At 52.4% G+C, this 60,948-nt stretch overlaps 1 protein-coding gene and 2 long non-coding RNA genes across 6 annotated transcripts; all 3 read right to left on the reverse strand.

The window, feature by feature from the left end:
- Nucleotides 1-5,452: 5,452 nt before the first annotated feature.
- LOC141277900 (uncharacterized) lies at nt 5,453-11,715 on the reverse strand. The gene is made up of 3 exons (XR_012329773.1): nt 11,524-11,715; nt 10,893-11,056; nt 5,453-7,525 (listed from the first exon to the last, which is right to left on the reverse strand). It is a non-coding gene; the product is annotated as an uncharacterized lncRNA (long non-coding RNA).
- A 2,391-nt stretch (nt 11,716-14,106) lies between these two features.
- On the reverse strand, nt 14,107-15,645 carry LOC141277901 (uncharacterized). Its single transcript, XR_012329774.1, has 3 exons — nt 15,423-15,645; nt 14,945-15,176; nt 14,107-14,269 (listed from the first exon to the last, which is right to left on the reverse strand). It is a non-coding gene; the product is annotated as an uncharacterized lncRNA (long non-coding RNA).
- A 6,890-nt stretch (nt 15,646-22,535) lies between these two features.
- Nucleotides 22,536-60,715, reverse strand: JCAD (junctional cadherin 5 associated). Of its 4 annotated transcripts, none has more exons than XM_019933581.3 (4): nt 60,585-60,715; nt 46,348-46,689; nt 30,033-33,550; nt 22,536-25,351 (listed from the first exon to the last, which is right to left on the reverse strand). In XM_019933581.3, the coding sequence occupies exons 2-4, from the start codon at nt 46,629-46,631 to the stop codon at nt 25,317-25,319; spliced, it is 3,837 nt and encodes a 1,278-aa protein (XP_019789140.1). In that variant the 5' UTR covers nt 46,632-46,689; nt 60,585-60,715; the 3' UTR covers nt 22,536-25,316. The 4 variants fall into 4 exon arrangements, with proteins under 4 accessions (XP_019789140.1, XP_033708413.1, XP_073657868.1 ...); XM_033852522.2 differs by lacking the exon at nt 60,585-60,715 and adding an exon at nt 59,503-60,228; XM_073801767.1 differs by lacking the exon at nt 60,585-60,715 and adding an exon at nt 50,952-51,034.
- Nucleotides 60,716-60,948: the final 233 nt, after the last annotated feature.

The following is a 60,948-nucleotide window of genomic DNA, read 5'->3' on the forward strand; positions in this document are numbered from 1 at the left end:
TGCAGGCGACAGCCAGCCGGGCTCTGAGGCCCCCAATCCAACCACCCGCAAGGAACCGAACCTGCCAAAACCCTCAGGAGCTTGGAAGTGGATCCTTCCCCAGCTGAGCCTCCGCTGAGAACCCAGCTCCAGAAGACACCTGAGTGCAGCCCCGAGCAGAGGACCTAGCTAAGCCACACGGGGACTCCTGACCCACAGACACCGTGAGATCATATACGTGTGTGGTAAGCCACTAAGTCTGGGGTAACACTTTCTGCAACAAGTGCCCCACAAGTGCTCCATAAGCACCCACGTCCTGAATTAAGGGCTCTAGCTTTCTGCCTGCATTGCACACGAGGGGGGCGAGGCAGGAGGGGGACACCCTTGTGACAGCCAGGAGGAACTCCTTGCTCTTGCAAGAGATAAAGACCTTTGAGTGCTTTCGTTTATTTTGCTATGAGTAGAGCCGATCTCCCCGACAGGGTATGGGAGGGAGGGTTCTGGAACATATTCTTGCCTCCTAGGGGTGGGAAACTCTTCCAGGATGCGTCTGGCCTGCCATATGGCAGAGAAACCGAGCCCAGCGGGGCACTGGATGGCTTGGAGCGGGTGGCCGTCCTGGGCAGACATCCTGGGATAGGAGTTCCAAGGGGTGGATCTAACCAGATTGCTCCTTCCCAAGAAAACAAGGCACTGGTGGAAAGTTTAATTACAATACCGACCAAACAACATCAAAGATGCCACAAGGCAGTGGGCAGATCCCAGAGAGGGGGCAGGCAGTGGGGCTTGGGGACTCGAGGGGGGGGGGGCTGCGGTGGGGTTAGTGGTCAATGGGGTTTCTGGGGTTCAAGGGCAGTTGAGAGAGACAGGTTAGGCCCCCTGGCTAACCGCAGAGAGCCAGGTCTGTGGAAAGCCAGACTGACTTCTGAGGAAACCTTTAAAAGAAGCAGGAATCAGGAAGATGATTCCAGCCAGAACCCCTAGGATTTCAGCCCAGGACAGGAGAAGCCCTGGCCGCTGGGAAGGCGCTGACTTCTCACAGGACAGGCCCGTTTCCTCCGTGGAGCGTAAGTCCCTGAAGCTTGGTTGATGGACCACACCGTGTACTCCCTCCATCACGGCTGAGAGGAGAAACCAGGCCACAGAATGTCATGCTCAGACGTGGAGTGGAAACCAGATGGTGAAGCCTGTAGCCTGTGGCAGGTGTGAGGGATGCTCCCAGGTACCAGTTGCAAGGTTGGGCGTTTGTGTAATGACTCTGTGCTTCTAAGCCCCATCCAGTGGCCTCTCTTCAACCCCCTCCAACAGCCTTCTCTGCCTGGTCCCAGCTGTCAGCACACAGGTCAATTCTAGTGCCTGAAAGGTGATCTGCCAGTGAGGCTGAGCAAATGGAAGCATTAGATGTTGGTGAGACTTGCGGTGGAGTTAGCAAAGGTGGCCAAAGCAATGCGCCATGATATAGTCAGATATGCTTCCAGAGAAATTCTCTGAAAAGGCTCTTTGGAGCCTGGGTAGAGAATAACCATTTAGAGTGGATCTAGAGAACAAAATGCTTTATTCTCTTCCTCAGTTCCAAGCGGAATCCATCCTTGTGTTCATTTATGAATCCATTATTATGTTCGTATATGTATTTCTTCTCAGTGTGCACCAAACTTTTTTCAGCGTGCACTGAACTTTGTTGGCCTTGTGAATATTAGAGTACATTTTATTGGCATTTGTAAGCATTGCAATAAATTAGACATTTAAAAAAATACACATCTCTGAAAATAATTACTGGAGTTTTGGCTAAGGGAGAGGTATCCCCAAGAGAAGCATCAATTTCTTTTGTTGGAGAAAAGGCAAATATTTTTATGAAAACAGTGCTCACTCCACATAGCGGTAGATGTGGGAGTATACACAAGAGATGATGCAAGTTCTTTTCCCACGCAGCTGAACTGAAAAACAAGACCAATATTTGAACAGCTTATATGTCAAGGAGACATGTGCAGACTCCACTTGTTAAAATAATAATGGTATCGCGGTGCACTGAAGTGGTACTTTCATCTTCAAAGCAATTTATGAACGTTCATGAATTGACTCGGAACAAAAGATCAGAAATTGGCGGGAGGTCCTGGGTATATGATTTTAAGAAGAATGGGTGGGACAGAGATCAAAGAAACAGCCCTCCACCCCTGAGGCTTTGTTAAGTGTCCCTTGGAGCCTAAAAGGAAGCCCGTGATTCTGCCCTGGGGGGTGGTTTCTTCTGCCTGTGGAAGCTGACAGTTCAAAGGCAGGAAGAAAGGTTGTACCCGTTTTTCACCAAAGCCCACTTCCCTAGCCCCGTGTGGTCATGGTCCTAGAACCAGGGTGGGCCAGGAGACACATTCCCCACCAGGGTCCCAAGGACCACCTCACACCCAAAAGAGGGAAGAAATTTCAGCTCCTGATATGGCCTCTACCTCACTCCCATCTCCTTGGGCCAGGATGGGCCGTACAGCTTGGATCCGATGTCATAATAGTGATTCTGGAGGCAGGTAGGGGTGGGAAGGATAGATTGGGAGTTTGGCATTGACATGTACACACGGCTATATTTAAAACACATAACCAACAAGGACCTGCTGGATAGCACAGGGAACTCTGCTCAGTATTCTGTAATAACCTAAATGGGAAAAGAATTTCAAAAAGAATAGATACAGGTATATGTGGAACTGAATCACTTGGCTGTACACCTGGAACTAACACAACATTGTTAATCAGTATAAAATATTGATACTCCAATATAAAGTAAAAACGAAAAAAAGTAGTGATTCTATTTACTGAGAGCCTACAATGGGCTAGGCCCATGTCACTCTTCACTTGGATCAGCCGTTTAATCCACACAACTGCTCTTTGAGGCAAGCACTCTAATTGTCCCCATTGTTCAGATGGAGACAGTGTGGTTAAGTAGCTTTCCGAGGTCAACAGCTACAGGCCGTGGAGCTGGGACCCATTTGCTGGCAGTCAGCCTTCAGGCCTCATACCAGCAACCCTGCACCACGATGCCTCCAAATGACAGAGAAAGAAACCTCAAGTTTCTAAGCTTCAGTATTCTGTGCACAATAAGCTTGTCAGAACCGCAACTCTAGGTTTGTATTCGATTGTTAGGCTGTCCAAGGTTATTTAAGAATGTTGATGCAAAGGGCAAAAAATCATAAGTGGCCTTTGGTACATCACATACCAGGGGTGACAGGGAGTTGAGCAGTAGCCTTTTTTTTTTTTTTTTTTTTTTGTGGTACACGGGCCTCTCACTGTTGCAGCCTCTCCCGTTGCGGAGCACAGGCTCCGGACGCGCAGGCTCAGCGGCCATGGCTCACGGGCCCAGCCGCTCCGCGGCATGTGGGATCCTGCCGGACCGGGGCACGAACCCGCGTCCCCTGCATCGGCAGGCGGACTCTCAACCACTGCGCCACCAGGGAAGCCCGAGCAGTAGACTTTTGATCTTGACTTGCTGAGTCAGGAAACAGTAAGAAGAAATCTTTGAACTGGCCCTCGGTGAAACGTGTGCCTGCTTCCTGGTCCCGAGCCGGCTGCCTGCTCTGTTCGTCCCCAGAGCTGTCCTGCTTGGCCCCGGGCCTGGGCTTTCTATTTGTCCTCTTCCGTTCTGCGGACAGCTGTCACCCTTTGCCCACCTGTCTCTGGGCTGAATGACTCTCAAGGTCCCAGTCACCCTCACTTCCTTCCTTTTTTCTGTTAACCTCACCTAACGATGGTGCCCGGGGGGCGGAGCTGATTCCATGGGCACCCCGTGCCTGGATTTGTTTCCGTGTGTCTTTAATGGAGTGTTTCCGGAGTCCCCACTCTGTGCTGGGCCCCTTGCTGGGTGCTGGGGCCATGGTGTGAATAAGGCAGTGTTGTCATGGCCTTCATGGAGCTTCTGGTCTCAAGGAGTCAAGCATCCCACGCGTGAATGAGCACTAATTTATCAGGGGAAACGCGCCCTATGCGTGACGACTCCAGGGAGCCAGGAGAGCCGATAGCAGCAGGTCCTGACCTCATCTGGGGGTCAGGAAAGGCTCTCTTGAGACGGTGTTTGCGGAGGACGCTGTGGAAGCAAACGAGAGGAAAGAGGGGTGGGGTGGGGTGGGGGGAATCCCGGGAAGAGGCAAGGCCTGAGGTGGCGGGAGCCAGGGGGACTTGACAAAGGTTAGCGTGGCTTGAAGCCAGGGAGGGAGAGGCAGTGGGAGAGCGAAGGGGGGCTGGGCCAGGCCCTGCAGCGTTCTGGGGGTCAGAGGGCAGACTTGGGTTTTAAGCTGAAAAGCAGCGACAAGTCAACAAAGGATTTTCAGTGAGAGGGTGATAGCATCTGATTTACATTTTTAGAAGATCACCCTGGCTTCTGTGTAGAAACCAGCTGCACAGGGCGGGGGCAAGGGATGCCTGAGCAGGACCCCACTGTAGCCATGCAGTGGGAGAGGGTGGGCTTGACGAGGGGTGTCAGAAGGGATGGAGGGCACTGGAGGGATGTTAGTTTCTCCAGGCTCAAGAGAGGGTGTTTGCGTATATTCTCGGTCAATAATAAATGTTTTACAAATGTCAACCATCATCGTGGTTTGGAAATACATAAAGTAACATAACCTCATTAAGGGAAAGAGCATTCCAGATCAAGAGTTGGCAAACCACAGCCCATCTCGTGGGCCAAAGCTGGCCCACTGCCTGCTTTTGTAAATAAAGTTTTATTGGCACACAGCCATGCCCACTTCTTTCCCTATTGTTTATGGCTGCTTTCACCTGGCGAGTTGAGCGGTTGTAACAGAGACCACATGGCCTGCAAAGCTTAAACCACTTACAATTTTACAGAAAAGTTTGCCAGTCCCTGTTCTAGATCTTCATGCTTCCTGTTGACGGAAGCTGGATTTCTTAAAACTTTCTCTCTGGCTTTGCCAGTCCTGAGAGCTATGGGCTCCTCTCTCACTTCTGCCCTTGAGGTGAAGGCAATTGTCAGTCTTCCTGGGTAAAAGGACAGCTGTAGATAAGTGCATACACTAGTTATAATTCTATGTCTTCTTGTTTTACAGAATAAGTAAAAATATAGAAGGAAGGCCGCTGGCCCTGGTACTTTATTTTAGGTTGATGTTATGGGTAAACATACTCAGAATATTTTGACCAGACCCTACAACAGTCCAAGCTGCTGGTAGGCACATTAACAGAGGGTCTGCCCCATGGCTGCTGTCAGAAGCTCCTGGTCATCCAACAGGTGGGAAGCAGTAGCACACCTGTGTCTCACGAAGTGTTTTTAACAATTTTGCCCCTAATAACAGGCAGGTTGAATAGCTCAGGTTTGAAAACATTTCTCAAAAAAAAATGGGAGGATGGGTAGCTACCAGAGAGTTTGAAATGTCCATGTTCCATGAGGCTTAAACAGACAAACATATACGCAAATGCATCCAATCACAGACGTATTTTATTTGATTTTCCAAGAAGCAATGACCATCAACAACTATGGTCAGTGGGAAACTTCGAAGGGCAGAATCCCCAGCTTTATGTGACCATAGAAGGAATTAGAGTGGTGGCCTGGGGACAGCACAGGATTTAGAGGGGACAGAGCAGGATTCACCACTCACTGGCTGCATGAATTGGGGCCATTAGCGAATTCCTCCAAAACCTTAGTTTCCCCACTTGTAAAATAAGGATAATGACAGCCCTAACCTCATAGGGTTGTTTCAACGAATATTCATTGGATACCTACAAGGTTCTAGGGACTGTCCTTGTTTTGGAGACTACAATGTGAATAAACCAGATAATGTCCCTGCCCCTGGAGCTTCCAGGGCATCAGCAGTGCCCAGCAGGGACAAAGCGCTGGGTAAATGAAGCTGGTACAGGTACAAGGATTACCCACCCCACCACATCATTACCCGTCACCACCCGGACCTTGGTAGTAACCCAAGCTTCCAGGCTTGTTGCCATCTGAGAATCGTACACAAACGCAAAGCCGGACTAGGGTGAGGGAGAGGCAACCATCTCAGATGCAAACTTTAAGGAGACCCCAAAAAACTCCAATTAATGAGACATCATCAGAATAAAAATTAATGCAGGGGGCAGAGTCAAGATGGCATACTAGGAGGACGTGGAATTTACAAACAAAGCAACTGACAAAGGATTAATCTCCAAAATATACAAGCAGCTCTGCAGCTCAATATCAAAAAAAAAAAAACAAAAAACACAACCCAATCCAAAAATGGGCAGAAGACCTAAATAGACATTTTCTCAAAGAAGATATACAGATTGCCAACAAACACATTAAAAGATGTTCAACGTCACTAATCATTAGAGAAATGCAAATCAAAACTACAATGAGGTATCACCTCACACCGGTCAGAATAGCCATCATGAAAAAGTCTACAAACAAGAAATGCTAGAGAGAGTGTGGAGAAAAGGGAACCCTCTTGCACTGTTGGTGGAAATGTAAATTGATACAGCCACTATGGAGAACAGTATGGAGGTTCCTTAAAAAAATAAAAATAGAACTACCATATGACCCAGCAATCTCACTCCTGGGCATATACCCTGAGAAAACCATAATTCAAAAAGTCGTGTACCACAATATTCACTGCAGCTCTGTTTATAATAGCCAGGACATGGAAGCAACCTAAGTGTCCATCAACAGATGAATGGATAAAGAAGATGTGACACATATATACAATGGAATATTACTCAGCCATAAAAAGAAACGAAATTGAGTTATTTGTAGTGAGGTGGATGGACCTAGAGTCTGTCATACAGAGTGAAGTAAGTCAGAAAGAGAAAAACAAATACCCTATGCTAACACATTCATACGGAATCTAAAATAAAAAATGGTTCTGATGAACCTAGGGGCAGGACAGCAATAAAGACGCAGACATAGAGAATGGACTTGAGGACACGGGGAGGGGGAAGGGTAAGCAGGGACGAAGTGAGAGAGAGGCATGGACATATATACACTACCAAATGTAAAATAGATAGCTAGTGGGAAGCAGCCGCGTAGCACAGGGAGATCAGCTCGGTGCTCTGTGACCACCTAGAGGGGTGGGATAGGGATGGGGGGAGGGAGATGCAAGAGAGAGGGGATATGGGGATATATGTATACGTATAGCTGATTCACTTTGATATATAGCAGAAACTAACACAACACTGTAAAGCAATTATACTCCAATAAAAATGTTAAAAAATAATGAATGCAAAAGAATCCATGACGAACAAACCATCGAAATTTTAAATAAAAATGGAATCACCTTTGCTGAATTTTCCTTTTGCCTCAGGGTCCAAGATGGCTTGGCCGCAGCTGCACAGACTCACAGCCACAAGTCCGAGTGCGTTGTTCTGCTCTTGGGCACGCACGACCCTGTCCTGGGCTGCAGGCACGTGTCCTCACTTCTTCGTGAAGCATAACCATTAGATGGAACTCCGATGGCTGAGCGTTCCATGTTCTGAAACCTCTTTCCCTTTCCCCTCTTTGGATGCCTCGGAAATGGAGTTTTGCTGTGTTTTGTTTTGCTTTGTCGACATTTGCCAGAACATAAACCAGAGAACTTCCCGTCATTATTGGCTTGGCCTAGGAAAGTAGAAACATAAATAATTGAAATGGCATCCCATCAATCTAGAGACGCAGCCTCAGAGACCTACGGGCCCGGCAGGGGGGACGCGCAGACCTCACAGTCGGGTGGGAAAGAACCCAGCCTTGAGACCTGAAGCAGAAGAGCCTTCTCCTCTCAGGTCCCCGGGCGTCCTGTGAGTCTTCCTCGTCTGTAACACACACACACTCCCACTCACACACACACATAGACACTCACACACATTCCCACACACTCACACACACTCTCTCACACAGACAGACACACACATATACACAGAGACAGACACACTCACACACAGACACACAAACACAGACACACACACATCCATGTTGGCTAATTATTTGTGTTTGCCAGAAAATTGAAACTCACCCTTTTAGGGAGTTAAAACAGCAAAAGTTGAAATGATTTGTGTCACAATCAGTATATGTATTAATGCAGAAGACTGAAAAAGTAAATTGTGTGCGCATGTGTGTGTGTGTGCATGTGTATGTGTGCATGTGTGTGTGTGCATGTGTGTGTGTGAGAGAGAGCAAATCCTCCCAAGAGCACCGAGGACCCTGATGACGTCATCCAGTGGCTATCGCAGTGCAGATGTGGGGTTCAGGGCCGAGCCCCTCGCGGCTGCCGCAACGCCGGGGGCACAGCGAGCAGCCCCCCGTGGATGCTGACATTGGGAGCAGCCCGGGCGTGGCCCGGCTTCTCAGTAACCCGGCCTGCGGACCCAGTTCACCAGAAGGGGACGGTAGGTGTCCAGCGCTTTGCTATAGCTTTTGCTTCCAGGCGCGAGGCCTTCTTTGTTGCAGGCGGGAGAAGTTTCGATACATCACGTCCAAGAGGAGCCCCATGGTGATGAAAGATGGTCCAGCAGGTGAGGGGGCGGGAGGGAAGACTCGGCTTGTCTGCCTTCCCAGGGATGGAAAAGCGCACCTTAGAAATCAGTAGACGGTGGGGGTTGGTCTGTTCATCTAGAAAATTACCTGTTCATCACATGTTCATTACAGCCACTTGTGGTTGGTAATAAACTCAGGAGAGAAACATCCAGGAAGGCTTAGGAAAGTTACCCTGTCACCTTAGAGGCAAGTTACATGTACAATAGCGAATAGAAGAGAGGAGCTTGCTTTGTACGAGACACTGGGGAAAAGATTCCACAGATGGGCCACAGAAGACACCCCACCATTAAAACCAGAATGTTAAATCTACAGGCACAGTGGAGTATGAAAAAAGAGGAATTTTAGGATAGAAATTCTCGACCTGATCAAATAGTCTGTTTGTAATATCAATTTCTCACATGACAGTATTTTGACTTTTTTATTGTGGCAAAATATATAGAAAATTTGCCTTTTTTTTTCATAAACACACTTGTCTGAGTACTTTTTTTTTTTTTGGCTGCGTTGGGTCTTCGTTGCTGCACACGGGCTCTCTCTAGTTGCGGCGAGCAGGGGCTACTCTTCATTATGGTGCGTGGACTTCTCATTGCGGTGGCTTCTCTTGTTGCGGAGCATGGGCTCTAGGCGTGCGGGCTTCAGTAATTGTGGCTTGCGGGCTTCAGTAGTTGTGGCATGCGGGCTCAGTAGTTGTGGCTCACGGGCTCTAGAGCGCAGGCTCAGTAGTTGTGGCTCACGGGCTCTAGAGCGCAGGCTCAGTAGTTGTGGCGCACGGGCTTAGTTGCTCCGCGCCATGTGCGATCTTCCCGGGCCAGGGCTCGAACCCGTCTCCCCTGCATTGGCAGGCGGATTCTTAACCCCTGCGCCACCAGGGAAGCCCCTAAATGTCCCCATTTTAACCATCCTAAGCGTATAGTTCTGTGGCGTTAAGTACCTTCATATTATTGTGTAACCATCACCACCATCCATCTTCAGAACTGTTTCATCTTCTCCAACTGAAATCTGTACCCACTCAATACGAACTCTCCCCCAGCCCCTGGCAACCACCATTCTACTTTGTCTGTGAATTTGACAAGAATTTGACTAGTCTAGGTACTTCATATGAGAGGAATCGCACAGTATTTATCTTTTGTGACTGACTTATTTCAGTTAGCATCATGTCTTCAAGTGCATCCAGGTTGCAGTGTGTGTCGGAATTCCTTCCTTCTTAAGGCTGGGAAATATTCTGTTGTATGCCTCTACCACATTTTGGGTATGCATGCATCTACCGACGGACAGTACTTTGACTTTCAGTCTCCCACATGCTAACGACGTGGAAGGGTGGAAAATAAATGAGGCGTCTGTAATGCACTTTGCATAGCTGGAAGGGAGTCATCACCCCAGGCGGTGAGTCAGTGGGCAAGCTCATCCCAGATGTCACTGCTCACGGCTGGCTTGAGAAGCGATGGAAAAAATGTGACCTAAATGTCCATTCGTAGAAAAACAGATAGGATCAGGGTAATGTGAGTGGTGATGTCAGCTTTTCTGTCAAGAAGCTCCCAGCAACAGCGTCTCGAAACACCAGAAATAATGGCACCGTGGTATGCACTTATCTGACAAAGGTTTACATGCATACACTGAGCCTGCGTCCACTAATAGTGATGACGGTGATATTTGGTGTCGGGGTTGATGATTCTATTTTCAAATTAGTACTGTGTTTATTTCAGAAGAGCTACCGTCTTTCTAAGTGGTGTATCAACGCTTTTAGGATGGAAATGTTCAAAGCGCCAAAGCACTGGGGAAGGAAACAGTGCAGTTCTGCTTTCTCCTTTGTTCCAAAGTCTGCCTTATGAGGGTCCTAGTAAGAGTTAAATTTCTGTTCAGCTAAAAGGGAAGCCAGGAAACGGGGGCTACCAACAGGCTGGCCCTCAGTGGGCAATGGCTTGAATGTGTCAATCAATAAACAAGAGGCATCACTGTCTATCGGCCTGTGATCCTGTCTCTGAAACGTCCCCATCGCCTCTTTCGATAAGAAACAGGCTGCTCCCAGACCTCGCCGCCCTTGGTCCCTCACACACCAGCTTCCCTCCCCGTTGGCCCCCGTTGCAGACTGAATAGGATGCAGGTGTCGTTATTCAGGGTCTGCTTACTCAGCAGAATGGAAGGGGAAAAGAAAAGTTCACTCCACATGTGCGAGGAAGCAAATGGCTCTCCAGGGGGGAGAGAAAACCCCGGCCAGCAATTGTGTAGGAAGAGCTGTGTGCTGGGGGAATTTTTCATTCATATGAGCTAGTGAGGCAGCAAAGGGGTGATTAACATATTATTCACCTCAAATCAGGAACCTAAGGGAACCAAGAGAGGTGGATCCCTTTCCACCCCTCATGGGATCCCCCAAAGAACAGGTCCTGTCGTTTTCCTTTGCGCCTCTATGTTTATTAATAAAGAACTGGACCAATGTAGACCTTTCAGGTGTCTCACTCACCACATCTGGGCTGAGCAGGTGAAACGATTCAGGGTTATCCCCCATCTGGGACAGTTTCAAGCACATAACTCATGGAAGTCTACACCCTTCACAAACTGACCCCATGCAGATCCTGATGCAATGCAGTGGGAATGGCACACATCACCAATGTGGTGTCCTAGTCCCTAGAAGCAAGGGTTGGAAGAATTCCTTTAGAAAAGCCCGCAGTTGAAGAATGCCAAATGTCCTGCTTCACTTTGGGGGACTTGAAATTCCCACCCGGCTATGAGTGAAGACATCCCATGCTCTGTGCTTTCCTGTACACTGTTCCTTCCTGTAGAAAGTTCTTTCCTCACTTCTCCCCCTACAGATCACTTGCTCACTGTTCAAAATGCATCCCAAACTCTCTGCTCCTCTGGGAAGTCTCCGTGGGCCTCGCCAAGCATTGAATTGTGTTATCTCCCCTGATTCCACATCCATTTATTTATAGATACCTCTACTCTGCTGCTTAGAACCTGCTCACTGCACTGAAATTCTCTCTGCCCCTCTCTCCGTCTCTGCCTCTTTCTCAGAAGACTCTGAGTACCTCTGGCCTGGGGACTAACTGCGTGTTGGCAGGAGGTAGCTGTTGAACGAATGAACAGGAACTCACCACGCACCTCCAGAAGGCCACGTGGAACTGCAGAGCTGGGACACAGAAAGGAACAAAGCATTGATCCGCCAGCTTATCAGTTCAGTTGGCTGCCACCTGGCACAGAGCAGAGACCTGAAAAAATGGGATCTAATCAGAAGGGAGGGACTTTAGGCCTCCCAGTGCCTGGGCCCTGCTGCTTTCTCCACCTGCCATGCTCGGAGGAGCCCGCCTGCAGTGGGGTAAGGACACGCAGTCCTCGGTTTACAGGTGTTTCCAACATGAACGTCTGCACCACATGTTTTGGGATCTCCGGGAAGCTCGGCCATCAGACGTCATGCCGCGTTCTGTTCTCGTCTGTCCCCGCCGTGGAGAACCCAGCCCTCCCCCAGCCCCTCTCAATCCGTCACTGCCACCTTCCCCGCGCAAATGCGCCCCTCAGTCTGGAAGCAAGCGGTTCAGCACAGAGCCGGGAACACCTGAACTACGACAGACTTGAGCTAGAATTTCCTACCTGAGATTCTGGTGGCCCCGCAGAGGACCGCTATTCGGGAATAATTCTGTGCTGGGCAAAGACCAGGGGGTCCCCGATTTGTAAACGGGGACTCTTTCCTCAACCCCTTGAGGATGTTTGGACCCAGCAACTGCTGCTCCGGGGATGGGGAGGAGAGGATCGCTGAGGACCACTGTCAGCTGCGGAGCGTTAAACGGTCGCACGTGTCGCACACGCACATCATCACGTCCACACACGCACACGCAGTGCGCGCCCGAGGAACGCGCTCACGTCACACGGGCGCACGGCGCACCGCGCACACCCAAGGGCTTCCGAGACCTGGCTGGGCTCTTCCTACAACTGGCCAGCAGGGGGCAGCATTGCGAAGGCTGAGGTCAAGGACTTCGCGTCAGAGGCGGCGAGGATTAATTAACCCGACAGCCTGCGTCCAGTGCGTATGTGCCAGGCCCCGAGCTGGGTGCTTCGAAGCCCGCGATGAAGAAAACGGGAACACCTCGCCTTCCTGCCAAATCTCTTTAGAGTGGGCTTCATCCAGAGCCAGCCATGTGGCCGCCTGGCTGAGGCAGGAAGGGTAGGGGAGTCGCTGCCTTGGATGCAGACGCTGGGTTTGTGATGCTGGGTGAGCACGTCATCCCCGCCCCTTTCCTGGAACACGTTGTGGCCGACGGAAAAGCATCGCCCAGTAGAACCGTAATGTGAGCCACATAGGCAAGCCGCAGTGGTGACTTTCAGAAAGGAGAAGAAGCAGGTGCCACTAACTTAGTACTGTGTTCTGTTTGACCCAATATACTCAAGTAGTATTTCCATGTGTAATATACAAATACCGAGCTATTTTGCATTTGTTTTTTGAAGCCTTCAAAGCCGAGGCGTAGCTTACGCTTTGACAGTGTACATCCCCGCGAGGACAGCACGCCACAGGGGCTCCTCCGTGTGGAGCAGGCCTGGCGGCCGTGGGAACCGCTGGGCACTCGCCCAAAGCCCACGAGCTGGGAGGAGGGACGAGAAGCTGCTCTGTGCCCAATCCCCACAGTACGAAGCTGGTGTCGTTCAAGACTTGTCACCAAAGGACCACATGCCAGCCAAGCGCATTTCTTTTCCTCTTTCCAGTGTGCCCCCTATACCCTCCTCTGCACACACGCACAGGTACACACACACACAAATACACACAGACACAGACAAACACACACAAATACACACAGACACACACAAATACACACACAAACACAGACACACACACAAATACACACACACACAAACACACGCAGACACACACAAACACACACGGACACACACACAGATACACACACACACACACACACACACACAAAATGTTTGGAACCTGCAGTCCGAGTTTCCTCAGAAGTCTCTTTTATTAAAAAATATACAACAGAGGGACAGAAGGGTGGCCACTGTGCAGAACAGGATGGAGGTTCCATTAAAAACTAAAAATAGAACTACCATATGACCCCGCAATCCCACCCCCGGTCGTATAGCCAGAAAAGATGAAAACTCTAATTTGAAAAGATACCTGCACCCCAACGCTCATAACAGCACTATTTACAGTGGCCAAGACATGGAAGCAACCTAAAAGTCCATTGAGAGAGGAATGGATAAAGAAGATGTGTCACATATATACCATGGAATACGGCTCAGCCATAAAAAAGAATGAAATAACGCCATCTGCAGCGACATGGATGGACCTAGAGATGATCATACTAAGTGAAGTGAGTCAGACAGAGAAAGACAAATATTATATGAAATCACTTATATGTGGAATCTAAAAAATAGTACAAATGAACTTATTTACAAAACAGAAACAGACTCACAGACATAGAAAAGAAACTTTTGGTTACCAAAAGGGAAGGGAGGAAGGATAAATTAAGACTATGGGATTAACAGATACTCACTACTATATGTAAAATAAACAACAAGGATTTACTGGATAGCACAGGGAACTATATTCAATATCCTGTAATAACCTGGGCAACAAACAGTAACTTGAAAAGATATCTGCACCCATGTTCATTGCAACGTTATTTACAATAGCCAAGATATGGAAACAACCTAAGGGCCCATAGATGGATGAATGGAGGAAGAGACTGTAATAAATAAATAAATATATATACATATGGAGAGAGGTTTGGAGGAAATTCGGTTTTTAATTAGGTAATTAAACTTTCCAGATGTCTCCTCTGATGTGTGCTAGCTGGCTTTGGAAGTATCTCTAAACTTCCTGAACCTCTGTTGCTTCACCTGTAAAACAGGAATAAAACTATCTGCGTACCTGGCTCGCAGGAGTGTGGTGAACAAGGGTTTCGGCTTTGGCTGAAGAGGGTTCAGGACTGTGAAGGCGCTGAGGTCGTCGCCCGCCCTGTAAGCGAGGCTGGCCCGGTGTCACAGGTGGCGGCAGAACACAGAAGCATCCTGGGCCGGGAGGAAGGGCTGCGCAGCTGTCAGCACTGGTACTTAGCCGGGTGCCGGCGTTTTCTTGACCCGGATCCAGATCCCTAACCGCCAATAGGCACAGGGCGGAGTGAAGAGGGCCAGGTGACACCTGCCGCGGGGCAGGAGCCCTGCGCTTAGGAGACGCATGTGGTCGGAGGGGCGCTCAGCCTGAGCTTGGGCCCCGAGGCACACGGTCTTCATCCCGCTGAGCTGTCAACAAACCTGCGCTTTGCCCGGGTGACAGACACTGTCTCTGTCTTTCCAGACTGTTCGTTCTGTGAACATCCTTGGAAAGCTGGTCGAGAGCAAAAGCTAGAACAAGAGCCGTCAGCAGAAGGGCAGGGGGCCCGCAGAGAGCTGTCCCCCGATACAAGCGCCACGTTTGGTGTGGGTACTGGGCGTCCGTCTGGTGCTCTTGCTGCGCGGATGCTGACAGCGCCCCTGTGAGGGGCGGGGCCGAGACGACCCCCCTGTGTTGCTTACGCGGATGCGGAGCTGTGGCAGGAAGAGGTGAAGCAGGTGCCCCAGGCCACCTGGCTACCCGGTGAGTCGCCGAGTCTAACCCTGAGAAATCTGGCCTCCGGGGCCCCCGGCAGGATGATCTCTGATGTCACTCGAGCCCCATTCATCCCCACGACAACCTACAAATTACAGGGCCGGAAGCACTCAGCAGTCACTGCCCTTAGAAGCTTCGGAAGCGTCCGAGACTGAGCACCTATGAAAACAGGTGAGAGGTGTGCTGAATACCTGGGCTGCGTCCCGGCCATCGTGCTTGCAGGGGTGGCAGAGGGCTACAAGGGCGCTCGGGACACCCAGAAGCAATCCGGACCTGGAGCTGCCCGGGCGATGGGGCTGAGCCCGGCGGCGGGACGGGGTGTGTGTGTGTGGGGGGGGCTGGCGGTCAGCCAGCCGCACTCATGCCTGCACGGCCGGAGCTGCTTTGTCCCCCAAGGATCCGTACCCGAGGGGCAGTTGCTATGCAGTGAAGGTGGCCAGGCTCGAGAGGTCGAGGGGTCTGGCCTGAGGTCTGTCTTCGTGCTTCAACAGGTGTCGGCAAGGGGCTCTCGCCCGGGAAGCGGGGAGCGGGGTGCCTGCAGGAGCCCCAGTTCCTGCCCCGTCTCCTCCGGGGCTTGTGCTCGGCCTGGCCTCTTCTCCAGGCCGCAGCGTGACTGCTGATGAACTTTGATTGAATAGGGCTTTGCGAAGCTCTCCGCGCGCGTTATTTTATCTGATCCTCGTGAAACCCTCTCTATGACAGCATGCTAGAGTCACACAGTAAGTGACAAGACGCCTATCCGTCCAAGGCCCCAGTGGCTCTAAGGCCCGTATATGCTTTTCACAAAAGGTTTCTGGTTATCTGCATATTTTCACAAATCAAGTCCGGGTCCAGCAGCAGAATCCCTTAAGAGCCTTTCTTTCGTGCCGGCCCATTGCAGCAAAGTGCCTCAACCCAGATCTTAGATGAGTAGGTCTGGGGGTTCTGTTGGCGGGAAAAGCTGCCGGCCCTCCCCGCAGCCCCGAGGGATCAGATGCTCTGGACCAGCTCGCTTCTCGGCACGAGCCGACGCTGCCCTCTGGTGTCTGAACACCGGTTGGACACCTCCTCTAAGGATGCTCTGGACGGCGGCCCCCGTCGTCCCTGGAACCACAGAAGAGAGCCCACACCTCTGAGCCCTGAGCAGTGGGCCACTTCCCAGCGTCTGACCACACAGACAGCCAGACGCTTCCTGCAAATCCCAAGCACGCCTGGCCTGAGCGGGGCTGCCAGCACTGTCCAGCAGGCTCTGCTCCACAGAAGGGCTTTTTTCTCTGGTGGGGATTTGGGGACACCCTTTGCCACAGTCGGTCATCCCTGAAGGCGTTTATCCCAGTGGCCAAGGGCCAGTGTTGATGTTTGGCTGGAATGCCAACTCGGATTCCATGACCCTCAAATGTTCTGCATCTCCTAGTCTCTCCCAAGTGACCATCCCTTTAGAAACCAAGGATATTTCCAAAGACATGGATCTGAGCACTAAGAAACACAGCAGCTCCTTGTGTGAGGCCTTTGGAGAATACCCCAAAAGCACAGATGCCTCTACTGATTTTTAGCCTTTGAAGAAGGTCAGAGGAAGGCTCCGAGGTCAACTTGACCCTCAGGTATAAACGGGGCGGGTGAGAGGTGAGATATCCCAAGGCAACCAGCCCAGGTCAATCTAGCACTGATGGTTGCCAGGCAGGCATAGGGTCAAAGGGCAGAGAGCCAATCTCTTGAGCACACCCCCTCTCCGGGTGATTCTTCGTATCCCTGAAGGCCCTGACCTCAGGCATTTGCAAGTTATAAAAATTCCTGGATGCCTTGAGAGCGCAGGGTTCTCCCTGTAAATGCAAGCAGCATATAATGAACGATGGAATTTGCCCGCGTCCCAGTCAGCAGCTTTGTCACTGTCACGCTGTGTTAACAAGAAACCGAGAACATTTCAAGAACGTGCACAGTAAGCATTGGGTTCTCACTCACGCTACCGTGGGTCAGCTGAGCCGACCCGATTTCAAGCTACAGGTCTTTGGATCGACTGGGGTAAGAATGCCATTCATGTTTCCAGAATGAGGGGCTGCTGGGGTGTGTTTTCATGGCAATGGGCGTCATCCAAACATCACACCCTGTGGACCCCAATGCGTCTTTGAACTAATTGGTGGGTGGAACACACAGAGCTGTGGGGAGGCCCATGCTGGGCTGGCTCCCCAGTCAATGATGTACTGAGACCCACCAGCTTCAAACTGGAGGATTTATGTGCAGCTGCAGAAAAATGGCCAAATGCCACTTTTCATAAATATCACTCAAGAACAGACAAAACTGTGTAACCAGCTCGCAGAGGCTGAGGAGCGGCCCAGTTTCCTAGGACTGGGAGTCTCCGCCCAGGCAGGCGCTCGCTGTTGTCACTGTGGGGTTGCCTGTGGAGATGGCCGCTCCGTGGGAATCGTGGTTCTGATCTCAGAGCTCACTCGAAGCAGGTGGCCCAGCGGAGATTCTTCGATAAGCCATGAGCAAGGCATATTGAAGAAACCTGCCCCAGACAACCACCTGTTATTTTCATAAGAAGATGTTTTCTCTCTATTGCATGTGATGGCAGGATCTAGGCAATGATTCTGTGACTTGAAACGTCTCTGGATAAAGAAAAAAATGAACCCCTTCCCAGACACCATCCATCGGACGTACCCAAACTTAATAAAGATGATCTATTGTAAATGAAATAAATTCTGCAAACTTTAGCTTATTATCCTTCATAGTACAATCTTATGTATGTGGATTGTATCTGAACCAGATATGATATGGGCATGATTATAACTTTGACAGGGGACCTGAGAGTAACAGACACTTATACTAAAGAGAGTCATTTTAAAATATTGGTATAACCTGTGTGGCACAATATTGGTGTGACTCAAACACAGAGTTCTGTCCAAGTTCATCCCTGTAGGGCTTCCCAAAGCAAAGCAACTCTCCTGACAGCTTGTATACAAAAAAGGCAGACCCTATGGTAAAATTACAAAACTCTCAAAATGAATCCTCCCAGGACCCATCTTACATTTCTTATTCTTTCTCCAATAGCCATCATACATTCCCCTTTTGCTTTCACTTGTAACAGAACCCTGATTATATTCAGATTCATAATGGTGTCCAACTTAAAGGATTACATTTCCCAGCCTCCCTTGCAGCTAGTTTGACCATGTGACTAAGTTCCAGCAAATGGAATAAAAGTAGAAGAGTGTAGGACCTCCTGGAAGTCTCTTTAAAGGAGGCTAACCTACCTGGGAGGAGAAGTCTTCCTCCTGTCAGCTACCTGGAAAGTGTCTGAGATGGCTGGCACTCTGGCAGCTGTCTTGGACCATGAGTTTACCTCGAGGATGGAAGCCACCACGTGAGGATGCTGGAACAGAAGGACGTAGGGAGCCTGGCTCCCCATTTGCCATGGAGCCGAGACGCTAGCCCTGGGCTGCCTGCCTCTGAACTCCGTGGAAGTGTGCGAGACATAAGCTTTTATCTCATTTAAGCTACGTTGTTTCCAATTTTCTGACATAAGCAGCTGAGCCTGATTAACAGATGCATTTAGTGTGGTAAGATGTTACCTTTGAATTTCCTGACTCACTGGAGGATCATTCTCTCGTCCTCCTGGGATGAAGCAAGCTAAGATGAACAGCATGCACTTTGGGGTAAAGAAGTAGGTTTAAACCCCTCCCCTGCTGCGAGCTGCATCTGTAAGCAATTATTTGTCTTCTCTGTACCTGTTTGTCTTTTGTAAAGCATTGTACATTAAATTAATGCTATAACCTACCTGGCACACAGTAGGGACCCAGTGATGTTGGTTTCCTTGTTTTCTTCCATCCCATGTTGAGAATTTAATTTTAAAACTCAGAAGAAACTCCAGGTAAATGCACTTGGGTTTGTTTCTACACGAGCTGACCCTGCTGTGATAGCCTTTGAAACTCCAGTGGGGTGAGGCGAGGTAAAAACAACCACAGTTAATGCAGCAGGAAGCACAGGACAGAAGGAGGAACCACGAGAAGGAACAGCAAATAGAGCCTCTGCGTGATCTGGTACAAACCTCCTCTACGTCAAAGAAGAGCTGGGCTCTCCCACTGAATCCAGACGAAACACCTACTGGGCCCGGGAGGAATAACGCTCAGTTTTCCACGGAGCTGTTGTCCCCCAAATGCCGAGCGATGGGGTGACCGACAGCATTTCCAGCCTGTGAAATACAAGCTGAGCATCTGGGGGGAGGTTTATGCTCGGGGCAGAAGCGGAAAGGCCGACTTAGCTGGTGAGACACAACTTCTCCCAACCTGCGTGCATTGAAACCGTGAGAAAAGAAGGCTACTCAGACACTGCAGATTAACGCCTTGGACTGACTGCCAGGCTCATAAACATCCCGGTGCCCTGCTCTAACCTAAGAAAAATGTTTGGGAGAATTCAATGTTGTCAGTCTCTTGGCTGGCCCGTAACTATGGCAGCGGAGAGAGAAGCATGATAAGTTATTGGAAGAGGGAAGTGGACCACCCCGGTGAAGGGTAAGTCGTGGCCGGGCTCCCTACCCCAGCAGTGACCCGGTCCTCTGTCGTGCACAGCCGTAATTTTCAAATTATTTTACTCCTGGACTCTTCTGACGGGGCAAAAGACCCTATGGACTCCCAATTTTGCCAAAAAGTAGTTATATCATGTTAGAGTTGGAAGGAACCAGCTAATTTAGTTCCGTCCCTTCTCTCCACTTGTGAAGTGTTTCCAAGTGGGTAGAGGAGGTGGCCTCAGTCACAGAGGGTTTATGCGGAGCCTGGCCCAGGACTGGGCCCCCGATTCCTGGCTTGCGTGTTTCCTCCCATAGCATTAATTTGGTCAAGGGACTCCTTTTTCAGTTATGTTCTAATGTGTGCCTTGAACTACCAGCTGGCTGGGAGTAGCTCTTATTTTAAAACCCGCATCTTAACATGATCTGAAGTTTCAGGCTACCGAGAGGGCACTGGAGCTCCTGAGCTTTGAGGCCCACACACGTGGAGCCAGGAAAGAATGAGGACAACGGTCTGCAAAGCTAATGGGAAAGAGGAAAAAAGAACCACATTTTCTTACAACTCAGAAACAGCAGCTTAGCAGTTTGCTGGGCTGCTGGAAACACACCGAGAGCCCGGTGGGGTAGCGAATTTGCATCTACCTCCAGACCCGCGCTACTGAAAACAAGGCAGTGAATCCCTGCAGGACCCAGGCCTGGATTTGAAAACCTTCTGCCGGCTTCCCACGGGTTGCAGGTCTTCGTGCGTTTCTGTGCACCGAACACCCATCACGGGTCAGGCAGGGGCTTTTTCATACACTTGATTATTATGTTCAAGGGGTAACAGAGGCAGACGGGGAAACAGAAGTCAGGGAAGGGGCGTGTGCAAGGCCACACGGTTAGTGGTAGAGTCGAAATACAAACTCAGTCCCCAGGTCGACTCCAGGCCTCTCCCCACCTTGCGGAAGATGCAGAGGCGCTGGAACACCCAGGAGGCGCTCGGTGGGGACCAGAGGTGCCCCAACTCCCTGGGCCCCATGTTCCTGCATCTCCGGCCCCATCTGAGCTGCCCCCCCTGCAGCCTGCTACCCTCCAGGGGCCAGCCTTTAAGGCTTAAGGGGCAGCTCTCACCCACAAGGCCAAAGACAACAGTCGTAGGTATTTTCAAGCGAAGTCTTTATTTGGAATACGTGTCACCTAGCGGGTCAACCATCCCGAAATAGCCAGTATTTACATCGTGCGGAGAAACAGAAGAAGAGCCCCTTGAAGGCAGTCAGCTGAGCTCTGCTGGGGCCACTCGTCTCCCCCGCTTCACCTCTCCCCAGTCAGGGTCTCGGGGGCAGCCTGATGGGGGCCACGACCGCGGCTGGGAATCGGCCGTGACCTGCTGCGTCTTCTCCTGGGACCCTCTCTCCCCGCCTTACTGTGTTAATACGTTATACCGGTGCCCAAAGAAATGATGGGATTACGGGGCGCCGCCTTCACCAAATCCCCTGCGTTTGTCTGTCCCGCTTTGTGACTTGAGGGCTTCGGCGTAGCTTCGCGCAGGCCGGGCGCCGGGCTGACTTGCATCGCGCGCAGGCGACGCTTCTCCCCGGGCTGCTCTGGCTTCCCTGCCGAACGCACCTGGACTTGGACTGGCCTTCTGTCTCCCTCGGTCCCCCCGACCCTGGCCCTGCTGTGCGTGGGGTGAGGGGCCGGAGACGGGGTGTGGGCCGCCCAGCGGCCTGGCTGCCCCCTGGAGTGGGCTAATCTCGAGCGGAGGGCTCCCTTCACCCCCCAGTCAAGGCCCTGGGACGAATCGCTCGACGACCTGGACTTGCCGGAGGTTCAAGTCCAGTCGCTGAGCAGAGGCCACAGAACAAGGACCTCCCTGCCCTGTGCAGTGAACACCGCCGTGATGGGGCCCTCAACAGCCACGGGCGGGGCTCTGCAGGCGCTCGGCCCCTTCCCTCGCCGCCCGCGGACCCGAGGCTCTCCCGGGGAGCTGTGAGCTGGGCCCCGTCCACCTTTTCCAGAGGCTGAATTAGAGTCTTCACCACTCCCCACACCCTTTTTTTCTTTTTAAAACAAAACATGCAGGCTGGGGGACCATTCTATCTTTCGTGTTATTTTATCATCTCCCCCGTCTTGGCTTGGCGGGTCCCCAAGTGGACCAACCCACGTTCCTGGCAAAGGACCTCCCACCAGGCAGACTCTTAAAGGTCACTTGGAATCTGTCTCTTAAATACTGTCCTGAGAAGCAACTCTCCTCCCACACACAGATGTACAGAATCTGCAGTTCAAAACAAAATAAGAAGAAAATGCAAAAATCCCCCAGGCCTGCAATAGCTTCAGCTTAAGAAACACACTCCCACCCTTCACTCCATCCCTGGGGCACCGTCTCCTGCGCGCACACGGACCTGGGGGAACAAAGTCCCAGCAGTAAAGTAACTGCGTACAAGTCTCTAAGCCCAGATCTCCAGAGAGGGATTCTGCTGTGCTGGTCAGTTACTAGGAGATGCTGACCTGACACTGAATTGTGTATAATTTAGTCATTTTAAACAAAAGAATAGCCAAACCACACAAACAAGATCTTGGAGGGTCACGGATGAGATGGTGGGTTGATCTTATCTTCCATCAGCCCTTTCTGCTCAGAGCTGGGAAGGAGTCGTGTCAACAGAGGATCAGGTTCATCACTTTTCCCCAGAAGGCCTAAACCAAGGTGCTATCAGAGCAGGTCATTTCACTGCTGGAAAAAGCGGTCGGTGTCTAGTTTCAGAGTCATTTGAGTTCAAACACTCGGACTTCCATTAACGACAGACAGCCCTTCACCAACAGTCACGTGGAAAAAGAAAGATCTACTGAGAATTTCCACATGAATCAAACCTCAACCTACAACTCTCAGAAGGAAGCCAGGATCTCAGAGAGCACATACATTTTTAAGGGAGTTTTAAAAAAGGAACCCAAAGAGTTCACGTACAACGTGGAAAAGGATTCTGAAGATGCCATCAGGGGCTGTGCATCCTTAGGTGTTTCCTGTGGTCTGCAGGAACGGAAGGTTCAAAACAATACTAAAGATATTTGGTTTTCAATCATTCAGAAATTTTCTTCAAAGAAAGGTAATTACAGCTCTATTAACATAGTCCCCTTCTTTTGCAAATCGAGAAATACAAATACATTTCAAATGTGATTCCTCATATAATTCTTTTAGTCCAAATAGCCAAAATGAGAACTTTTAATTTTATAAGCCACCAATTATTAAACACTAATAGTAAGTCATCTGAATGAGAAAAAGAATGACAAACACAAAATATGAAAACTTCTTTTCCAGCCACAAATGATAACGGAGGGTTGTGTGTGTATAAGAAACAGAAATAATAAAAGCATAATCAGCTGAACTCCAAAAGCCCTGGAAAAGCTCTTTTTGATTAGAGACTGTATTATTTACCTCAGAATACGCAAGTTTAAAAGCCACATTTTCAAAGTCACCATCCCCACACCTCCCCACCCCCGGAAGACTTATGTACAGGCTGGAATCCAGAAATTAAGGTTAGAAGTATAAATATTGATAATTTCCGCCACATTTTCAGAACGCTTTTAGAGTGCTGTGATACAACAATTTAGAAGAAAGGAAGAGGGTCGCCGTTTGGTTGGTTTGTGATATACGTAAGGTTCGGTAATTTCTTCCCTTTAGGGTCCTTCTCTTTCTCTCGAGGAATAAGCTGTAATTGGATTCTTTGGGTTAAAAGAAGTGTTAGATGGGACCAATAAAATGTAAGGGGAAGTCGGAACCGTTAAGATGTATGTACATGGATGATACACGTACGTGTCTATATGCATACGCATATACACACATGCCCTCCTTCATCTGCACTTAACAGGAATGCACGCCCACGAGGACCCCCAGGAGCCGCTCTCACTGAGTGCTACCAGATGACGCCCGTGGTTCACCAACTACAGCACAGTAAAGCGGCCTCTTCCCCACGACATCTTTCCTGGGAAGAACAGTTCCAGCCATTCCTGGCAGAGGCCTGGCCCATCGTCCCCGTGTGTTGTGAGAAGCAGAGAATCCTCTAATTTCACAGGAACCAAAATCTGGAAAGGAGTAACTAGGAGTAACAGGTAAGAACCAAGGCTGCGGGGAAATGTGTTTGAAAAGACTTTTCAGAACTGCTTGGATTCTGTGTTGTTTATTACCATCCAAATACATGAAGTTCTGATGAAATAAAATCATAAGGTACAGATAAAAACAGGCCATGAAAGCCCAGAGTTGTCTTAGGGCCAAACTGCAGACCACCCAATAGTTCACATTTTAGGAATTTGAAATGCCTAAAAATAGATAAGGTGGTTTCTGAAAAAGAGAGAGACAGAGAGAAGGAAAGAAGAAAGAAAAAGAAAAAAAAAAAGGAGAGGAAAAGGAGGGAGGGAGGAGACAAGAAACCATTCAGGAAACGTTAGCTCCCAAGAACGCCCGACTTAGAAAGAAGGGACAAACGCATAAAAATGCATAAACTTTGCGCAGGTTAATGCAATAGTAAACAGGAGAATACATAGGCCTCGTAATACTTTTGTAATGGGATACATACAACGTCTCCAGCACTTTTGAAAACTATGCAGACACGGATTACGGATGATTCTCGGTAAAAATACATATTTCTTTAAAGGGGCGGGGTGGGAGGAGGGGAGGGGTGGTCTCAGGGCGGATCCCCACGGACGTACAAAGCTGAAACTATGTTTTTTGGTAATTCTAGTGGCTGTGGCAGCAAAAATTTGTCTTAAGGATGTCGGCTGGTTTTAAGAGGGTTATTTTCAAATATAACCGTACAGCTCTCTTTGTAAAAAAATCTTTGTGAAAAGTTAATTTTATTAACCCTGAAAAATGCCTATACTGACATCTCTTTCTAAGATAAACTAAAAGTAGCAGAGTTGTGAACGGGTAAGGGCTATATGCTTTAAAGCAAATGTGAACCCTCTTTGGGTTCCTCTCACACAAAGGGATACAGAGTCTTAAATACAATAAACTTCCTTAAAAATCTGCCACCTAACAATTGTTTACATCATAGAAAAATAGCGTTTTTGTAAAAAGAAATATAGTTACTTTGTTAAAATGGTCTATTTTAAACCAGCAATTATTTTTCATATAAAGAATTTCTAAACATCCATACAGGAAATAAAAATAGATAATACTGAGTGCAAAGCAGACAACATCATGTTTGCAAACGATCAAAGCATCTCATTGCCAGATAAATAACACTCTCAGTTCATTATGGTACAAGTCTGAATCTCTCGGGGACTTAAAAGCTACGCGGCTTTATTCTCTGATGGCAAGTTACTTATACGTAAAGTGACTTCAGCAGAAGGCCAGACTGATGAGAAATGGATCATACATATGCGTTCACATTTCCCCAGAACTCAAAGTGCTGACACACTAGCAGTGGCCTGCATCCCAGACTCTGTGACACGAGCGGGGACCGCAGGCCACGGGGAAGCGAAGGGGGACTTACGACATTCACGGTCCTTTTAAAAAATCATTCATTATATCATCCACATTTGAGTTTTCACATACAGCCAGATTAACACCAAATTCTTTACCAGCTTGGCTAAACCCATCATTAAGGAGGGTCTTTGTGACTCTTTTCTAAATACAGGTATTAACTCTTCGTGCCATAAAAACAGATGGTTTCAACCGACTACTGCTTTACTTCCACAGAGTGACTCTCTAGGGCTGATGAGTTTCCTGGCGGCCGTGGGGACAGGATGTCACAGCGAGGGTCCCAGCTTCCTCCCAGGCGGCGGGGCTGAGGCCACCTCGGAGATCACTCTGTTAGCAGAGGACAGCCCCGCACTCCACTGGCGCGTCATCACACCCTCTCCACCCTGCTAGGGTCGTACGAATCTGCAAAAAAGAAAATGAAAGACAAGTAGCGGTATATTCAGCTGGTCTGTTGTCTGTTTAAGCCTCAGACCAGAAATAAATATGTTTAGGGAACCAAGTCCACACGTGCAGAAACGTTCATTTTCAGACATCTCACCCATCTTATTGGTATTTTTTACTACGGAGTGAAAAGCTATCTAAACAGTCTAAAGGCTGTTTTAAAGGGACGTGTATGACCACTGCCTAATCACAGATGGAAAAATGGGAGTTGCTTAGTATTTTGATGGTCCCTTCCTGTTGTTCACAGTGGAACATAATTAACTTTAAATGCAACTCTTGTAAAGCAGCAGTGACGCTCTTAGCTGACGGTAAAGAGGATATTGTGTGCGCGTAAATTACAACTCTAAGGAAACCTTGCTGCAGAATGTGCGTCCTTGAGATCAGTGATGTCCCAGAAGGGCCTGAGGACCCCGAGACCCTGAGAGCTGCGCTGGCAATGACAGGGCTCCTGTCCCTGACCCGACAGCCGGCAGCAGGCCCTGGGAGTCTGGGCTGCCACGCTGATCCGTTCTACAGGCACACACACTGGGCCCAGGTGGCCTGGGTTTCCGAAACGGGACACCACACGAAAGAACAACAGTCCTAGACCGTCATTAGGGCTGTGGCTAGGCCCTCGGGGGCCACAGATCTCTGGGGCCCAGGCAAACCTGAGGCTTACGCGTGTGGCTCCCATGGTCAGAATTTCCTGCCACGGCAGCTCAAACGGTTCTTAAGTTCTCAAGAGAAAACACGTAGGAAACCTGGAAGTGGGGTACAAGTCAGCAGTTACTACAGCTGTTGCAGAGCCAGCTCTTCCCAAAGCCTCTGGACCACGTGCATCCTGGAGGCCGCGTGGAGGCCCGCCCCTCTGGCAGCAAAATGTTTGGCCGCCTCCTCCGGACACCTTCTCGATGCCCCATGAGGTGTTTACGACAAGACACCGCAACCGTGACGACTAAGGCAGCGTCTGTCGCGCTCGAGCCGCACGCCACAAGCCAGACGGGACAGGCTCTTCTCGTGGCAAGGAGTCTGCTCCTCTGTAAACATCTGCCGCACCGAGTGCCCCTCTGGCTGGAAGCCGAGTTCCCGCGAGCCAGCCGCCTTCCGAGGGTCCACACTTCACACCCACCGTGGCAGCATGGGTAGCAGCTGAGCCTACATCTCTGTGCTCAATCGGCCTCATCTTAGGTGGATTCGGAGGGACGCCCTGTGAGCAAAGACGCCCTTTTCGCCGCTGAGAATGAGGCGGGCGGGCTCACTGCCGACAGCAGAGAGGCCTGGAGAGGCTGTGTGTCTATTAAGCCTCCAGTGACAGAGACCCCGGGCCCGGAGCAGCCCACCCGAGGGCAGGTGCACGGAGATGCCTCCACGGAACGAGCCTGCTCTCTGACCTCCACTGCGGAAGCTGAGGGCCCAGAGACAGGGGGCCACGGAGAGAATTCTATAGAATAAGGGGCTCCCTCTTCAGATCATGGGGGGGTCGAGGTCCAGTAAAAATATAACGTGAGCCACAGCGTGTTATTTTAAAGTTTCCAGTAGCCGTGTTAAAGCAAACAAAAGGAAATAGGTGAAATTAATTGCCATGATGTATTTTATTTCACCAGATAAATCCGAAAGGTTATCATTTCAATAGGTGATCAAGATTAAATTATTGAGAAGTTCTAGATTTTGGGGGTGAATGTCTGTGAACTCTGGCGTGTGTTTTACACTTGCAGCGCACCTCAATGTGGACAGGCCACACTGCAAGTGCCCAGGAGCCGTGTGTGACCAGGGGCTACCACACCGGCCGGCAGAGGTCCAGAGAACAGACAAGTCATCACCCTCGGTATCTGGAATCCTGGTTCCCATGGGCACCATTTCAGGTGAAGACAAATCACTAAGGCCCACCCTCGTGGGTATTTCGAGCATGAACACCCTCAAAAGCTACTGCCCTTGAGGACGTGCTGACGCCCAGCCTTCTAACGGCATTATCTGGCATCATTAAACTGCCCCAGGTTCCCCGCCGCGGGCCCAAGCAGACAGGCTCCCCCCACTCTTCTCCTGAACGTCTATTAGGAGAGCAGCCAGCAGAGGCTGATGGGACCAGCAGGTTCGGACGCTGATGTGCCAGGATTACACGTCTCACCTGGAACAGAATCCGTTCGGCAGAGATGGAGTCTAGGACCTGAATTAGTTTTGAGCTGCTGACTTCTTAGCTAGAGCGCAAAAAACCACTAAAAAATGTTCACTGAAATGACCATCTTTAAGCTGAAGGAAAGTCTTTGATACAATGGGTGCACAACACAGATAATAAGGTTCTAGAAGGGTGCGTGTGTGTGTGTGTGTGTGTGTGTGTGTGTGTGTGTGTGTGTGGTTACAGATGTACACGGTATAATCTTGTTGGAAAATTCCAGAACAAAATCTGAACTTAAGTGGCCTGTGAGTTCAGGGGCAGTGAAGGGGGTCCGGCACGCTGGGGTGACAGAGGCAGGGGTTGGGCGGGGATGGAGATGATGACTCTCGTGTCTAAAATGATAAAATTCATCAAAAGGAAAGAGTCCAAAAGCTTGTGAGCAACAAGCTTTACTATGTCAATCAAAGACCTCTCAGAAGGACTGGCTTTGGATCCCGAGGCCAGGTGACCATCACCTGGAAGGCTGACGGGGTCACCTGAGCCACTGCACGTGTGTGAAATCGTGCCTGTGGGTCGTGCCATGCGGTCACTTCAGGAAGCTCGAGGTAGCTATGACCACGAGGAGTGCTCTGCCTTCCGATTTCTGGTCATCTTACTGTGTATCAATAACAAATGCACCAGATGGAGAGACAAGAAAGTAATCAAAATCTCGAACTGTCGGAAACTATGGTTAGAAAATATAATAATAAAGTCATGGGGGTGGGGTGGAGTTTGAATGGCTGGCTACAATGAAAATCAACATTACCTAGGTGATTTCAGACACCCAGCTGGCCCCATTCACGTGTCAAAAGGTCAGGCTACAAACTGAGGGGGTACTGAATTGAACTAGAAATTTTTTGTTACAACATATTCCCCGAAATACGTGGCCACGGACAGAGGCATAGCGATCTCTACAAACCGGTGTTTTCCTTATAACAGGATGTGTCTTACTTCAAAATCCTTATAATTCTCAGGAGCACTGACAAAATCATCGTGATTTGATAGATAAAGAAACGCCCTTTAAAAGCCTGTGATGATGTCCTTGTAACCAGCACTTAAAAGCCAAGGGGCCTGTTTTTGGTGGGGGCAGAGGGTCTCATGCCACAGCCTGACAAATCCCAATGGCTCACAAAATGGGCCACGGAGTACTTTCCACCGTGATGGCAAAGGCTCCGCATTCCAGGTATTCTCTTCCGCAGCAAAGACCAACTTTGTCAGCTCAGATGACCCAAGAGGGCCCTGACAAACGAGTTCTTTCGATCATGGATGCTGAGTGAGGGTGGGAGCAATGTTGGCTCGTAAGAACCACTCTGCATTTGTGGGAAAACTGAAAAAGTGCCAAGGAGATTTTTTTGTTTAACCAAAATTTCGGGACTCTTCCAGCTGAAACCAGTGATCTTCTCCATCTCCTTTTAAACCCTTGGATTTCAAAACAGGAAGCAGAGCAGCGAGGGTTAGGGGTCACCAGGTCGGCGCAGCTAGTCAGATGGGAGGGCCTGGCTGACGAGGCTGGGCTGGGGTCGGGGTCTGGGGACAGCGCCGGAACACTGAGAAAGGGGCGCACTTCACCCTTCCAGCAGAAGGGTCCCTTCTAGTCGGTAGTTTATGATGTGGACTTTGAATTTCCTCTAATCACGGCTAGGGTATATAATCGATAATCCGCGGCGCCTGAAACAGAGATGCCAAGGGCTCTGTCGCCTGTTCATGTCAGAGCCGAGAGGGAACGGGTGTTTGGGGGCACCGCTGTCACTGTCATGGGAACCTGCCTTGTAGTTCTACATGCTGAAGAAGGCTCAGGAGACACGTGAAGGTGAGAGGATGCAGGGCTCATGGGCCTGCAGGATGCTGCGGCCAGAGTCAGCTCCCCTGGGTCTTAGCCATCAGAGCGCAGGGGCTGGAAGAAAGAGGGCTGGCGGGTGAACTTCCAGGGGTAGGTGGGTACTGAGAAAAGCAAACTGCTAATTCTGTCTAGACCTCTCAAGTCTTAGGAATGGTGTGGTGGTGAAGACAGATAAAAATGGGGACAAAGGATTCTGCAAGAATCACGGGGCGGGGAGTTTATCGAATCGACTGGTACGTCTTTTCCCATTAGGTTAATAGAGCAACGAGCGTTATCTGGGTGAATGGCTATTATCTGGGAAGAGAATACAGAGTCCATGGTCTCCTACGAGACTGATCAAGGTTCCTGCACTAAAGCTGGAACACTTTACTGATGTAGCTCTTCACAGTTGGGGGCCCCCAAGGTTGTTTATGTCTGGAATTCTACCTAGTTGCTTACATAGATAATTTCTATCAAGACTGGATCATTTAAAATACACTATAAGATCTTGCTTTTTAAGGAAAGCTTCTGGATGATTCTTGGTAAAATGAAGACTCTTTTGGCCCATAATTCACAGGGTCAGTTGCACCTTTTCTGCACCTGCAGGTTTCAGCATCCACCAACCTTGTGTTCCGATGCTCTCGGAACGTCGACTGAACACAACGCGCCCGCCCGCCTGCCCCGATCCTCACCTGGGCACCAGAAGTCCTGAGCGCCGTTCTCCTCCCTTTGTGCTGTCGGATGCCCGTCTTCTTCCAGCGCGGGGGCACCCTTGGGGTCAGAGAGCTTGTGCCTGGCGCTCAGAGCCCCGGGGCCCCTCTCGGCCTTCAGGTCCTCGGCCTCCTCCGCAGAGTCCGCGCCCCGCGAGGTCAGGAGCCTCAACCGAGACACAGAGCTCACCTCCTTCATCCTCATCAGGCGGTCGGGGTCTGCCCTCCGCGGGGGGGACGCCAGTTTCTCCTGTAAACTTTCAATCACTTTGGACGTGCTTCGGAGCCTCTTTTCGGAGGCTGTCAAATTTGGGGTCCTTTCTATAAAATGGAACAAGGTGGACCTGAAGGGTGGCTTTGTCCCCACGTCCTTGGGATGGAAGGGCCGGCACTCCTGGGGGCTGGGGGGAGGCTCGGGGGCCTTGCTGGGGACGGCCCCGTCCACGCCGGCGGGCTCGGAGGCCTGGGGAGCCTGCCGGGCGCTGCCCACTTCTCCCACAAACAGAGGGCTTTCGGTCCAGCCACACCTCCTCCTGCTGTAGAAGGCGTCGGCGGACGCGGCGGGGTCACACCGCCGGGCTGGGCCGGCCGCTGCGTCCCGCCTGCGGGCCTCAAGCCCGCGGGCGCCTCCCTCAGGCTCGGGGTCTTGACTCCGCCCCGTCCTCCGGGCGCCTGGCAGCAGGGACTCCACGGCCACCTCAATGCCCAGGATCCTGGCGGCCCTGGCTTGCAGGGACTCGTTTGGGGGGATTTCTACTGCACTGACTTCCCCCGGAGACCCCGCTAACTGGCCGGCGCTCTGCTCCTGCCCCGGCGTTAGCCCCACAGACCTCAAGTCTGGCGCCGACAGGCCTCGGGGTTTGCCAGCCACGGACAAGGGGGCCCCCGTGGTCCCCCGCCCCCCACCGCCCGCCTTGGGCGCGCTGGCTGCGCTCAGCTCCGCAGCACTGAGCTCCCGACTCGGCGGGGGCGCCCTCGGTTCCGCTGCATCGGGCGGGGGCCCTGCTGCGGCATCGCTCGGCCCGGAAGACGCGGCTCGTCTCACAGGCCTCGGGCTGACGGCCGGCTCGGGCGCCCCGGCCTCGACCTCCCGGTCCCGCCCCTCCGCCATCCGGCTCCCGGGGGGCGACGGCCCTGCGGCGCGCCCGCTGCCGTCTGCCTGCCGGGGCCCGGGGGCCCAAGGCCTCGCCTCCTCGGCCCAGCTCTCGGGCTTGCCCTTGACGCTCCCCGGCCTGGGCCCCGGGTCCTCGGGTGCCCGGCCCTCCGGGAGGCCTGGGCGCGTGGACACGGGCTGGCTGCGGCCTCCCCAGGGCGGCTCTGTCTCACTGTCCTCGCGGCCGCTGCCGCCGTCCCGGCCCCCTTCCTCCTCCTGAAGCTCCTTGTTGAAACTTTCCAACTGGCTGATCAGGTCCCAGGGGCGGCGGCTGACGGGCTTCAGGAGGAACTGCCCAAACGGCTGTCTGCTGTTGCAGGGGCCTGTGGTCGCCCCCTTGACAACCTCGGCCCTGGGCACCGGGCTGCCTCCGCGGACACGGCCGTCCACGCGTGGCTCACCCGGGCCGGCCCTTGGTGCGGGGGCCTGGCTCCTGGGCGAGGAAGACCCTGAGATGGTGCCGCCGCCGCACGGGCTCAGGGGCCCCCCTTGGCCTTTCGGGGAAGGAGCCCCGGGCCTCTGGTTCTGGTCACTGGACGCCAACGCCACGTGCATCTGAACCTCGAAGGCGTCCAAACATCTTGGAGGCAGCGCGGTGTCGGGGGACCCTCCCCACATCTCCCCAGGGAGGGGCCGCGGGCTTTGGGATTCCTGGGTGAAGCTGGTCTGCGTTTGCTGGTCTCTGTACTGCTGCCCGGGCCACGAGCCAGGACACGCGAGCGCCCGGTGTTTCACAGGGTGTGGGAACCTGGGGTCGTCTGTTGGCTGGTCTCCTCCGGGGCTCCCCGGGTCTGATTTCTGGAGCTCCGTCCTCCCGGTCATGCCGCCCATGAGCGCCTGCAGCTCCAGGTCGGTGGAGGACAAACTCAGCAGACTCTGCTCTCGCAGAGCCGCGCTCTTCTCGGGCCCAGGCCTTTCATCCACGTTCTGTTTTAAGTCATTGTTGTTCGTATCTGTAGCTGGCAGATGTGATTCTGACTTAACTGGGATGGAAACCAAACAAAATATCGTCTCGCTCATTTTTTTCTTTGAACTTTTCTTGGTCTGCAGCCCAGCTTCGAACTTTCTGAGCTGGGTTTGTATCTCACAGGTACTCTCGCCCTGGGGGCTCGGGGAGGAGACGAGGCTTTCTGCTTGCACGTCCGGCCGCTGACTCCGAGTGAAGACGCAGGCGTCTCTGTGCTCAGCAAAGCCACCATCTTCTCCACCCCCGGGGAGCCGGTCCCACAGCCAGCTCTCGCTCCCCGAGGGGCCCCGAACGACAGCCCCCCGCTGCAGGCTTCCAGGCGCCGGCTCCGTGGCAGGGACAAGGCCGTCCAGCTTCACGTCTTCCCAGAACCCGTGGGGTCGGGCGAGTCTAATGTGTCGTATCCGTGGGTCGTCGAAGGGGATGTACAGGACGGAGCCGTCACAAGCCGTGGCGGGGCGGGGCTGCGGGAGGACCCCGACAGGAGAGCACGGGCTGGGCCCCAGCTCCTCCTCGGCTCCCCGGGGGCCCGAAGGGGGCTGGCCGCCGGCAGCAGCCTTCTCCACCGGCTGCCGCTGCGTGTGGCGGCCTCCGCCCTCGGGCCTCCGCCCTCGGGCCTCCCCCGGGCAGGCGGGTGCGGCGGCCTGCAGCGGCGACCGGTAGGAGGGCGGAGGCACGTACACCGGGGGCTCCAGGCCGGGGTCAGGCGCGCACGGCTCCTGCCTGGCGGCGTCCTTCGCCTTGGCCGAGGGGGCGGCAGCCGAGTCCGGCTGCCGGCTGTCCGCGTAGCTGCCGTTTTCCCCGCCGGCCCTGCAGTGTTGGTGGGAGCCGTAAGATGGAGGCTTGAGGGGTCTCCCAAACCGAGGCCGGGGTAAGGGGGCCGAGGAGCCGCCCTTCTCGGGGTTCCTGGTGGCTTCCGAATCGCGAGCACCGAATGAAGGCTGAAATGCCACTTGAGGGACACCTGGAAAGTGCCCGTCGCTCAGAGGGATGGGAATCTCCACGCAGCTCAGGCTCTCGGGGGAAAGAACCCTCGGCAGCGAATGGGATTTCTCGGAGGTCAAGCCGTGGCCTCCGAGCACACACGGGTACAGGTCTTGGAACAGCTTCTCCCCGACGCCAGCCGGCATCTGCCCCCCTGGGTTCCGTGGCTGGGCCTGGCCTCCGACGCGGACGCTCTGCCATCTGGCGGGACCCGCCAGTCCCAGCCCTTCCTCGCAAAGTGCCTTCCTCATCACGTCCTCGCTCCTTCCGCCAGCCTCCCGGGGCCCCTGGGTGGCTTGCGCGGGCGGGCTGGGGGCCCGGGCCGGCTCCTCGCGGGCTTCTTGCTCCCTCCTCCGGTAGGTATGGCTGCGGCTGGCCGGGGGCTGCTGGCGGAGCCTGCGAGACAGAGAGGCACGCGGTTACGCCAGGGAGGATGTGCACGGGGAGCCTGCCTGGGCCGTGACTGCTGAAAACCACACCCTGGGCCTTCCCCGGCGGCGCAGGGGTGAGGAGTCCGCCTGCCAGTGCGGGGGACGCGTGTGTGAGTCCTGGTCCGGGAAGATCCCACATGCCGCGGAGCAACTAAGCTTGTGCGCCACAACTACTGAGGCTGTGCTCTAGAGCCCATGAGCCACAACTGCTGAGCCCGTGCCACAACTACTGAGCGTGTGTTCTAGAGCCCAAGAGCCACAACTGCTGAGCCCACGTGCCACAACTACTGAGCCCATGTACCACAACTACTGAGCCTGTGCCCTAGAGCCCACACGCCACAATTACTGAGCCCACGTTCTACAACTGCTGAGCCCGTGCACCACAACTACTGAGCCTGTGCCCTAGAGCCCACACGCCACAACTACTGAGCCCGCGTGCTACAACTACTGAGCCTGTGCCCCACAACTACTGAGCCTGTGCTCTAGAGCTCATGCGCCACAACTACTGAGCATGCGTGCTACAACTACGGAGCCCGTGCACCACAACTACTGATCCTGTGCTCTAGAGCCCATGCACCACAACTACTGAGCCCGTGTGCTACAACAACTGAGCCAGTGCACCACAACTACTGAGCCTGTGCTCTAGAGCCCGTGAGCCACAACTACTGAGCCCGTGCACCACAACTACTGAGCCTGTGCTCTAGAGCCCAAGAGCCACAAATACTGAGCCCGCGTGCCACAACTACTGAGTCCATGCACCACAACTACTGAGCCCACGTGCTACAACTACTGAGCCTGTGCCCTAGAGCCCACATGCCACAACTACTGAGCCCGTGTGCTACAACTACTGAGCCGGTGCACCACAACTACTGAGCCTGTGCTCTAGAGCCCATGCACCACAACTACTGAGCCCACGTGCTACAACTACTGAGCCCGTGCACCACAACTACTGAGCCTGTGCCCTACAGCCCACATGCCACAACTACTGAGCCTGCATGCTACAGCTACTGAGCCGGTGCACCACAACTACTGAGCCTGCACTCTAGAGCCTGCGAGCCGCAACTACTGAGCCCGTGTGCCACAACTACTGAAGCCCACGCGCCTAGAGCCCGTGCTCTGCAACATGAGAAGCCACCGCAGTGAGAAGCCCATGCACCGCAACAAAGAGTAGCCCCCGCTCACCACAACTGGAGAAAGCCTGCATGCAGCAGTGAAGGCCCAATGCAGCCAAAAATAAATAAAATTAAAAAAAAAAAAAAAGCAATGGACTATAAAACAAAAACACACTCCCAACCCCAGCACTCGTCGACTTGGAAGAAGCCACGGCCCACGAATAAGGGCTGGAAGGCAGCCAGCTGTTCGGCCATTGCGCGCCTAGCGACAGGCTGCGCTCAAGAACTTCGGGACTTCGCACGCACGTGAGCGGCCAAGCTCAGGGCTCTGAAATGCCCGAGGGGACCGGGCTTCCAGAGTGTGGCCCTGGGCCCTGGATTCCATCCCCAGCTCAGGAGGGACGGCTGCTTGCTCTCTGGGGGCGGGTCTGGGAACCCGCGTCGAGTGTGGGCAGGAATCACGAGGGGGCCGCTCAGGTGAGGACCCTGGGTCCCAGTCCAGAGGCTGACTCAGCAGGCCTGGGTGGGGCTCCATCAAAGGCACTCCTGCCAGGTCCCTGGGTGCTGCCTGTGCTGTGGGTCCCAGCACCCCCGCCCAGCACCATCACTGAGGGCGGGCGTCAACCACGAGCGCACGGCAGTCGGGGGACGCCGCCTCCCCACGCCCGTAGGCAGCACCCCAGCTCCACCCCGTGAGAGTCTCCGAGGCAGGCGGGCAGCCAGGCACCGCGTCTCTCCGCGGCCCCCAGCTCTTCCCAGCGTCTGGATGAGACGGAGGCTCTAGCAGAGTTCCCACACCTCCCCGAAGGTAACCACCCACTGGGCTCATTAAATATACACATTATCAATGTCCCTGCCCCTGAAAGTTCAGATTCAGTAGCTCTGGGTTAGGGTCCGGTGTCTATTGTTACCAAGCTCTCTGGGCATCTTGTCTTCAGGGGACGTGGGAAACACGCTCGGGCCACCTTCTGAGACTGAGGGGCTCTGCTCCGGAGAAGAGCCCTCTGCCAGGTAACGGATGCTGGCACCTGCGGCCGGCCAGCTCCAGGCTGTGGCCCACCGCCCGGCTGGGCGTCAGGGTTTCCCTGTGACCCTTTAAACCATACCACCGCCCAGGGCCCACCCCCAGACAGGGGATCTCATCAGTGCCGCCAGGAGCCCGGGCCCAGATATTTCAAAACCTCCTCAAATGACTCTGGCAGCCCGAGTTTAGAGCTGCTCTACTGCAGCTGAAGGAAGGATCTGAACACTGCTGAACTGTGCAGAAATATTAAGCGACTGCCCACGAACCGGCAGAGACCAGGACTGTAACACAGAAAACCCATGAGGCGGAAGGAAGCCTGGGGCGTTCCGCTACCTCGATTAACCACGGGCTAAGCAGGAAAGGTTCCAACTCTACAAGTCCTGATTGCTTTTTAAATTATAAAAGTAATACGCACTCATTGTTGAGAATGTGGAAAAATATAGGAAAGTACAAACCCCAAAAATCGCTCGTAGTCTTTATACCCAGAGACGGTCATTTTGATGTATATCTTCTGGTCTGTGTGTGTGTGAGGATGTGGATATTCAAACAGCCTTAGCGTTGATCTGCTTTCTGGTTTTATGTCAACATTCCCCAACATCTGCAGCGCAAACGACAGCCAACACTTACATAGTGGTGACAGTGTGCTAGGTCCTTACTGAGTGCTTTCCTAACTCATTTAAGCTTCACCAGCACCCCTCCGGGGTAGGAACTGCTGTCAGTCCCATTTTACAGAGGAGGAAACTGAGGCACAGAGAGGTTGAACAACTCTCCCAAGTCACACAGCTTGCAAGTGGTGGGAAAAGAATTCAAACCCAACAAATGTGGCCATAAAGCCCAGTTAGCCACCATGTTTCACTTCTTCCAGCGTCATGACAAATCCCTCACGAGCACAGTTTCAATGGGAGAATGGCAGTCTATCATGCGTACGTGCTTTATTCAACCATCATGCTGCTATCAGACATCCACGTAGCTTACGTTCTGAAACACTTTTGAGAAACTCTATTCACCAACACTAAGCAGGTCCCAGGTTATTTAGAATCAATCCGTAGAAAAGGAAGCGGCAGATCAGGGCATCATGCTATCCCTGTTGTGCAATGTGACCTCAGATCGGTCCGGCCCGTTTAGGCTCGTCCCACCCGCAGCGTGGAGCAGAGCTGGCCCTGCCGCACTGTTCCCGTGTCCGGCTATCACAGCCGATGTGTTTCCTTACTAGACAAGTGCAAGTAATCTCTCATTTTTTTTTTTTTTTTAATGTGCTTATCGGCAAACGTCTGGAGGGACTGAAATCCTGAGGTGCGATTTGTCCACGTTCGGGCCACGAGCATAATCACAGGCAAACCAAGAATGACATAAACAGGACAAGGATATAAACAGGCTGTAGTTGCCTACGCCAGGAAGGGGGCCAGTTTTCTTCCCCGCCCAAAAATGTTCCATTATCACCTTAACCTTGTCAAAGCTGCCATCTGTAACTGATCAAAACGGCTGGGCATTCTAGGCAAAACTTTCTTCTATTTGCACAATACAGCAAAACCCCAGTTTCAAGAAAACACAGATCCACCCGGAGAACTTTAAATAATCTATTTTAAAGAGTACACATGCTTTTATATGAAGCAATTATTTCACAAACATCTAGTTTGTACCTAGTCTGAGCCTGGCTCTCACAGGCACACGTGGCCCACGCGGTGACAGTTCTGGTGAATTTCTCCTTCAGACAAGTTATCAAGTTGGATATCTACTGGCTTCAGTGTATGACGTCCATTAACAGCTAAAATGTATGCCACTTCACATGCCTTCAAAGCCAAGAACGTGTTTTCCGGTACCTTTGAGGAAATAAGCTGAGATCAAATTTTTCTTTTTAAAAAATGAGACTAATAATTTACATTTACAAAACGTTAACAATGGGACGTTTCACAAAAAACATGCTGAACGCGTTAATACGGGGTGGGAAAAAGATAAGGAAAGCCAAGTGGCGTGTGAGAGCCCAAATAAACGGTGTCGACAAGGTCAGTGAGACAAGCAGGGTCTTTGTACAGAATCCCTGGGAGAACAGGTCAGAGAGGAGACAGAAGCCACACCTGCGAGCAGCTCCCTGAGTATCAGAAAAGAGACACGATGATGACAGAACCACTGATCGGGGTGTTTGGAAAATCTTTGAAACATAAACATGTGAAAAACAACATGTCTATAGGAAAAGAGGCAGATCTGTTTGCTGAAGGTATAAAGGCTGATGATGAAAAAAGTGAGGAGACCTTTCTGTCTGTTCACATGACATTTTCAACCGCAACAGGAAATCCCACCATCCTTTCTAAAAGGCAAGCCTGCTTAGAAGGGCAGCAGGGGCCATGGTTTTTAACCATGGTTGCACCCACTGCAGGATTATCCCCTCCACGGTCCTCAGAGCTGCACCAACCTGTGATCGCCTGGGCTCAATGCAGCCTAGCTCTGTGCCTGATACCCCGCGGGCGGGGGGAGGTGCCCGCCTCCCTTCCCCACAAGATCCTGAATCTGGTCCCCCAAGGGCAGCCCCCAAAGGCTCGTCTTCTCTGTGGAGGTCGGGAGGCCCCACCGAAGTGGTCCCCAGTCCAGTGACTTCTTCCCGTTGGCAGGGCCACCACCCTAGCAGATGCTGGTGCCGCCCCAAGACCTTGAAACCCTGGTGTCCCTTCCTTCAGAAGCCACGCCCTCTTCCAGATGGGAGGGTCAGTCTTACCCAGGAGCACAGTCTGAGCATAAGGGTAGTACACATCCCTTAAAGGACCTCCCACCCCGTGAAGGAGCAGTGCTTTCCTTCTAGGTTGGCAGGGGCACTGGGGCATCTCTTTAGAGGGACTCAGCGCCAGCAGCCCAGTGCTGGGTGTCTGGCACGTTTCTGGGACGCGGTCAGCTATCTAGTGCTACAGAATTTCCTCCCCAGTCCTCTCTGGGCCTGGAAGCCTGCAATTTCACTTTCCAGCGAGCCGTGGTATATTCAGTGTACTACACTGTGTGACTAACCCTCTGACTCAGGGTAACAGACAAGCTAATTTTGGAAAGGGGAGCCTTAAGGTCAGGAAGAGGTCACGACTAGGGTTAGCGGTTAGCACAAATTAAGATCAGTCAGAAGAGACAAAGCTGCTCTGGGAACATAATGGACAGATCACTACTCAGCCAACGGCTCAAGGTGAACAAGAACTGCAAGTTGCACTGGCACAGAGGTGACTAAGAGACACACATCTGTCGGGTCGGACGGCGAATGTACTGTTACGCCTGCTTTCCACAATGTCGCGATGAGTGAGTGCAAATGATAAATACTACAGAATCAGCTGAAATAAAGGACCAGGGAGACTATTTCAGGAGGTTACTGTTTGGTTTTTTTTTTTTTTTAAATACACACACTTAACAATGGGTCTGGAAGAGGAAGCATGATAAATGACGGGACTGATGAATGATGCTAACTTTAGCATATGCGGGAGGGGCGGGGCAGGAAGACAGTCCAAAGCACTCTAGGTATCCACAGGGACAGGTAACTAAGCAGACCCACCCGGGAAACACATCTGCTGACGCAGGGGATGGAAGGCCCTCTGAGTCTGGTCCTCCACCCGGGGGTTTGAACGCCTGAGCCCGGGTCCAGGGCCCACAGAGATGAGCTCAGGATGGGCAGCGTCCCTGGGCAGGGCTGGCTATCAGACCGCGTTGCCAGCAGTGGACGCAACTTGCTCCGTGGCGGCCGGCAGTTTTCTGCATCATCTTCGGGGTAGGACTTCAAGAGCTTTTTGATTCTGCGAGGTCTGGTGAAGACCTTTTATCCAAGTGACCTAAGTCAGAGGCCCCGCCCAAGAGGCCCTGCTGCGGGGAGGGGCGTTTAGGGTCGTTGCTTGCTTTTTACAAACCAGCGCCTGGAGCTGCAGTTCTCGGGGATACACGTGGGGCAGACGCCGTCCCCTCCCTCCCAGATGTGGGACCCTCCCCCCAATGGCTGGTTAGCCGCCCTGCACTTCCTCTGGGTGACCCGGCCCCTTCTGACAGATTTCCCAGCTTCAGGAAGAAAGGGCTGAAGTGGGGAGAAGTGGGATGAGAAGACAGGGCCTGTGGTCAGGTTGCCGGGAGCCTGCGGCGGACCCCCAAGGAGGGCGGCTCCCGGCGATGGAGCTGCCGAGGCGCCCCTCGGTGGCGCCACCAGGGGGCGGGGTGGGGACGCTGCCCGGAGTGTGTGGGCGTCTCCTGGGGCGCTGGACGGCGGGGGTCCAGACGCCTGCAGCAGGGCTTCGTGGCCACATACCCTCGGCAACACGCCACGCCTCCCCTGGCCTGACTCCTCCCCTGTCCAGTGGGTGGTCCGAACGCCTTCCTTTTCAAGCTTGTTGCGAGGATTAATGAGATAATACATTTCAACTGTTTGGCAGAGTGTCTAACATACGAACCCCCTGTTTTTAGCTATTAGTACCATCATGACCCCCATTAAAAGCAATTCTCAGCAGGGTGGATCCATTTGGAAAGTCTTCGCCTCACATGGTACACGGAGCGGGTGAGGGGCACGCAGGGAAGAGACAAGTGAGTGTCCGCCCTCGAGTGGGGTTATTGTAGACCCGTACTGTCCTCTCCTAAGCTGTAATCAATGGGCCTGCACTGACTGACATAACAAGACCCTGACCCTCCGGCCAGGCTCTAAGGGAGGGTCCGTAACAACGATGTCCAGCCAACCAATATCTAGTCTATTCAAACAAAGCAGGAAGAGCAAGCTGGGGCCCACCTTCTCTCTCATGAATCCACTAGGTAAGGCAGATTATTCCAGAATTTTCCCCGTGTTCTCGTAACAAGGACATATCCTTACGGATATATATGGGTGTTTCCTCACCTACTAACTAACCCAGTCCTCTAGCTGAAGAAGGAACTCGTCACCAGCAAGTCTCCTCTTGGTGATAATGTTGCTGCCAAGAAAAATGGAGCTCTTGGCTGTGCTGCTGATGTCCTCCTCCTCCTCCCCACTGTTCTCCCTGAAGTCTCATGTTCAAAGGGTCCAACCTGATTCTTCTTGGGAAAACATGGTGACGGGAGAGCAACATGGGAGCGCGTGCAGGGAGAGAACCAGCGTCCGGGCTTCTGGGAGCTGACACTGCTGATGAACAAAAGCAAAGTGCCTCGGAAGAAGGGTTTACAACAAGACAACGGGAAATCGGAGGTCTGGAGCTTCACGTGCGCTGATGAGCACTCCAGCTCACACAGCCCATACTTTGCTCTGTGAAGTGGTCAAACCAACAAGGCCTAACACTTAGGAGACGAAGCAGCAGCTACAAGACAAATGATGTTTGTGGAAGTGTAATTCTGTACAGAGAAAGAGACACATGGAAACAGATGTTAAACTCGAGGCGTTCCTTTTTTGGAGAACCATTATAAGCAGGATATGATGGGAGAGAAGCTTAAAAAGCCCCTGCAAAGGAACTGTTTACCATACCCAGTAGCACCACCTAGAACGACGTCCACTGATCGGATGGAAGGCTCCCCAGACGAGGCCCCTCACCCCACATCAGAGATCCTCTCAGACTGCTGAGTCTCTAATTAGCTACAACTGCGCTGACGACAGGACATAATTACAAGCTATTCTCAGGATTTCTGGGGCTGAGCAGAAAAGAGCTTATTGTGGTACAACTTTCAGGTTCAGACCTCTGCTATGTTACGTTACTTTACAGCTTCCTCTGATTATAGCATTTCAAAGGAAACACAGTAAGGAAACAGGGAATGCCTGATAACAGTGTTTCACAAGTTTAATGGTAGCCGAGTATTATTCAGTGATGGCTACTTGCATTTAAGCATGCAGTTTCCTCCACATATAGATAACAGCTAGCTTTCCCCCTTTGCGCGTTTCCTCTGTTTCCCCTTAATCTGTGTGTGTGTGTGTGTGTGTGTGTGTGTGTGTTGGCAAGCACACCCTGCAACAAGGCAGTACGTGCAGAAATAGTTAAACTTGGTACAAACTGATGAACTGAAAGTCTACTCGTTATAAGCTTTGAGCACAGATGTAAATACCAGCTTTCAGAAGCATCCTTTTCATGTTGCCATGGGGAGGACAGAGAGGCCACAGAGAAGATGCACACAGTTAGTATCTGCTGTTGGTTATACGGCCAAGATTAGGACACAACAAAAGCCTAGCATTAAATCATCTGACATCTAGAACGCTGTCTGCAGTTTTACAGACATCCTGGGTTTCCCTGCTATGTACATCCTGGGTTTCCCTGCTATGTACATCCTCGGTTCTCCTGCTATGGGAATACTGTAGTGACATTTGACGTGACCTGTGAGTTTTCTTCTGTACCACGTGGGTGACTCACACAGCCAGTTCCATCACCCCAGTCCGGTCCCTGAGACCATCTAGGAGTGTTTAGCACCCAGGTGAACACTCTGCGGAGTGAATGACTCAAGGGGGACGTGCCAGGGCTTTAGGGTTCCTAAATCAACGGTCTGGGAAGAGAAAAGAAAATATGAGTGGGGTGCACGGTCAGCCCCGCGCCCACCCTGGCCTGGAGAGCGGCCTCATCCGAAGCCTTCCGCCCAGAGCGGGTGAGGCCCGGACACCCACCACTGTCCAGCCGCCCTGCCCTGGCCAGCCCCTCGCGTGCTGACCGCCGACCAGAACAGGGCCGCAGGCTCACCATGCCCAAAGCATCTCTGGCTGCCCCAAGCTACACATACTTTCTCTTGGAAATTTAAACTGAGACCCGAGGGCGGAAGTCGGCGGGGGCTCTGGAGCCAAACCTCTGCCTCCACGTGGGACTCGAGTCCCGGGGAGCCCAGGTTAGCGGGAAGGGGGAAGTGCTGGTGACGTCAGTGGAGGAGCTGCAGTGCAGGGAGACGCAGTGACAGGCGACACCTCGGGCGGAGAGGGTCCCGCAGGGACGAGCCACAGCCTGGAGAGACCCGGGCTAATGGCCCGTCCTGGGCCCAGCTTGCTCGTCCCTCATCGGGTGAGGCCGCCAGTCTTCGTGTCCTGCGGGCCAAGCCCCCGTGGTATCCTCACACCTCCCCCTTCACGCAGGTGCCTCTGGTTCCCTGCACCCGGAGAAGCCACAAGGACGGAAGCTTTCCCGCCAGGGACCAGGCGGCCCCCGGGAGTTCTGCTGAGCCTGTGACTGTCCCCTCCCCACCCGTCCCCCAAGGTTGGCATAAACGAAGCCACCAAGGCCGCGACCTCAGAGCTGGGGTCGACAGTGCAGGTGACGGGGCCGCACAGCCAGCGTTTGTGCTTTACACGCTCGTCCAGTCTCCAGCCCTGAGAAGGTCAGTCCCGGCAACACGTGGGACGCAGCTTTGGACAGCAGTGACTCTAATTATCGCGCTGGATAAACGGTCTCCCCACTTGGGCCGAAGGGCTTCTTAGCAGGTTCAGCCGGTCCTGCACCCCTCCTGCCACCCCAGGAGCTCGGTATCGCTCGATCCAACAACAGCGACAGCTCAGAGCACAGCCTCTCCGCCCACTTAGGAAGCGTGGGTCCTGCATTCGGGAACCTAGTCAAGGCTCCAAATCTGTTCTGTGTTCCTCCCCGCCTTTTTTTTTTTTTAACATTTTGCTGCATATAACCAGCTCATACACGAGAAACTCTAAGGTGATGTGAGTTATCAATCCTATCGTTCTTCATTCTCACCCGGGAACCCTGATGTTCCAGCCACGCCCAGATGACGGGCGACACTGCTCCCCACCTACGTGGCCCCGGCCTGTGTGTGCAGGGCGGCGTCATTACCCGGCTCTGACCAGGGAGCACAGATGCCATCCCTACACAGCTCCCCAGACAGGAAGGGGCTCGGCGGCGCGTGGGAGTTGCTACCCCCGCCCACGGGCAGGGAGTGCAGGGGAGGACGTGAGGATGGCCCAGCACAGGCGACGGGCCCCGCCAGGCACAGTGTGGCCAGGCCCGGTGCTGCTGTGGCGCGAGCCGGGCTTCCCTCCACGCCAGCACTGAGTGCGTGGCCCTTGCAGAGTCACTGACGTTCTCTGAGCTTCAAGCTCTTGGCTATAAAATAACGACATTGCTAACATGCCTACCTCTCCACCATTCCACCAGAATAAAACAAACCAGTCTCCTTTCGGCCCCTGTGGCCTCTTCCAAACTGCTCTGAGCCCCCCGTCCCCAGGAGGTCCAGGGGTGCTGCGGACCTGCCTGTGGTGAGGGCACTCTCTAGGGCAGACCTCACCCCACCGAGGAACTGCAGGATGAGGGGACCCTGTGCTGCTCCCCAGTCACCCTGATGGCTTGGAGTTGGACAGCGCATCCTGGGCCCCAGCGGCCCCCCAGACCCGGAGGCCAGCCCGGCAGGGTCACAGTGGGGACCAGGCCAGGTGCAGGAGCACGGCTGTCTCGCCCCGTGACTAAAGGCTGGGATCTAGCTGCGCGCCGCTGATGCGTCCCGACTCAGAATTAAGCTTTAACTGTTAGCATCTATTTATTTCCTCTCAAGGCACGCTTCTCCCGAAAGGGAAACGTAATCCCCTCCAGCCTACCTTTCCGCCTGCCTCCTCTTTCCAGTTCTCTACTGGCCACTAAAGAAAGAACACGTCTTTTCACTTCAAGCCAGGAAGCTGGGCAGCGGGTCTCTGAGGCACGGGGCGCTGGCATGCATCTTTGCGAACATGAATGCGTTTTCTCTTTCTACCCTACAAGGCAACCTTCAATCCAAAAGCACCTCGACACCTCCCAAGTTAACCGGGCAGCCTCAGAACCGGGGGGGAATGGCCAGATCGCTCAGAACTCTGTCGACAGGCAAAGATGTCCCAGCGCTGCTCTCAACCCAGCTGAGCCCTTCACTTGTGACAGAAAGAAAGGCGCCTATAGGTCTGAGGGAGGCTGGGATGGAGGGCCTTGAGGTTCCCAGGCCCCCGTGATCACACAGGGCTAGGGAATCCTGAGCAAGCTGTGAACGGGGCTGGGAGCCTCACTGCCCACGTGGAATCCTCCAGGGGATTCTGCTGCTTCCCGAGCGGGACCCAACTCTGATCTCTGATTCAGCCCTTTGGACTGGGATGGACCCCACTCGTGGCACGTGTGCAGGGATTCCAAGGCCATCGTCTTCACCTCGTTAGAAACTAAACCTTCTGCTTCTCAACAACTGTTACGAGGCTGGGTGGATGAACTGAATCCCTGGGCTTACACTGGACACACTGTGTGCCCAGCACGTAGCAAGCTCTGCAGGAAATGCAGGAGGGGGAGCAGGGCACAGCCTCGGTGCCCTGAAATCCAGGGCGGAAGGTGCAGGCGTGCTCAGCACAGAACCGGAAGCACAGGAGGCGGGGTGAAACCCAGAACGCGTTTGTGCAGCAGCAGCTAAGGCTGTCCTGGCTCTCGGACAACATACCCACAATCACCCTCCTCCAAAACCCACGGTGGGCATGCTTTTCAGGGAACAGGGCTGCAAAGGCAGTAGTGGACGTAAGGGCAGGTTTTGAAGGGCAAGGTTAAAAAAAAGCAGCTTCAAGCCCTTCTCCATCCTGGGCGCCCTCCTGAACCCGCCCCATCAGTGACAACCTCGCCCTCCACAGAGAGGCAGCTCTGACTTGGCAACACAAACTTGCTTCTACTCCACTGGGTGTGAGGAGGGGCCCGCCCCTTTGCTTGTACTCAGTGACCAAGGTGTTGAACGCTCCGACCTGTAAGAGCAAAATCCCTCCCCTGAAGGCTGTCGACCAACAAGGAAGATCCTCCCTGTGAAAGGCGACCTGTAACCGTGGAAGCTAGTTCATTCCCTTTGGACTAGACTCACTGCCCTTTTCGTTTGCATGTCTGTTTGCTTCCCTTAAACAGAGGCCTCTGCTCCCACCTGTTTGGGTGGCCCATTTTGCCCGGCTGTACCCAGCCTCGCGCTCTTTGTAGGCACGGCCCCTCCCCCGGTCTGAGCCTGGTCCCCGGGCAGCATTAAAGGCAAACACAGCTTTAGGAAGTGATGGCAAAGGGTTCCCCTAGGTTGAAACTGCCGGGTGAGGGCTGCGGAGTCCTCTCCCGCGCAGGCTCTGGGGCAAAGCCGCCGAAATTCCCTCTAATTTACCTCCCCCCCCCCCTCCACCAACCCTCCCCGGTCCACCCTCTTTTTGGTTATTAAGAAAACACCCACAGACGCAGCTGTATTCAGACGCGATCTCCGCACTAGGGCCCGTGTGTGCGCGTGTGCGTGTGCGCGTGTGCACGTGTGTGTGCGTTTGTGAAAAGATGGGTGGAGGCCAGTGGAATTACACGGATACGCGAGAAGAAAGGTTTGCTTCGGCACGGGTGGAGGAGGCGTATCTGTCTCCCAACTCTGCGAGGTACAAGGTGGTGAAACATGTTGATGAGAAAGCAGAACGTGCTGGGAATGTGTGCCTGACATACACTGGCTTCTCCAGTGCTTTTAAGTGATTCCTGGCTGAGGAGATACGAAGAGCTTACACGGGAACAAAGAGGCGGCTGAGGAGTAAGACGCCGCGCCAGCGGGCGCAACTCAGTTACCGGCCACTCTGCGCTAAACGCCCGCTGCACCAGCCCTGCGTCCCCGCGCACGCCGCCTTGTGCCGCTCTGCTCCCCCGCTCCCAGGCCCCCCAGCCCCACCGGAGGTGGCCAGGGACGGCCTCACACACCCACTGCCAGACCCCCGGGGCACGGGGAACGGTGGCTTCAGCTGGAGCTTACCCAGCCTCGGAAATCCGCGCAGGGGCAGCAGCGCTCGGGGGCTCCCCGAGGCCCCGAGGCCCGCGGCCGCGGCTGTCGGGCTCGCTCAGGCGGCCGGTCCCCAGCGAGGCCTGGCCGCGTGGGGAGGCGGCAGGGCCATCGTCACACCCGTTCAGCAGGCCGGGGCCCGCCGGCGCCCGGGGCTTCACGGGCTGGCGCCCCTCGCCATCATCCTTGCGCGGCGCCGGCAGGTCTCTGGACAGCTTGTAGCCGTGGGAGATCAGGAGGTCTTCTACGCTGTACATAGCGCTCGGGCCGCGTCCAAGCCCCGCCGCCGGGGCCGTCGTGGTGGCAGGACCCACACTGCGGGACAAGGAAGGAGAGTATCTGTGAGCCATCACCGACTCCCGCTGGGGCCCCGCACCTCGCCCGCCCTCGACCCCGACCAGTCCGGACCCTGGGCGCGGTGCCAGCAGAGGAAGGGAAGGGGGGCTCCTGCAGTTCGTTTAAGCCCGGGCTTGGGTGAGTTGGCCCCTCGTGGACCAGAGAGGTGGCGTCTGTTCTTTGATTCCGCTGAGCCAGGGCGGGGCGCCGACAATGGGGACCGCGCCCTCGGATGGCCGCTCCTGGCAGGAGAGTCGGACTAGCGATTTAAGCCATGAAATGATTGACAGTGTCCCCAGCGCCCACAGCCCAGACACCGGAGGACAACACACACCGGAGAGAAGACAAAACAAAGAGAGAGACTCGGAAGCTGCAATTACTACTCCATGCTGCTAAAAAGAGCCATTCCCAGCTTAATCTTACTGTACTTCCCTGCTTTCATCTTGGAGACACACCTTTTGCTCCAAGAGGGCAGAGCGAGATCTTTAATCAACCCGGGGCCAGGATGCACTTCAGCAGACGCAATCTGAGTGGGTAACTAGCCGCTGAAAATAGATCTTCAGTCCTTAATGAGAAACGCTGACCAAGCCTACACACCCAACGCGCTACACGATCCCAAGTTCCTTCCCACACGAAACCTGTAAGAATCAAATCCCTCCGCAACGTTATCTTGGGGAGATGGTTTGCACCTCTGAGCCCAGGGCGCCCACGTCCGAATCCTGCCAGGGCACCTTAGTTTAACAGTGGCAACTTCCCCAAACACACTGTCCTAAGACAACGGTACCGGCCAAGAAGAATGGAAATGGACAGAGCCCCACGAGAAGGCACACGCGTGCACAGACGTGGCACTGCCATGTTTACTTTGACACCAGAGAATCTTCTTTCCTGCGTCTTCCCATCGCTAATAGGGTGGAAGGCGGTTTGGTGAGACCTGCCGCTGCCTCTCCTTGGGCTGTGATGCTGGCCTGGGAGAGCAGCACACAGCAGCGGGCCTGGAAGAGCCCGGCCAGCTCCAGCCCCGCTTGGCTGGTGGACGGAAATAGCTCGAGCACCGTGGCAGCCCCTGCAGACAATGGCCAGGAAATGCCTGCCGCCCGCCTGCAGGTGAAAGGGGGGCGCAGGGGGGCGCAGGGGGCGCACGTGCTTCCTGCTGACGGGACCTCTCACGGGGGCCCATCACAGGATCCCGCTGACTGTGCCCGTCCTCAGCTCATCACACTCTCGGCCCGGCAGCAGCAAAGTCTCCACTGTCAGCACAGAGAGGGTGGGGGGACCAGACTGTGGAAGTCTGTGGTTCTCCGTCAGGTACCTACACGTCACGGAACAGCCACAAGCTCCTGCCGTGGCTGTACTACTAGTGGAACCGTCTCCACGGCAACTCTGCCACTCCTGACCTGCTGCTGTGCGTCTTCTAGGACGCTTGTACAACATGGCCAGAGAGATGGAGGGACCAGAGAGGCGAGCGTTCCTTCCGATTCCACTGAGCCGGGCCCTGGGCTGGGACTGCAGAGGAAAGGGATCCCATCACAAACCCAGGGCCGTGGGGACGTGGAGGCAAGGTCTGTCTTGTTCAGTGCTAGGCCCCTGGCATCTGGCACAGAGTATGCTCTCAATAAATCACTGTTGAATGAATGCACAGTGGGAGAAAGGGACATTTGAGCTAGGTTTTGAAGAATGATTAGGAGTTCACTCCATAAACTGCACATGCATGTGTATGAGATGGGGAACTGGCATTTAAAATAGACTTGGGGTACCGTCATACCAGGAGTAAAGAAATGACACGGCAACAGAATCCTGGTAGCCTAGACTAGGGTCCCCAGACTCACTGGCTCAAGGTCACACAGCCAGTCGGCACCACGGCTAAAGTTAGAGTTTAGGTCCGAGGACACTCAGTTTCTCTCTCCGTTACTACGTCAGGCTCTTGAAAAGCAAAGCCAAGTGCGCTTTGGCTGGCCACCCAGTACGCAGAGGAGCAGGCCGGCGTCCACCACAGAATGCACTGTGAGAGCGGTAAGAAGCAATGACCCTCAAGGAAAAGGCCCGTGGGTCACTGTCCTTCCGGGATTAGGTGAACCGCTCCATCCTGGCTCTGTCTGTGTGTAAGTATAGTTAGCAAACCCTTAAGTGGCACGCCAGCTCAGGCCAGGACGTGAATACCTTTCAAAAAAGACCCAAACGCAAACAAGCCGTACTTGACCTTAGAGGTTTGAGGTCAAAAGTGTATTGATCTGGGGGGACTCGTAACCTGCTCGGCCTCAGAGGCCAGCAGCCTGGGGGAGCAGGAGAAAGAAACACAGCAGCTTCGGCACGCAGGCCGTGGGGCCCCATGGGAGGGGGTGACCCACAGGCCCTGCCGCCCGGGTGGGATGCCCAGCGCCCACCCAATCCCCAGAGGACCCCTCTCCCTCTGGCTGGCACTCACCACTTCTCGACCCCAACTCAGAGCCTGGTCTTCTCCCTCCTTTCCACCCCAGGCCAAACATCACCCCTCCCCTCAGACAGAGTTTCAATAGCCACGCGGTGGTCCCAACCCCTCTTGGATTCAGTGTCCTTCCCATAGCATCCTTACCTACTGCAGAAGGGCTGGCCTGTCCCTAACGCAGCAATCCTCCTGGCCACCAGGAGGGGACGCCAAGGTGCTGAGGAGGAGATGCGCCCTTTCAAACTTTCTGCCCAGCCCTGAGACAGCGGCCTTCTGAACGGATGGCACCCGAGGCCACCCTTGCCCACCAGCCCAAAGGGCTGCTATTCAGACAAGCACACAGCAAAGCTGGACATAAACGCAAGCTATTATAACATGAGGGTTTACAACTTGGAGAGATGTGTGTGTACAGTGGACCCTTGGGTCGCTGACGCCCGGGTCATCAGAAATCTGGGGGTGACTTTACAGTCAGGCCTCTGTACACAGGGTCCCTCTGTATCCTCGGTTCCCCATCCGCGGATTCAACCGAGCCTGGGCGTGCAGGCTCACACCCTGTAAGGAGGCGCTTACTGAAAAGAATCTGTGTATCTGCGGCCCCGCGAAGGTCAAACCTGCATTGTTCTAGGGCCCGGGCAGGATACTTTTCATCCCAATGGTGGTGCTGACACCCAGCCCCAGCCATGATCCCGGGGGCAAGTCATGAACCACACCAAACCTCAGTTTTCTGACCTGCAAAATGGCCACTCTCTTCTTGGCTCACCAGACCGTTCTGAGGGCCACATAAGTACAGGGAAAATTGTAACTCGTGCACAAATGTGAGAGTGCGTTCATCATGCAGCGATGTCTCCTTTGTCTCTGAAGGGTTACCTGCCCGATGAAAAGCTTTCACCTTCGTTATTCATTGTGACCACTAGACCCTTCCTGATTCCCTTCGTGTCACTTGGGATGTGACTCTTGATTTCGAAAGTCACTCCCGCTTTCCATCACCCAGACAGCTGTCTTCCAGGAAGGGACACTTCCATCGCCCTCCGAGTCACTGACAACAGCAAATGTTATTTTACGGAGTCCCAAACGTGGAAACACAATTCCTGAGGGCCTAGGATGCACTGGACGCTGAAACTATAACAATGAACGAGACACGTTCTTTGCTCTCGAGAAGCAGCTCACTGGCTCGCTGTGGCGACAGCGGGAAAACAGGTCGTTGAAGCATGGCACACGCATGCACACCGACGGGAGCTTGCCCCTCCCCACAGTGTCACAGCGCTGCGGCGGAGACAAGGACAGGAGGAGAGACGGGACCCTCACCCAGGCTCTCAAGGGGTCAGGAAGGCCTCTGGAAGATCGCTTCTAAGCCAAACAAATCCCTCAAGGTAGGGCTGCACTGTGAGATCACCCTGTGAGTATGATTTTCCAGCCAGTCCATGTAAGAAATTTTTTTCTTTGCTACTTTGTCACCTTGTGTCAAATAGTCATAGTGGAACATCTAATAAAGAGCAGTCCAGTCAGCGCAGGTACCTAGATACACTCTCAGGGGAGGAATCCCGGGACACAAGGACAGAGACGAAGGAGCCCACTTTCAGTATCTTTTTCATCCTATGACTATCTGAATACCATTAATGCAGAGAAGACATTTAAGATAAGGACACACGTGTTAACAGGACAGTCCATCAGGGCCCGGCTGCCTCTGAAAGGGGGGAGTTCGTGGCTGGGAGAGTCTTCAGTGGCGGTCAAGGATTTGTCAACTCTGTTGTTTTTACAGCAAATCCACTGAAGGTGTGTGTACACACCTTAGTCAAAACTTGAAAGGGAAAGTACTTACCCTCACATCCTGACGGGTGCTCTCATATTTTCTCTTCCATTTTCACTTTTGAAACATGCTGGCCACTACCCAGTAAATTCAGTGCCACACGAATCGGTCACAACCTACAGTTTGGAAAGCACTGATGTAGAAATCGATCCTGCGCTGGTCAGGATGCTGGACTAGGTGACCCCTGAAATTCTGTCAAGTTCAATGACCCCATCAAGCTATGAGAAATTCCTTAGTCTAACAAGTTCCTTGCTCTGTTCTCAACAGCAAATACACCTCTTCTGTCCTATCAACAATTTCCTTTCAAGAAAAGTCACAGCAACTAAGTGAAGCTACTTTCCTATTCTTAAGAGCATAAGACGAAAAGAAATAAACCTCCTTAAGGGAAAGGACAGTCTGCTGCTTCCTTCCTCTGCCTGTGATCTACCTGGGGCTCGAGACCTGAGGCCTTGGAACACAGCATCACTGGTTGACAGATAAAACCCGGTGTAGCAGGAGCCAAGAGGGCCACCAAGGAGCCCTCAGCATGAACTGGACCTGCAGTGCTGCCGCTTTTATTCTTTTTGGTTGGAGAGAGCCAGGAAGCAGCATTTTGTCTCTTTTGAGTTCACTATGGCTCTTTTCATCTTTTCCTACTATTCTCTGCCCCACAAATTGCTAGAGTTAAGTCCATCATTTCAAAGACAAAATTGAGAAACCGGTTGAAAAACTCTGCCACCCCAATAAAAACCTGATGGCCTGGCAAAAGGGCCACGTGTCCTGGTGGGTCTCCTTCTCTGGGGGGCGTATGTTCGGCTGTTTCTTCTCATCTCAGGTGGAAGCTGTCTGCAGACTTCCACCCGATCAGAGCGAAAACGGAGCAGCTCAGAGAGCTTTCTCGGCAGAAGGGCCTCGCTTTCCATCCTGGCTTCTGCTTGGCGGATGGCCTTTACCAAGTGACTCAACTTCCAAGCCGCTTATTCCAAAGAAAAGCGTGTGGCTTCTAGTAGCTACTAGGATGTCAGGAGAGCAATTTCTACTGGACTTTGTGGCGTTGCTCAATGTTACCAAAGAGAAATCAGGGCCCAACCTGGCCACCCGGCTCAGAGAACCTCTCACCCGTTTATACAACTTGAGTTGAGCGACAGAAGCCATTGGATTAAAGCAAATTGTGTAGGACAGTATATACGAAGAAGGAAAACCGGATTCATAACAAGTCTCTTTTTACAGAGGAAAACTTTTGTGCTGAGTGTGTGACAACACACCAAAAAATAGTTACACTAAATGCAAACTATTGCTTTTTCCCCCTCTGTTCTGTTATTAAAATGCATAATTATAAGCATCAAGACTCCAAAAATAATCGAAGAAACAGTGAAGGAAATAAAAAACAAGGAACAGTGAGCTGGGTGAGAAGACTGGGTTCAGTCCACAGTTCTCTTGTTCACCTCGACAGGACTGGTTTAGATTAGACGAAATTCATGAGATGAGGCCCAAAGAGAAATGCTTACAGCACACAGGCTGTGATCTAGGTGGTTTAGAGGGGTAGGGGGGGAGGGAGAGGAATAACAATGCTGAACAGCTCAGTTTCCCGGGTTGGGTTTTATGATTGAGTCATGACATCACTAGGTTTATATTCTATTACTTTTCTTCCCCTTGAGGATGCTTGGGCTAGGTGGTAAGATGCTCAAATACCCTCCAGGAGATGCATGACGAATTCACCAAGAACATCTTCCAATCTGTGGTTAATTTATCCCCCTGCCACCGCTGCAATTAACTCTCTCTGTACAAAGCAGAAGGAAGAGCCTGTTCCATAAGCTCAGAATAGCAGCGCATGAAAGATAATAACATCATCCGTCCCCGAGCATCTGCAGTCTGCCAGCTACTCTGCTAGCTGCCTGGCGCACTTTGTTTTCTACTCCCAGTAAATGTCCTGCTGTGGATATGAACGTCTCCATTTTATAGACGAGAAAACCAAGGCTGAGAGTCCAAGGTGACACAGCCTGCAAGCACAGATCCAAGGGTCAGACCAAGGTCTGTCCAGCTTCACAGCCCGTGCACTATTGTAGGCTCTCAATTTCCTTCCTTAATAAGCAACAGAAGTTTCCCAATTTACCAAATAATGCATAAATATAAACAAGAAAGGAGAGAAGGCATGGTGGCATGAAGATGAAAACTATATTTAAAAGGAAAAAATTCTTTATTCTCTTGGACTGAGACGGCTCTTCGAGGCGATGCTTCCCTTGTACACTGAGCACACACACCACACACACACGCACGTACGTGCACACACACGAGGGCTCGTGCCTCGCTGACGGCAACGTCTTGATGGTCGTACTAACACTGACTTCTAAACACTCAAATACTCAGTAACACGATTCATTCACAAATACACCACACGATGCTCTCCGACCTTCAGCAGACCTCTTCAATTATTCTGGGTTCCAGGCTCTTGGTTGGGGACCTGGGGTTCTCATAAAAGCTGCCGTGTGAAGCTGAAAAACGGACAAACTGCACGTATGAGAGATGGGAGGGGAGCTTGTAACTTTCAGAAAAAAACTAAATTCTAAGAGAAAAAAAATTATCTGCATAGAAACAGACACCCTTGGGAGTTCCCTGGTGGCGCAGAGGTGAAGAATCCACCTGCCAGTGCAGGGGACACATGTTCGAGCCCTGTTCCGGGAAGATCCCACATGCCGCGGAGCAACTAAGCCCATGTGCCACAACTGCTGAGCCTGCGCTCTAGAGCCCACGAGCCACAACTACTGAGCCCGCGTGCCACAACTACTGGGCCTGAGCTCTAGAGCCTGTGAACCACAACCACTGAGGCCTCGTGCCACAACTGCTGAAGCCTGCGTGCCTAGAGCCCGTGCTCTGCAACAGGAGAAGCCACCGCAGTGAGAAGCCCGCACACTGCAACGAGGAGTAGCCCCCCCTGACCGCAACAACAGAAAGCCCGCGCGCATCCCAGTGCAGCCAACACAGCCAAATATAAACAAATAAATAAATTTATAAAAAAAGTAAAAAAGAAACAGCCACCCTTATCTGCAACGATAACAGGATCTGGACTTAAATGAGCACACAGTGTGAAACCACAGAAGGGTTTGGGCAGATAAAGGAAAGGTGCTTTACACTGACTCTGGCAGGAAAGTGAAGGACTAACACGGTCAGAACAAGGACAGACGTGTGGACAAGTAGTCACAAGTCCCCTCTTTTGTAATGTGCAGGGGTGGTAGCAGAGAGGATAAGGGATGAAGGAAATTATTGAGAGTAACTTTCAAGGGAAGAAGTACAATGGATTTTGGTCTTGGTGACTAAGGTAATGGTCCTTTCATTAGGAGAAACACAGAAGTCGGAAATAACTCCCGGTTGGAGAAGATGACAGGTCATTCGATTTTAATTTAACCAACTTATTCCTGCAAAATTTCTTTGTGCCCAAATCATTCTCGAATGGCTTTTCATCAGAGTTTTTGTCCTTTCCAAAGAACCCGAACGAGACCACGTAAAGCCGTCTTACTCCGCGGTGGGCTTCTAAGTTCTGTAAGTAGCAGCTGTATCCTTTATATCCAGGCTGAAGGGACGGTGAGGTTAGGAAAGCACCGCTAACAACCCATCAGCATTGGAGCATGAACTTGAGCCGTCCACCCCCTCGCTGTAGGGACTAATTTCCATTCCTGCACGTTGCTCAGTACACATCTGCTGTGTGGAACGGGGCCTGAGACGATGCATGGGAGAAAAGGAGAGAACCCATGGGTTTCAGTCTTCTCCCTAAAAAGTAAATTAAGAAGACTGAACTAGAGGTTCTTCGGGGTCCTTCTAGCTCTAGAAATCGCCCCTCTCTCTAGCCTCTTCTCCCCTGTGATGAGCAGCGTGCATTTCTAAGTCAGCCGGCCCCGGTGAAGAGAATACAGCTTGTGGCTCTGACACAGAACAAAGCTAACTGGGTCACAGGAAGAGAGACCCTCTGACCTTGGCCTCGTACGTAGCACCCATACAGAGGCCAGCCCAGAGAGCAGAGCTAAGCGGCCACACGCTGAGAGGAGGGCGCAGGTAAGGCCAGGGAGTCTACCACCCAGCACCCTCGCTCCCAGAAGACCCCGAGCGCAGTGATGCCCACTGATTGCAACCTGCTTTGCCCTGGGTGTGTAGGCCCTGCGCTCGGAGAACACAAAGACACACAAGCCCCGCCCACACCCCCACCTGTGGACCTCCTAGGCTGGGAGGCGTGACTCAGGCATTCTCATCACTAGAGGCGGAGCCTTGCGAACGAATGGTACCTAAACAGGCTCCACTGCCTCTTCCCTTCCCATTTATAAAAATGTTCCATCTTTTCGTATTGACGGTCAGCAGGCTCCGCTAGACAGTGAAATGAAACAAAACATTAATAAACTCATGAAATCAACCAGCACTTTTCTGCCTTTTTAACAACTGCCTAGCACTGAAAACTAAGAGACAAATACCCAATTAAAAATATGAACCAAATGTTCACCCTCACCTGTGATCAAGGATATGCAAATTAAACCCAAATGCCACTATTCACTTCTCAAATTATTGAAGCTTCTAGAAAACAATAGCTGTTGTTGGTGAGGACACGGTGAGTGAGCTTTAAGGGTTCTCCTATTTGTGTATGACTGTGTGCAGGGATCTGTAGGTAAATGCTATTTCCTTTCTTAAAAGTGATTAATGTTATAAAATCTTTAAAAATCTGAAACCCTATAGACTAATAATCTCACTTCTTGGGATCCACCCTAATGAAATCATCCAAGAGACACATAAAGTTTTATATAAGGATACTTATCCAAGTTCTAATTATGACAATAAAAAAAAGCTAAACTAAATGTTCATTTAAGGGATGGTTAAAATTCTGGTGCGTCCACGTGGTAGACTACAATATGCACACAGGTGTATAAAATGATGTTTTCAGATATATAACAGCACAGGAGAAAATGCTCCTGGTCCCGTGTTAAACAGACAGTTTACAAAAGCCTAGATTCAGTGCATATAATACAATTTCATTTATATACGTACACACACACACACACACACAGTGTGGGGAAGAGGAAACATACTAAAATAGCAACAGTGCTATTGGATTCTGAGTTTTTAAAACAATGTCCTTATTTATACTTTACTGTATTTTATGATGTTCTGTCATGAAATGGAGTAGATCGAACCGTATGAAGTTTTACGGGTAAAAAATGGTCAAATATTGGCACTTTCTCACACTTTATTATTATTTCATCATCGGGGAAAAAAACCCGTAAAAACAAAAAGCTACATAGGTAGGATTAGGGAAATGTACCACTGAAAACGTACGGCATATTTGGAAGACTCAACGAGCATAGAAGTGACACAGAAGAAAAGAATAAATGAATAGTAAATTACGTAAGGCTCAAAGGGTCTAGTATATGGTATCTGCGTCTTATCTGCTACAGATATACTTAACCTGATTATAGCAGGCTCAAAATCACGTTCTGCTGATAGAATTGTATGTAAGATTACAAGCAGCATTCTAAAGGTCTCGATGAGACATTGTTACTCTTCTAGAAAACGTTCTCAGTTGCATTTGCTGACATTCCATCCTTAAGATGCAATTAGTCCCTCAAATTGTTGGCAGTTGACTGTAAATATTTCTTCAACTGACAATTTTTTGGTCAAATGTTATGATTAATATATAACAAAGTACTTTCTTTAAACAAGAGGTGAATAGCCAAGACACAAAACAAACCAGACTGAGGCATGTTGCTAACTGAGGCATGGATTTTTATTGCTTTCTACAGCTTTTTTTTTGGTGTTTTTTTCGATGGTAGAGCCATGTATTTTATTATGAGCAAGAGGATTGCCATTTCCCTTTCCAGTCTTAATAATTAAATAAAGAGCTCAACAGTTTAAGTCCTGGGACAGTAAGTTCTCACACACTGTCGTCACCACACCACAGAGGGATGACCAGCTCTGCCAGGGCCCTCAAGTGGTGAAAACCTCTTTAGACATAAAAAGCGTATTGAACCTGGGAAGTAATAGTTTTTAGTAGGGCAACCGTCATGGAGTTAAGTTTCTTTAAGGTGACAACAACAACAACAACAAAAAACAACGAGATGGAAAACTTGGGTCTGAGATCAAAAGGTTCCTGGAACACTAATCTTGCTGGGTTGGGTTGGTATTAAGGCATTGATTCAAAAAGAGAAGAAAATAAAGTACCAAATATTACAGACTTTATTTTTTTCATAAATATTATCTCTTCTAACTTCTTTGTCTCTTCACCACAACTTGTATGAACACACATACATACACATTCACACACACACACACACACACACACACACACACACAGATCTTCTCTTTCACCTCTAAATCCTGTCACACAATTATTGCTTTGGAGACCTCACCCATTTGTAAGAGACCCTAAGTACCTCATTAACATTTCCAAAAGATTAGCAGTCATTAAGAAAAGGACTGAAATTGGATACGATTTTTTAAATCTTCTGGAATTGTTGGCTATTTGCAAAAACAACTGTAAAACTTATAATAGGTTAGAATTAAATTCCACTATCACCATAGACATCAAACTCCACAAACAAAGATTCCTGAAGTCGTCTATTAAACGTATAACACACTCGTTTTGTTTCGAATAAAAGAGCCAACATTTAAAAATGTTAGTTTAAATTATTTCATATAATTCTTACATTATTTATTTTCTAATTGCGAAAGTCATACAATGTCATTCTAGAAATAAACACTGAAAAATTCAGCGTTTAAGTAAAAAGTAAAAGTGCCCCCAAGCCCCACTGTGTCAAGAGATGAAACCATCTGGTTTCTGTTTCTCCAATTAGTCTTCCTATACACAGTTGCTTTCTCTCTCTCCCTTTTCTTTCCCTCCTTGAAATATGTATCTTGGTGTGTCTTTATAATAGTATCTAAATTCTTAGACTTACACACAGAAGAAACAAGCTGAATGAGAAGGCTCTAGAGAGAGAACCAAAAAGCAGCAAACTACAAAGATATTTAGTGGTCTGATAATAAAAGGCTCTGTCAGTTGGGCCAGGCGGTCCCCAACTGTCAATATATTACCTTTAGAAAGTTTCTGGAAAATATATTTAGTTAAAGAAAGTTAAGGTGATAAAGCCAAACTAAACAAAACATCACAAATTCAGAACAAGATAACTGAGGTTTTAGCAGCCGGACGGTTCCTGTATGTTTCAATGACATGTAACGTTTAGAGACTACACCAAAGTACTGGAGACTGTTCTAGCCCCTCTGGGCTGCTGGCTTAAGCAAGTGAGCGCCCCTTTAGCGCGTGCTGCATTCCCTAAGTCAGCCCGCCCTCGAAACAAAGCACAATAGCAAGGTTTCAACGACTGAGATAACACTTCCCATGCAAAAGGTGAACAACAACATCTGCTGAAAAGCCAAATAAACTGCAGTAATGGGTTCAGCCACCGGCCTAGAGGACGTCAGAGACGTAGTCCTTGCTTCTCACAATAAAAACCACAACAGAACAATTGTTTCACTCCAACGCTCTGCATTCTAAACTCTCTTTAGATTAATTAGCGAGAAGACCCGCCAAGCTCTTTAACAGAGAAACGCTGGACTCTGAACAGCCCGGCCCGTGTTTGCGGTCCTCCCAAACTCGAGAACCTGCTGGGGCTGCAGACTGCCGGGCTTTCTTTACTCATAGCATTTCTAAGATTTAGTTTTAAACTGCATTTTAAAGATTAGACTCCAAGGATCTTTTCAAAGGTTTTATTGTTTTTTTTAACTGAAAAATTGGTCCTTATTTATTCTCCTTGTGTACCTCCAGTCGTCAGTTACCTTTTATAGCTAAAATTTTACGGCCCAATGTCTCTGGAATCTGTGACTTACTCAGATGCGTTACTGGATAACTCTGATTAGCCTGTCAAACCCTCCAGAGCATGTGGACACTCGGCATTTTAAGTTATGTTCCAAGGAGGTGGAAAGACAAAAAAATTTTTTTTTTTTTTCCTTTCTGGCACGGGATTCCTCCACCCACCCAATCCCCCTAAATCTCTTGGGCCTGCCAAAGGCCTGACCTTCCCATCTCTGCAACAGCGGGTGAAGTCTGGAGGAAGGCCCAGCAGATGAAGGCCTCTGTTCAACAAATATTTGCTCACCCCTCTAGCGGGAGGGAAACCGTTTGCTGCACGCTGCCTGCCCTGATAACACTTGGAGCCCTTCAGGAAGCTTGTTCAGCTGGTGGCCAAGAATTAGACACCTACTATCAAGGTAAATATAAAGTCCAAGCCCACAGAGCATTACGGAAAACCGAACGAATTTACCAAACTCCCCACTTTACACGAAAACCAACACGAGTTCCTCGAAATAGAATCTGCGTGGAACTTCCAAACAAACTTACACTCGCCTGCCCTGCTGGGCGGTCTGAATCCATTCATCTTAAATTCTGAAACTACCTGACAGACGGCAACGCTTCCCTTTAGTTTTCCCCACTCAGACGACTGCGTCTGCGATTTTCACCCCAGCGTTTCTGGCCGCCTGAATCCCTGGCCCACTCCCCCTCCCAAGAATCCCCTCCCATCGTCCAACCCGCATCTCAGATCCCCGGGATACACACTTGCGAAACTGAAAAGACAGAAGGAAGACCTCCGAGTTGTGTGGTCCGCACGGCTCCGCTCTCTCCCCAGCAGGCCAGGCGTCTAGAGCCGGGGCGGGAGACGCAGCACGGGGTGGCCAGGGCGGCAGGGGACGGGCGGGGGTAGGAGCCCGCCTAAGCTAGCTCCCCGAAGCCTTCGGCCCCCGGAGAGCGCGTACGAGCGAGGGCTGGGGCGCGGCCAGGTTGCGCGGGCGTCAAGTTCCCGTTTCCATTTTTTCCTTCGGTAGTGAAATCACAGCTGCTTTTCCAAACCCCTAGGAGAATCCCAGGCGCTCGGCTGCTCTGGCCCGTTTCGGGGGCGAGAGCGGCGCCCTGAGCCGTAGATCGGGCGTGCAGGAAACCCCTGGCCCTCGGGGGCGAGCCGCTGGCGACCGCGGGTGCGGGGCGCGGAGGGTGCGCGCGGAGACCCGGGCCCGGCGGGCGGGCGCGCTGCAGACCGCACAGGGAGCTGGTCAGCCAGACGCACGGCGCTCTCGGGCGGGGCCCTGCCCTTCTCCCCCCCGGTTTCCCTTTCCCTCCTCCGCTTCACCGCCCGCAGCCGGGGGCCGAGTCGCCGCGGGCACTGGCGGCGATCTGCGCCCTAACACCGGCGGCCCTGACCCCCCGGCGGCGGGCGCGCGCGGCCGGGCGGAGATGGCGCGGCGCGGGGGGGCCGTGGGAACCGGGACCTCAGGGACCCCGCGCAGCGGCTGTCAGCTCAAAGGGTGGACACGCCCGCGAAGGCGCCGGACCCGGCAGCGACCCCCGCCCTCCGGGCCCCCCCGCGCCGAGGGGCGACACGCGCGCCGACGCCAGCCGCGGCCCTCGGCGCCGGCCGGGCAGCGCGCGCCCGGGGCTGGGCACCTGAGGGCGGGGACTCGCGCTCCCAGCAGAGCGGCGCCCCCCGCCCGAGGCCGCGCGGCGGGCTGGGGAGGGCGGCGACCCGAGCCGCGTCCGGGCTGGAGAAGTTGGGGGGCGAGCGCGGGAAGCTGGGGGCGAGGCGCCGTGGGAGCAGACCGGATGGGCGGTGGGAGTCAGGAGGGGCGAGGGATGCCGGGACTTACCGAGCGGCTCCCTCATGCTGCCCCGCGCCGCCGCCGCCGCCGCCGCCGCCGCCGCTCCGGCCCCGCCGGGGACCAGTGCGACCCGCCCCGCTCGCTGCCGCCGCGGCCGAGCATGCCCGGAGCCGCTGGCCGCCCCGCCCACCCAGGCCGCCCCGCCCGTCGACCCCGCCCACCCCTCGCTCCGCCCCCAGCCCCTCCCCGCCCGCCAGGCGGCCTACGGGCTCTGGTCTCCGGCCGGAGGGCTCAGGCCCCCTCCCGCCCCGCCGAAGGCACAGGTGAGCGGGCCACCCTTCCCTCTCTTTCCTGTCCCTTTGGTTTGGGCTGCTTCAACCCTGTGCGAATGTACACACACACACACACACAA

Source organism: Tursiops truncatus, chromosome 2 (genome assembly GCF_011762595.2).
Source record: "Tursiops truncatus isolate mTurTru1 chromosome 2, mTurTru1.mat.Y, whole genome shotgun sequence".
Classification (NCBI taxonomy): Eukaryota; Metazoa; Chordata; class Mammalia; order Artiodactyla; family Delphinidae; genus Tursiops; species Tursiops truncatus.

What these genes read in the sequence shown, in the direction of transcription:
- JCAD (XM_019933581.3), bottom strand. Translation starts at nt 46,631, where the DNA reads ATGTACAGCGTAGAAGACCTCCTGATCTCCCACGGCTACAAGCTGTCC. An exon ending in GCGCGGATTTCCGAGGCTGG is followed by an intron (nt 33,551 to 46,347) that starts GTAAGCTCCAGC and finishes TCTGTCTCGCAG; the next exon opens with GCTCCGCCAGCAGCCCCCGG. An exon ending in TCAGGACTTCTGGTGCCCAG is followed by an intron (nt 25,352 to 30,032) that starts GTGAGGATCGGG and finishes TCTTTTTTGCAG; the next exon opens with ATTCGTACGACCCTAGCAGG.